We start from the raw sequence: 72,089 nt of genomic DNA on the forward strand, positions 1-72,089 counted from the left end.
ATGCCTTCTGCGATGGTCCCTACCAAATTCCTTCTTAAAATTAAACCAACAAAAACACACTCTAATCTTCTCCTCAAGAGTAAACCTGCCACTTGGCGCTCTCTCTCATCTATTAGGCTGGTTACAGGTACAAAAAATGTTCCAACTATAATTTTCAAATGGGTTCAATGAGTCATCAAGCCAATTGCCTCTTAGCTGGACCATTTGACTCTTCGAGATCCTGAAAGGGAGTTATAATATTACATGTTTCGTCATCCATTATTCCTCAGTAATCATGTTTTGTGATTCAACCCAAGGTGCAAATTCTAGTTGCTTGGGTCGTAAATAAATTGATTTAGGTTTTGAGTGCTGCTAATGAGACAGGCTGCCTGACCCAGAGTGGAACGGCACAAATGTCTACACGCCACATGGCACAGGGACAGGGTAGTTTGCCAAATTAGAGGAAGTTGTTGTTAACATGTGAAGAGGCTATCTGTTCCATCCCATTCACGGTTACCATATCATTATTCTTAGGTTTTTTTTATAGGGAAATAATATTAGCACTGTTAGGCCTAAAATCGGTAACAGGTTATGGTAGGGCTGGGTGGTCCGAACTAACGAGCCACGACTGAGGGGCTGGTTGAGTCCTGCGCTGCACAAGAGTACAGACAAGAAAGAAAAGGGTCAGAGGACCAACCCGGAGTGATACTCCGGACGGGCGCTTCGACACTCAAGTCAGTATGAGCAGGAGTGCAGAGCAATGTCAGAGCAAAAAGCTTAGAGTTTTGGTTCTCAGATTTTCAGGACCCTCACCTTAGCACAAGTGAAGGCTATTTATAGTGATTCTGAGCCACCTGTCTAGGACAGGTGGTAGTTCTGAGCCAGGTGGTGGCCTCTGTATGGACCAGGTTTCATACCTAAGGAGGGCAGGTGGAGGTCCCTGATTGGTCCAGGTGCCACACCTAGTGGAGACAGGTGTTGGCCTTCCAACGGTCCTTATGAGGGCCACGTGCCAGCAGCTAATTGGATGCTGAGTTCGGACCCCTCAGTGCTGAGTCCGGATTCCCTCAGTGCTGAGTCCGGACCCTATCAGTTGCCCCCTGGTTCTTCAAGCCATGAAAGTGGCTAGAAGAAGCAAAGAGAAGGTAAAGACAGCGTCGGGCCGGCCTTAAGACCTCCAGGCAGCTTAGGCCGGGCTCAGACTCAGCTAGGAGAAATAGTGGCCGGACAGGAGACTCCGGGCGCCCTGGCCTGGCCTTGGCGTTTGGCCTGAAGGAGTACGGCCGGGCAGAAGGCATTCGGCTATCCAGCACGGCTAAATTTTTGACCAGAGGTCTGGGCGGCCAGGCTTCCTGGACGTCCTTGGTTCAGGAGGTTATGTGGTCCTGTTCGGCTAAGGCTGTGAACGGCCAGCCGGGCAGGTCTTTGCTGGTAAAGCTTTTTGTCGCCTAGCGCTTTTGTCGTCTAGCGAACGCGCCATATCCTGTCCGGACAGCCGGACAGGTCTTTTGTCGTCTAGCGCTTTTGTCGTCTAGCGAACGCGCCATATCCTGTCCGGACAGCCGGACAGGTCTTTTGTCGTCTGAATTACCCTGTCCGGACAGCCGGACAGGTCTTTTGTCCTCTAGCGCTTTTGTCGTCTAGCGAACGCGCCATATCCTGTACGGACAGCCAGACAGGTCTTTTGTCTTCTAGCGCTTTTGTCGTCTAGCGAACGCGCCATATCCTGTCCGGACAGCCGGACAGGTCTTTTGTCTTCTAGCGCTTTTGTCGTCTAGCGAACGCGCCATATCCTGTCCGGACAGCCGGACAGGTCTTTTGTCGTCTAGCGCTTTTGTCGTCTAGCGAACGCGCCATATCCTGTCCGGACAGCCGGACAGGTCTTTTGTCTTCTAGCGCTTTTGTCGTCTAGCGAACGCGCCATATCCTGTCCGGACAGCCGGACAGGTCTTTTGTCTTCTAGCGCTTTTGTCGTCTAGCGAACGCGCCATATCCTGTCCGGACAGCCGGACAGGTCTTTTGTCGTCTAGCGCTTTTGTCGTCTAGCGAACGCGTCATATCCTGTCCGGACAGCCGGACAGGTCTTTTGTCTTCTAGCGCTTTTGTCGTCTAGCGAACGCGCCATATCCTGTCCGGACAGCCGGACAAGTCTTTTGTCTTCTAGCGCTTTTGTCGTCTAGCGAACGCGCCATATCCTGTCCGGACAGCCGGACAGGTCTTTTGTCGTCTGAATGCGCCATATCCTGTCCGGACAGCCGGACAGGTCTTTTGTCCTCTAGCGCTTTGGGACCTGTGCCTTGTATTTAATGCAGGCGGCGCATTTAATGCGGACGGCGCATTTAATGCGAACGGCGCATTTAATGCGGAAGGCGACGTGGCGCACTCCGGCTGGCGGAAAGGGGCGGGATTTTTCCCGCTCTTCCCAGCTTCTCTATAAATACTGAAGTTTACTCTTCATTTCTTACTTTTCATCTTTTACTCTCCTCCTCTTCTGTTCGGCTACTCAAGTTTTCTGCCCGCTTCGGATCAGTGAGCCCGGAGGTCCTCGTCCAACACTTCAGTTCGGTAATCTTTTTTAGCTTTTAGCTTTTTTTTTCTTCCTTTTTTATGTCTAGCACTAGTTCGGAGACGGACTCCAGTTCAAAGGAGTCCGGTTCGACCAGTACCACCACGGGGTCCTGGGCGTCGGAGAGGGCGGTTCCGGCCTCACCTATAGTGGAGGCCGGTGTTGAGGGCGAAGAGCTAGTGATCATAATAGACGAGGAGAGCGGTGAGGAAATGAGTGTGGACTTAGACACAATCCCGGCCTGTGGGGACGGACCGGACCGGGTAGAAACCAGCGACGATGATGAGGACGTCGAAGCGGCAGTTCCTCAATCGTCGCGTATGCCAGTCGAGGTGATAGCGGAGGCACAGATGGAAGCCAACCCACAGTATAACATCGGGGCCCTATACGAGGTGAACCATCTGTGGCCGAACAGGCTTCAGATCGTCAGGGACAAATACTGTATTCCTAGCCGGTACATTCTGAGGGCGGCTGTCGAAGGGGATCGGGCCAGCAACGATAGCGCAGACCTCTGCGTATATGAAGAGGCCTTACGGGCCGGGCTTAGGCTCCCCTTCCACCCCTTTTTTGCGGACGTACTGAATTATTACGGGCTGGCAGTTACACAGGTCGTCCCAAACTCTTGGAGAACGCTGATCGGCTTCTTGTACCTTCTTGAAGTCCGGCTCCGTAGGAACCCCACCGTGCCCGTCTTCAGGATGTGTGCGCACCTGAAGAGGCATAAGGACGGCGGCTGGATCTACATTAGCCAGAGGCCTGAAATGAAAATGATCACTGGGATACCTTCTTCCATTCACACATGGAAGAACAGGTTCTTCTATGTAAAGGACACCGTGCCGGGCTCGCACTGGCCGTTCTCATTACAATGGAGAACGCCGGACACTCGCCGCCTTAGTAAGAAACCAGCCCTCGAGGACTATGACCATATGACCTTCGCTCTGATCAAAGAAGAGCTCAAGCGAGGTCCAATACACTGCTCAGAGTTCGAAGAAGAGGCCGAGCTGGTCGCACTCGGGGTCAGTCGTGCGACGCCGGCACGTACGTAGATCTTTTAGGATAACATTTTGTTTTTCTGAAGTGTTCTTCAATTTTCATATTTCTGACTGCGCTCCGTTCTCTTTTACAGAAATGGTGAAGCAGATGTCCCTTTTGGACAGAATCAAGCAGACCTCGGGCGCGTCCCCAGCGCAGGAGCAGCCCCAAACAAAGGGCAAGAAGAGGAAGGTGCCGGAGTCGACTCCGCCGATGGTCGCACTGGCTAAGCCTCTGAAAAGCAGCCGGGCGACGCATAAGCTTGCCCTATCGAGCCGGGCAGATACCACGGGTCAGAGCTCCAAGTCTGGAGCGGCGACAGGGCCAAAACACGGCGGGGCAGTACTGGGTATTCCGGCCGCCGCATCAGTTGGAGGAGACAACGTCTTCCGCCCGAACTGGGCCGTGCAGAAAACGGACACCGGTCTGGGGGATACCCGGGTGGCCACGGAGTTGATGTACAAGGGCGTCCTCCCACGCGACCGGTTAGAAGTCGAAAAAGAGGTGCCGGAGACCTGCGAAGCGGCAATCAGCTCCGCCCTCTATCAACTCCAGGTCTACTCAAGGGATATGGCTAAGAAGCGATATCTCTTCTCTGAGACGATCACAAGGATCGAGTCTGAAAAGGCCCAGCTCCAGAAGGAGAACGGCGAGCTCAATGAAGCCGTCCAGATCAAAGAGGCCGAACTCAACAGCTTACAGGACGAACTGCAGAGGGTCAAAAACCAGGCCGTGCAGGATCTCCTAAGTTCGGCGGAGAGGGCCGGAAGGAAGGAGAAGGCGGCCGTGGAGAAGGCCGTGAAGGAAACTGAGGAGAGGAAGGAGGCCCAGCACTTCGACTTAGGCCTCCAGGCTTACAGGGCGGGTTTCCTTCTCTGCTCCGAGCAGGTGAAGAGACTTCACCCCGGCATCTCCTTGGACGGGCTAACCGTTCCGTATGCACCTCCGGAGGAGGAGGAAGATGAGGAGGAAGACGAACCGGACTCCTCCCGGCCTATTGAGGTAGATGCGGAGGTGACTGTGGCCGCCGTCTCCTCTGCGGAGGGCGGCGAACTTGCAGCCCTCACTCCCACAGAGATCGTCACCGAGGTGGTGGCAGACGAGGAGGCCTGAGCAGCAGCCTTCTTTCTTTTTGGTGATACGTTTTTTCGCACAGTTTGTAATGCCCATTCTTTGTAAGCCAGCTCGGCGAAGAGAGCAATTTTGTAATACGAATACTGAATACAAATACATTTTTGTTCAACTGTCTGTACAGCATTCTTATTTTTTGTACGCATTACTCAAACACTTAGGAAATATTTGAAGGTGATTTCCACTGCGGGCGTCCTGGCTGGAACTGATCTCCAAGCCACTAGGATGAGCCGGAGTGCACCACTGCTGCTCGTCCTAAGTCTGCGAGAACCGAGCTGGAAGCTTGGTACTCAAACACTTAGGAAATATTTGAAGGTGGTTTCCACTGCGGGCGTCCTGGCTGGAACTGATCTCCAAGCCACTAGGATGAGCCGGAGTGCACCACTGCTGCTCGTCCTAAGTCTGCGAGAACCGAGCTGGAAGCTTGGTACTCAAACACTTAGGAAATATTTGAAGGTGGTTTCCACTGCGGGCATCCTGGCTGGAACTGATCTCCAAGCCACTAGGATGAGCCGGAGTGCACCACTGCTGCTCGTCCTAAGTCTGCGAGAACCGAGCTGGAAGCTTGGTACTCAAACACTTAGGAAATATTTGAAGGTGGTTTCCACTGCGGGCGTCCTGGCTGGAACTGATCTCCAAGCCACTAGGATGAGCCGGAGTGCACCACTGCTGTTATATGCTGATGTCTACATAAGTTACTCAAAGAGGGACACTTGTTCGGGAAACTTATTTTATTCATTCCAGAACTTGGATGATTACAGCAGTTCTTTACAAGCCTATGAAGGCAAACAAAATTACTGATAGTAGATCCGAAGATTTCTAGAATTCCAGGCGTGTGGTAGCATCTGTTCGTCGAGGGACTCTAACCGATAGCTTCCTGGGCGGATGACTTCTTTGATTCGGTATGGTCCTTCCCAAGTCGGAGAGAGCTTGCCCACGCTTCTTGGCTGGGAAACGGAGGCTTTCCTCAGGACTAGGTGGCCGGCACGGAATTCTCTTGGTCGGATCTTGACGTCATGATATCTGGACACTTTCTGCTTATAGGCCGCAGCCCTGATCTGAGATTCCTCACGGACTTCTTCAAGCAAGTCAAGGTTGGCACGGAGTCCGTCCCCGTTGAGCTGCTCACTGAAATGGACGATCCTTGGGGAGGGGACGCCGATGTCAACCGGGATCACTGCTTCTGTTCCGAAGGAGAGATTGAAGGGCGACTCGCCTGTGGCCGTACGCGGAGTAGTCCGATACGCCCAGAGCACATGATACAGTTCGTCTGCCCAACGCCCGGCCTTGCCATCCAGTCTCTTCTTTATCCCCTGCAAGAGGGTCCTGTTCGTCACCTCTGTTTGCCCATTCGTCTGAGGATGTGCCATAGATGTGAATCTTTGCTCTATGTGCAGGTCAGAACAAAACTTTCGGAAGTTCCTCGAGTCGAACTGCTTGCCATTGTCCGTTATGAGGACCCGGGGGATTCCGAACCTGCACACCACTGATTTCCAGAAGAAGTTCTGTACATTCTGCTCTGTGATCTTGGCCAGAGGCTCTGCTTCTACCCATTTGGTGAAATAATCAATAGCGACGACGACGAACTCACGGCCTCCCGAGGCCGGCGGAAAGGGGCCCAGAATATCCATTCCCCATACTGCGAAGGGAAGAGGACTGATGATCGGGGCCATCGGAACGGGTGGCTGGTGGACGGTCGGAGAGAACTTCTGGCACTTCTCACACTTTTTCACAAGGCTCAGCGCGTCCTTCCTCAATGTAGGCCAGTACAGACCTCTCAAGAGGATTTTAATGGCGAGGGCCTTGCCCCCGAGGTGCTCTCCGCAGATTCCTTCATGGGTTTCCTGCAGGGCTAACAAGGCATCACTGGGGCGAAGACACTTCAAATACGGGAGGGTATACGACCTCTTGTATAGAGTCTCGCCATCCAGTGAAAACCTCGCTGCCCTCTGCGTGACCTTACGGGCCTCCTTTCTCTCTCCAGGGAGCTCTCCGCTGCGCAGATACCTGATTATCTCATCCATCCAGCACGGCTCATCGTCAATCTGCATCACCACGACGGACTGGGCATCGATACTGGACCTCTTCAGAAACTCCATGCGAATTTCTCTGAGGGCGGTGTAACCTGAGGCTGCAAGCTTTGATAGCACATCTGCCTTTACATTCTCTGCTCGGGGGATTCTGACGACCTCAAAGCTCTTGAAATGAACGGCCAGACTGTGAACCCTTCCCAAGTACTTGATCATTCGCTCTTCACGGGCTTCGTATACTCCCTGGATCTGACAGACGACCAGCTGTGAATCGCAGTACGCCCTTAACCTCTGAGCACGGGTCTGCGCAGCGAGATTCATCCCGGCTATGAGCGCTTCATATTCTGCTTCATTGTTGGACGCACGGAAACCAAACCTCAGGGCGTAGTTCAGGACGAAGTCCTCTGGTCCAGTGAGAACTAGTCCTGCACCACACCCTGTCTTGTTCGATGACCCGTCCACGTAAACTTCCCAGAGCGGCTCTTCATCAAAGACTGGGTGCGCGATGACGGACTCAGTCCCGGGGGGCGGTGATGCTCTGGAAATGACTCGAGGCTCCGGTACAGCCAGCTCTGCTTCTGGAGATGGAACTGCTACCAGCCCGGGGTCTGGGTCCGGAACTGTGCACTCGGCTATGAAGTCAGCGAGAATCTGAGCTTTGATCGCCGGCCTGGGTAGATACTTGATATCAAACTCACTGAGCTCCACGGCCCACTTGACAAGTCGGCCCGAAGTGTCTGGCCGGTGGAGGATCTGTCTGAGAGGCTGCCCTGTCAAGACCTTGATTGTGTGCGCCTGAAAGTACGGCCTTAGCTTCCGGGCCGCCATAATGAGGGCGCACACGAGCTTCTCTACTCGCTGATATCTGGTCTCTGCATCGTGGAGGACCTTGCTGACATAATAGATCGGCTTTTGCTGGTTAGACTCTTCTTTGATCAGTACTGCTGCAACTGCCAAGGGTCCCGCTGAGAGGTACAGAATCAGCTCTTCTCCTGGCTCCGGCGTGGACAACAAGGGGGGGGGAGGATAAGTACTGCTTCATCTCCTCGAACGCTGCTTGACATTCCGGAGTCCAGGGCGCGGTTTTTATACCTTTGATCGCATTGAAGAACGGGAGGCATCTCTCGGCGGATTTTGAAATAAACCGCCCCAGGGCTGCCACCAGCCCGGTCAGCCGCTGTACTTCTCTGATAGTGTTGGGAGGAGTCAGCTCCATTACTGCCTTGATCTTCTCCGGATTCGCCTCTATTCCTCTCTGGCTTACCATGAAGCCCAGGAATTTGCCTGCTCCGACGCCAAACGTACACTTGGTCGGATTAAGCTTCATGGTGTGTTCCCTCAAGACTTGGAAGGCCTCTTCGAGGTCGGAGACGTGGTTGGAAGCACTTCTGCTCTTTACTAGCATATCATCAACGTAGACCTCCATGTTCCGACCGATCTGATTTCTGAACAGCTTGTTGACGAGACGCTGGTAAGTGGCTCCTGCATTCTTCAGTCCGAAAGGCATCACCCGATAGCAATAAGTCCCCTGGTCGGTAACGAATGATGTCTTCGGGATGTCTGACTCGTACATTCTGATTTGATTGTATCCTGAGAAAGCATCCATGAAACTGAGCAGCTCGTGACCTGCTGTAGCGTCAATGAGCTGGTCTATTTTTGGGAGTGGGTAGCTGTCCTTTGGGCAGGCCTTATTCAGGTCTGTGAAGTCTATACAGGTCCTCCACTTCCCATTGGACTTTTTCACCATCACCACATTCGCGAGCCAGTCCGGGTACTGGATCTCGCGGATGAAATCGGCCTTCAAAAGCCTCTCCACCTCTTCTCTAATGGCTCTCCGCCTCTCAGGTGCAAAGTGTCTCCGCTTCTGCTTTACGGGCTTGCAGGTCTGATCGACACCGAGCTTGTGGGTGCTAATCGACGGGTCAATGCCGGGCATGTCTGAAGGAGTCCAGGCAAAGACATCTACATTGGCTCTGAGGAACTGAGCGAGATCCTACTGCGCGGCCTCTGGCAGGGCAGAGCCGATCTGGACAACCCTCTGTTCGTCACCGCTGTTCAATTGAATGGAGATGAGGTCCTCTGCGGGGTCGTTGACCGTGACCTGTGCTTCGTCTCTCAGATCGTATAGCTCGATTGGAAGAGACTCAGACGCATTCTTCCCTCTCAGCGCTGCCGCATAGCATTGTCTGGATTGGGGTTGATCCCCTCTGACTTCACCTACGCCGCCTGGCGTAATGAACTTCATCTTCTGATGATAAGCGGAGGGAATAGCTCGGAGGAGGTTCTGGCCAGGGCGTCCTAGAATGGCATTATAGGCCGACTTGGCCTTCACCACCAGGAAGGTCACCATAGCGAAGGACTGGCGGGGCGGCTCCCCGATAAGAACTGGAAGCTCAATCTGCCCTTCGACCTTGACAACTTCTCCTGAGAACCCGAACAGATCTGAGTTGGCCGGCTTCAGACGGTCAGCTCCGATCATCATCTGTTCGAAGGCGTGATAGTAGAGGATGTCGGCGGAGCTCCCGTTGTCGACCAGGATCTTCTTCATTTCCCAGTTCGCCACTAGCATTGTGACGACCAGGGCATCATCGTGCGGGAGGATCAGACCGTCAAGATCTGCCTCCGAAAAGGATATCTCATTTTCTGGCTCGGCCCTCTTGCTGCAGGCATGGACGGCATTGACCTGCCGGGCATAGGTTCTGCGGGCCGATGAAGAGGTCCCTCCCGCGGTCGGCCCTCCTGAAATGGTACCAATAACACCATGAGGTTGAAGTTGAGGTTGAGGTACCTGAGGAGGGAGAACGGCCGGGGCAGGAGCCTGGATGCGGTCGCCCAGGGGTTGGGCGTCTCGAGGGCTTCGGTCTCTGGGCCTCGGGTTGTCCTGGCGCTCCCTTCTGTTGTCATTATTTTTTAAGTACCTCCCAAGGTACCCTCTGCTTATCAGCTGCTCGATCTCCTCCTTGAGATGAATGCAGGCATTGGTGTCGTGGCCGTGGCTCTTATGGAACCGGCAATACCTGGACATATCTTGGGTGCCCGCCTCTGGCGTCTGCTTCTTCGGCCATCGGATGAAGTCTTCTTTCCGAATGGCTGCCAAAATTTGAGCCCTAGATGCGGTGAGCGGCGTGTAGCGCTCCCTCGTCGGGGGGCTCCTCTCCTTTCGAGGCCGGGGGGAGCTCCTTTCCTTCCGGGACGGGCTGCTCTCCTTCCTCTGGGGTCTGTCATCCCTACGCTGCTTGGCGGGGTTCTTCTCCTCCGGTCTTCTCTTGCTGACGGAATCCAGGGCAGCGAGAGTCTCCTCGACGGAGATGTACTCTTCCGCCCCGGTCATCAGATCTGCCAAGGACTGCGGATTGCGTCGAGCGACTGCTCTTCTGAAGTCGGTGGACCGGGCTCCGGCCAGAAGAGCATTCGTTGCCGCGGAGGGGTCCAGGTTGGGTACCTGCAGGGCCTCCCTGTTGAACCGGCCAACGAACGCTTTTAAGGCCTCGCCGTCTTCCTGCCTCAGAGCCATCAGTGAAGCCGTTGTCTTTCGAGGTCTTCTGCTGCTCATGAAATGCCGGGCCAGGTCGTCCCCGAAGTCGTCAAAATTGTCCACAGACTTGGGCTTCAGCCGTGAGTACCAGTCTCTCGCGGCTCCAGTTAATGTGGTGGGGAGTGCCCTGCAAAGGAACCCGTCCGACGCCCCGTGGAGAAGCATCGTCGTCCTGAAGGTCTGCAGATGATCCACGGGATCGGTGGTCCCATCGTACTGCGGGATCTGCGGCATCTTGAAGCCCAAGGGGACTGCCGCATCGAGTACCCTGTCTGTGAAAGGGGGATTGCTACTGAAGATCCTTGAAGCAGGGCGGCCATGATCTCTAGCCAGCTCTTCGATTCTATTATCGATCTTCTGGATTCTCAGTAACATCGGATCATCCCTCTGTTCGGCCAGACGGACAGGTCTACTCCTTACGGCTGATGGGCTCCTTGCGGATCCGGACTGGCTGAGGGGACTCCTTCGCCGGTGCCGCGATCCCTCTCCGTGCATAGGGTCTCTCTTGCTGCCACGTTTCTGCACGGAGGGAGATCCGAACCGGTGATGCTGTCGAGGCTCAGGGCGCACGTTCCTGTCCCGCGAGCGGTGGTCTCTTCTTGTGGAGTGACGAGTTTGGTCCCGGGGTGGAGACGCGCGTTCTCTGCGGGAGCTTTCTCCCCTCTGAACGGGTCGAGAAACCTCGACTGGGTGTTGCTGGAGTGCGGGGGCCGCATTCCTGAACTGCGCAACTACAGCAGTCATTTCTTGAAAAAGGGCCCGCATCTCCCTTGGGGTCGGGGTAGGGTCTGAACGGTCCGAGTGGGGCGAAGTTCGCTCCACGGCCGCCCCGACCTCCACCTGTGAGGCCAGCCGCTCACTTCGTCCTTCACGGGGGGCCGTAGCCCGGGTAGCCCGAGAAGTCGGAGGTGCTCGCTTGCCGGTCTGTCCTACCATTTTTATCTGGGTGAGATTTCGAACAGCTTTTTGTTGCGTAGTCCCACGGATGGCGCCAAATCTGTTAGGCCTAAAATCGGTAACAGGTTATGGTAGGGCTGGGTGGTCCGAACTAACGAGCCACGACTGAGGGGCTGGTTGAGTCCTGCGCTGCACAAGAGTACAGACAAGAAAGAAAAGGGTCAGAGGACCAACCCGGAGTGATACTCCGGACGGGCGCTTCGACACTCAAGTCAGTATGAGCAGGAGTGCAGAGCAATGTCAGAGCAAAAAGCTTAGAGTTTTGGTTCTCAGATTTTCAGGACCCTCACCTTAGCACAAGTGAAGGCTATTTATAGTGATTCTGAGCCACCTGTCTAGGACAGGTGGTAGTTCTGAGCCAGGTGGTGGCCTCTGTATGGACCAGGTTTCATACCTAAGGAGGGCAGGTGGAGGTCCCTGATTGGTCCAGGTGCCACACCTAGTGGAGACAGGTGTTGGCCTTCCAACGGTCCTTATGAGGGCCACGTGCCAGCAGCTAATTGGATGCTGAGTTCGGACCCCTCAGTGCTGAGTCCGGATTCCCTCAGTGCTGAGTCCGGACCCTATCAAGCACAACCACATTTTGATAGTTTCACTAACCCATCTTGTCTTTCAGTTTTTAAAGAGCCAATTAAAGAAGAAAAGACATCTGGGTTTGTGCAAACATCAAATAGAGTTATGCTGATAACATTTCCTTTTTTATATGGGCATAAAATGGGAGTAAAATTTATTTTGCGTCCATTTACGTCCAAAGAAGTCAAACACTCGAATATGTTAATTTTGTGTTTTATTTAAAATTTGAAGGAAGTGACAATTTTAAATAAGGTCTTGATGGCGGAGTCCGGACTAAAAAGGGTTCTTCATGAATCAAGCCATACCACATGGGTACGAAGGATTGCTATTTAATGGCGCTCGGTTTCACTGTTAAATCTTTTTATTTGCAACCAGAGAGATCCTAGCCTTCGTGGCTTTGAATCAGTTAGTGTTTGCTCTACCTCCTCTATCCTCTCACCATTATAATCGTTTATTGTTTGTGCTATTTTTGTACGAGTAAAGATAAAAATATGGCTAGACATTCTATTTATAAAGTAACTTCCCTTTCCTTATATACTATTGACTTCTGCTTTACAACTCCTTGTTTAACATTATACTTTGTTGAAAAGACTTAAAAACTAAAAATGGAACTAAATTACAGAACATGGGATAAATATTAAAGTTAGAAAATTTTCTAATAATAACAATAATTGTAAATCGGCTGTCGTAAAATTTTATTTTTAATTTTTTGGAAATGCAATTCTTGAGGCTACCTATCAATAATGAAACTTTCAATTTTTCTGGAATTAAAGGAAGTATGTTAAAGAGAGTATTATTATTAGGGTTATGATATCCCCCCCCCCCCCCCTATGATATTCCCCCCCCCCCCCCCCCCCCCCCCCGTTATTGGTTAGATTTTAAAGGCAAAGAAAAACGTTAAAGAAGCTGAGTACTACGGTTCGGTTCGGTTCGGTTCGGTCCTACTGTGTACTACGGTTCGGTTCGGTTCTTACGGTTCATGGAACCAAGAACCGAGAATCGAAAAAAAAGGAACCGTGAACCGAGAACCGAACCGGTTGGCCACCCCTAGGTCTAGGCATAGGAAATAGAAGATTATAAATTGTAGTACCGATTCTAAAAAGTCAAAATAGAAAAGTTTAAGATTTGAGCTTACATAAGTTGAGAGGGCGAAAATCTCTTCTTGTCTTTCAAAAAGGAAAAGAAACAGGCTCTTCCTACTGTTTTTTTTTTTTTAAATAAAGATTGGAGCAAGGTTGATGAGCGATAAATAGGTAGATTTCACTTGTATCTCTCCTCTTCTTTTTCTTTTTTTTATTGTCTTCTGTTGTTCATTGACTCGTGATTTCTTCTAATATTATACAGACCCCAAGGAATCCTATTCCCGATGATTCTCCTCATCTTACAATTTATTTTCTCGGAATTAACCTACATGATACAAATGCTTTACTAAGAAATCCAACATTTCCTTCATCATTGTTTCAGACATCAAGCACACAGTCGGTCAATGACATGGACGGATTGGAGATAAGTTCGTCTGAGTCACCACCAATTAATGAGCATGGTATCTTTAGGCATTATTTTAAGCATCCATTGAGTACTTATTTTAAGCATTATTCATAGATAATTCTTAAAAGGGATCTGCTAGGGCCATCGCAGAATTTGCATTTTGCAGAGCGTTTGTTGCATGAGAGAGCCGGCCTGCGAAATGCCTTCTGCGATGGTCCCTACCAAATTCCTTCTTAAAATTAAACCAACAAAAACACACTCTAATCTTCTCCTCAAGAGTAAACCTGCCACTTGGCGCTCTCTCTCATCTATTAGGCTGGTTACAGGTACAAAAAATGTTCCAACTATAATTTTCAAATGGGTTCAATGAGTCATCAAGCCAATTGCCTCTTAGCTGGACCATTTGACTCTTCGAGATCCTGAAAGGGAGTTATAATATTACATGTTTCGTCATCCATTATTCCTCAGTAATCATGTTTTGTGATTCAACCCAAGGTGCAAATTCTAGTTGCTTGGGTCGTAAATAAATTGATTTAGGTTTTGAGTGCTGCTAATGAGACAGGCTGCCTGACCCAGAGTGGAACGGCACAAATGTCTACACGCCACATGGCACAGGGACAGGGTAGTTTGCCAAATTAGAGGAAGTTGTTGTTAACATGTGAAGAGGCTATCTGTTCCATCCCATTCACGGTTACCATATCATTATTCTTAGGTTTTTTTTATATGGAAATGATATTAGCACAACCACATTTTGATATTTTCACTAACCCATCTTGTCTTTCAGTTTTTAAAGAGACAATTAAAGAAGAAAAGACATCTGGGTTTGTGCAAACATCAAATAGAGTTATGCTGATAACATTTCCTTTTTTATATGGGCATAAAATGGGAGTAAAATTTATTTTGCGTCCATTTACGTCCAAAGAAGCCAAACACTCGAATATGTTAATTTTGTGTTTTATTTAAAATTTGAAGGAAGTGACAATTTTAAATAAGGTCTTGATGGCGGAGTCCGGACTAAAAAGGGTTCTTCATGAATCATGCTATACCACATGGGTACGAAGGATTGCTATTTAATGGCGCTCGGTTTCACTGTTAAATCTTTTTATTTGCAACCAGAGAGATCCTAGCCTTCGTGGCTTTGAATCAGTTAGTGTTTGCTCTATCTCCTCTATCATCTCACCATTATAATCGTTTATTGTTTGTGCTATTTTTGTACGAGTAAAGATAAAAATATGGCTAGACATTCTATTTATAAAGTAACTTCCCTTTCCTTATATACTATTGACTTCTGCTTTACAACTCCTTGTTTAACATTATACTTTGTTGAAAAGACTTAAAAACTAAAAATGGAACTAAATTACAGAACATGGGATAAATATTAAAGTTAGAAAATTTTCTAATAATAACAATAATTGTAAATCGGCTGTCGTAAAACTTTATTTTTAATTTTTTGGAAATGCAATTCTTGAGGCTACCTATCAATAATGAAACTTTCAATTTTTCTGGAATTAAAGGAAGTATGTTAAAGAGAGTATTATTATTAGGGAAATGATATCCCCCCCCCAGGTTATTCGTTAGATTTTAAAGGCAAAGAAAAAGGCTAAAGAAGCTGAATTTATGCACTAGCAGTACCACTCTTACAAAAACTGTAAAAGGAGGGGATTTTATCCGTTTCGGGTGGGGGGGATATCAGTGCCCTATTATTATCCTTTAATGTGGGATGGTGAGCTTTGCAATTAAGATTTAAAACCTTTTCACTAAAGTATATTCTCATGTTATTAAACAAATCTCTCTCTCTCTCTCTCTCTCTCTCTCTCTCTCTCTCTCATAGCAGACTTGCACAACGCCTGAAGAATCGAACAAATCGATATTTTCACACCCCCCCCCCCCCCCCCCCCGCATTACTCATGCGCCCCCCTTATGAGGCGTGAATATATCATCATATTTGAGGTATGTTCAAAATAGGATAAGTTATCTTACTTGTTATTAGGGTTGCAACTCGGGTGTGCGGGTTGGGTTTTGAAGAACCCTACCGTACCCGAGAAATATCTCGGGTCAGGTCGGGTTGGGTATTTTTCCAGAAAACCCGCGATTCCCAAACCCGGCCCTACCCATGCTAATTCTCGGGTTGGGTCGGGTCGGGTCGAGTCGGGTCGGGTTTTTTCACGTTGACGTGTTGTAGAAAAAGAACAAATCTTCACACCAAAAATCTCTCAATTTATGTATTCAAGTCTATAAATTTAAGAAGGAAACTATATTTCCACATCACAAACATGATCACTTCAATGAAAACAATTATATCACTCTATCAAAAAAAAAAAAAAAAACAATTATATCAATATATTAAAAAATTGTTGCTATGTTATTCAAGAGATAATTAAAAATGTCATAGTACATCTACATAAGTCCGGTTTGTTTTAGGGTTTCGGGTTTTCTTTCTTTAAACCTGACCCTACCCAAGATTGCGCCGGGTTTTTAAATTCAAACCTGACCCTACCCAATGATTTCGCTATAAACTATGTCTCTTTTTTGGTGTCCTCATCCTACACGTATCTGTGTGTTTGCACACGTTTGCACAGAGCAATGATTTCGCATTTGACTCTAAAAAGTCCTATTGCCAAAAATGCATATCTACACTTATGGATAATGGCACTCCTTTACATCATCCTAGTTTTCCATTGCCTTGAATGCCCTTCCTTTAATCACCCATCCTGTCTTTTGCAATAAGCCAGTTCTCTCATGTTGATAACCGCAGCCCTTTTATATTAAATAGTTCTCCTGTTTTTGTTGAATACCCTCATTTTCATGATTACACCCTTTCGAATTACTCTAAATTTGGTATTGGCACTCCTTTTTTTTTACACACTATTCAATTCCTTGATGTTTGCCAATAATTTTTTATTACACCCTTAAGCCGCTAGTTGCCGTTTTTTTTTCCACTTTTTCTTTGATTTTCCATTTCAGTTGAGGTACCTCTGTTTGAGGTGTGTGCCTGAAATAACTACTCTACTCAGTTGAGGTGCTTCAATCCCTTGAGGTAAATGCCTTGGACCTTTGGAGTGCGTGCCTGAGAGAGTTTTCTTGCCCATTGGGCTCATTCTCGTCAATTTTGGCATTGGTCCTTGGTGACCCATTTTATGTAGACTCGCCCCATTGAGGCATTGAGTCTCATTTAGCCCATTGTGGCTTCCTTTCGGCAACCGGCAGTGACGTGCATGTGGCAAGAAGCATCAATCAGCATCAATGGACCTGCTTCATCAACTTGATGTGCATTACACTGGAAGATTCGGCAATATTCCGCTTGAGTGTGTTGGAGTGTTTTTATTCGAATTGTTTGGGGATTTTTATTGTAATCAATTTGGAAATTTTCATTGTATGCAAACATATATAGATTTTCAATCAATATAAGTTTGAGGGGGCGTGTTGAGATTTGTCAAATAATATCAGATCATGATAAGATCTGATCGTTTATGATCTTGGTGGAAGTTGGTTTAGATTATGATGTGGTAGATTAGGGAAGTTAGTTTAGATTAGGATGATCTTCTTATCTTTATCTCTCATGTTTATCTTCAAGTGCTTATTTAAGCACTAGTCATTGTTATTTGTAAATATCAGAGAATATAGTGAAGATCTAAATTTCTCTCTCCCTCCGACACACACGCACACATAACGCACGTTTGTGGCCATTAAATGCAAGAAAATAGAAAATTAAATTGTCCTCATTCATCTGAATCAAGTGTATTTAGGTGCCCATACGTGGCAAAAGCCTAACAAATAAACATAGAAACATCTCTAATGCCGTGAACCCAATTCCACTGCTCGTATAGGTTTGAGAAAAGCTGGACACTGTAAAACGTTGTCAACAAAATGCCATAAAAGTAAAGTGCTTCATTGTAAAATATATATCCTATTCTCTCTCTGTTTTTTTTTTTTTTTTTTTTAGTTAGGGAAAATGTCCTCTTCTCATTTAAATGTAATTGGTTGCGGATATTCCTATCCTTCCATTATAATTAATAAGCTCGTCCAACCTGTAGTCTGGTATGACTTCACGTATTACAAAAATAAATGGGCCCCACTCTTCACATCTCCTAGGCACCAACGGCATACGTAACAATTGTTATTATCGTCTTATGCAGATACAAACCATCTCAATTTTTTCATAGGGGTGTGATATGATAAGTATGATGAACTTTTTGTGATGGCTCTCATGAGATGCATTGATTCGGACCCCCACATGACATCATCATGATCTACACCGTTCATCTACTGAGACCCACACTATCAAAACCAAAAGATGAGTGAAGGCGATCAATTGGGAAAATCCTAATATGCACATGCATGCCCTACCCCTCTGTCGGACCCACAAATTGCCGACTTTGTGCTAAGTCGTTCTCGTTAGATAGTGTGTGGTGGTGAACATATCATCGACAAGTTTGGAATTGCCACTCTGGGAAAAATACTAATAATGCCCTTATTTTATTTCCTTAATAATACAGTCAGATGATCTCGTGAGTTCCCAAGCTATAAAAAGGAACAGAAGTATAGTTTTGGGTTGTGCCACTTTTTTGAGTCTCTTCACCATCTCGAGCTTTGTAATTTTACAGTGTTAGATCTTACAACAGAGCATGGCTCTGCCTCAAACGAATGAAGAAATAACCCTCTCTGATGCCTGGGATTACGAAGGCCGTCCGGCCGAGAGATCCAAAACAGGGGGATGGACTAGCGCGGCCATGATTCTAGGTGTAAAAATAATCCATAATCCCCTATCTTTATTTTCTATGACTTTGGGATTTCATTATTCTGTTTGGATATTGTCAGACATATGCAGAACCTCTCTTTTATTAATGACTTGCAGGGGTCGAGCTGTTCGAGAGGCTAACCACTCTAGGAATTGCCGTAAATCTTGTGACTTACCTAACCGCTACTATGCATCTCGGAAATGCTACCTCGGCAAACACTGTAACTAACTTTCTAGGCACATCTTTCATGCTCTGTTTGCTTGGAGGATTCGTTGCCGACACCTTTCTCGGAAGGTACTTTCTCATAAAAAACGGGGTTTATCTTTTTCTATCCTTTGTTTTGTTTCTAAGATCTTCCAATTATCTCAATCAGGTACGTCACCATAGCCATCTTCACTAGCGTTCAAGCCGCTGTAAGTAGAACTTGCACCTAAGGCTTCGTGTTTCTTTCGACGTAAAATGGGTGTAAAAAAGAATCTATGCCCAATTTTTGAACTTAAAGATGAGCGTAAAATTTGTTAGGAAACAAAGCCTAAGTTCTTCTACTCACCTTTCTTTTCTAAAAAATCTGATGGGTTTTTTCGTGAAACAAACAATTACTCCAAAAGCTTAAGCTGTTAGAGTTGGTGCTATTTAATTATTTATATTTCAACACTCATTTTGGGCAAATTTTTAATACGAAGGAGTCGTTGGGTTTGCCGCGAGGGAATAGCTCTATACCATGTGAAACAACCTATTAGTAGCTCTGTATCATGTGAAAACCAATTAGTCTTAAGCTTTTAGAACTGTGTCATTTAATCATTTGTACTTTTTACATTTATTTTCTTTAGGGTGTGACCGTGCTAACAATCTCTACCGTAGCACCAAGCTTAAAACCCCCCGCGTGTAGGGTAGGTGAAAACTGCGTCCATGCGAGCGGGTTACAACTAGGGGTGCTGTATCTTGCTCTATATCTTACAGCACTCGGCACAGGGGGTCTCAAATCAAGCGTGTCGGGTTTTGGGTCTGATCAGTTTGATGATTCAATGCCGAAGGAGCACGCCCAGATGACGAATTTCTTCAACTGGTTCTTTTTCTTCATAAGCATTGGGTCTCTTTGCGCGGTTACTGTACTAGTATACATACAGGACAATCTTGGGAGGAGATGGGGGTATGGAATCTGTGCCTTGGGTATTCTTCTCGGCCTCGTTGTCTTTCTTTCAGGCACGAAGAGATACCGATTTAAGAAACTCGCTGGGAGCCCTTTGACGCAGATTGTGGCGGTCTTCGTTGCGGCATGGAAGAAAAGGCATTTGGAATTGGGATATGATTCTTCTCTTCTCTACGACGTGCATGAGGCTCCGGTAAAGAAGAAGAAGAAGCAGAGATTGCCACACAGCAAACAGTTCCGGTGAGTTCATTTAACTGCTTTGCTTTTTAATCTGTTAGCTGTCATTTTTTCTTTTCTTTTCTTTTTTTTTGGGATGCGTAAGCCGGGGTTTAACAGTTTAACAGACCCCGATTTATCTGATAAAGAGAAAGATGATACAATAAAAGCACAGAACCATCTCTAACTCCGAACATGAGAGGGGGAGAACCAAGGCTCAGCACATATGCGTGACAAACACTAGGCCTAAGAGCTGTTAATATGGCATCTTATAATATTTTAAACTTTTATTATTGGCTGCCACAAGCTTGTAATTATCGGCAGCATGCCGATAGCTATCAAAGAAGGGTGCTAGAATCAAAATAGTGGGGTGAGTGAATCAGCACCATATATCAAAATGAGAAATTAACCGATGTGAATCGGCTTTTGCGAAACTCCCATGTGGTAGAATTGATCCAGCCACATCAAAGCTGGTTGAATCTACTCACCGAAAAAAGATTGCATTTCCACCCCTTTATGTGTGTGGGAAATGATACACGTATCCCTCATTTGATAATGGCACTCCATGCTTTTATTAAGCTCTTTTCTTTGCATCGGGCACTAAAAACTAATTAGAGTAGTGTAAAATGTTGAGTGTAATTGAAACAAAGAGTGTGGATGAAGCACTTTTCTTAGTTGTTATTGAGAGCAGCTTTAGTTATTGCATCGGGCACTAAAAGTCAATTAGATAAGTGTAAAATGTTGAGTACCATTATTGAAACAAGGAGTGTGGATTGTTAGAATATGTGGGATCCAACGGTTGGATTGTGTTTAGATCTCACCGTTGGATTATCTTGGAGGTAGATTGGGTATGTTGGCTAAATGAGGAGACTACATAAATTAGGCAAGTGGATATGAAGAGGCAAGTGAGAAATATTAGGAAAGTAGATTTAATTAGGTAGATTTGATTAGGATTCTTTCTTCCATAGTTATCTTCATTTCCCTTATATCCTTATCATGTAAGTGCTCTATATAAGCACTAACCTACTCTTTGTAATTTATTCAAGAATAATAGAAATTCTCTAAAATTCTTCATGGTATCAGAGCGGGTCGATTGAACCTAGTCCTGAGCACAACACAAGAAGCTTCCGTCTCCGGCGGACGGCCGATCTAGCCGTCCGCCCGGTCTCTCTCCACTAATACCAACAATTGCAACCCTTGCTTCTCTTATGTACCTCTTTCATACTCTTGTCATCTATGGCTTCTTTACCCCATGCCCAAAATCCTCACTGTTGTCGTCACCATCCAATTCAGCATGTCTTTAGTACCCCGATCTTCATTGTGTCTCTCCACTGCCCACTCAAGCTAGAGATGAATGTCTTCTAGGAAGATGAAATTCTTGATCATCCCAAGCCATTTCATTTGACCGAGCGACTCTTTACTATTTATTTTTCTTGTCATCATGACAGTCCATTAGGGCTTATTTTATTCATCATAAGAACCCTCTGTCACACTCCTTTCTTTGTGTCAATCAAACCCCAATCCTTGTCATAAGAGCAAACTTTCACCCCCTCGATTGATAGTCACAGCCCCATTTGATTCATGTGGGTGAAAGGGTTTCTCTTTACATAAGCGATGATAAGGTGTTTGTTGAGAAAATCAAAAACATAAAAGGGTTAAGAGTCTTGCCGATGGGCTTCTTAGATAAGACAAAAAAGGGTGAAAATCATCCAATAGTGTTGAGACATTTCCCCAAGATTGATATAGACACCCATTTTCATCCTAATTTTAATTTAACCCCTTTCTTGCAAAACCTTCCCTCTGTGAAATCCCCAAATTGATATCAGCATTCAGCATACACATACACAAAACAAAATAAAAAAGTCTTACACTCCCAAAATTTTTAGAATTTTCATGGATGATGCAGTTTCCTAGTTTGCTATTGAGAGTAAATTTAGTGATTGCATCGACCACTAAGAGGGAATTAGACAAGTATAAAATGTTGAGTGCCATTATTGAGTGTGTGGAAAAAACAAACAAAAGGTGGTGAAGACGCTGACAAAGTGGGTGGAAATATCATGTTTATTTTAAAAAATGGGAAAGCTTATGGTAAAGTATATAATATAAGAGGAAACTGTTGGTGCGCTTAAGCTCACCAAGCTTATGGTGCGCTTAAGCGCCCAATCACATGGGTCCCACATTTTCTGTGGTGATCCAAACCATTCATTTGCAAGGCCCTATCGTAGATAGGGGGTGTACCAAAAATTAGCTCAATAGGATCATCCTAACCCCTCAATTTGTTGAGGACAAAAATGGGCAGATTTGTGGACAAACAATGTCTGTCCATTTTGACTTCCACAAATGGATGGATTAGGATGATTTTATGGAGGTGATTTTTGGTACACCCCTCATCTATGTAAGGGCCTTTCAAATGAATGCTTTGGAGCATCTTAACAAAGTGTGATTGTGCGCTTTGCACCAACAATTTCTCGTAATATAAATATGACCCATCAAAAAAAGAAAGTATATAATATGCACAGCTAAAGATCTGGTGATCTCTTTTAGTATTCCACGACAAAAAAAAAAAAGAATAAATAGTTGATTCCGTATCTCTCTATCTTACCCATGGGATGTCTATTCGCATGGGACCATGCTGCGGATATTCCTCAAAATCAACCATCTTACTTGTACATACGTGTCCCTGCTGGGACCCTAGAATTGATTCGTCGAGTCGCTCTCCTTAGTCCTTACGCTAGTCCTGAAAAAGTCCGATAAGTGTCAAACAGTGTATCGTGGATCAAAAGAAATATATTCCTTCAAGCATCAAGGGATAAAGGAGCCGCATTATGTTTCCTTTTTCTTATTAAAGAGATTAAAAGTAGGTATTAGCATCCAAAGTTAATCAAATAAGACTGGTTGGCATTGTCTAAATTCTTAATAATTTATTTCCAAGGAACAAATAAATGGAAAGAGGAATCCTTAGGTCACGAGCCACTGGTAGACTGTCTGAAATTGGTTTCGGTATCTAATACCCATTGCACAGACCCATCACACCTTATCTATGGCGCTATTTCGGCGAATCATTAAACCTCACTGTCTTTCATTGGCCTCTTCCGTTGCACAAAACGTCATCGGAAATAAATGGTACCCCCTTCATAAGATGATCCAAACTGTTCTTTAGTTGGGCCACAATGTAAATATGTTGTACTCCGTTAATCATCTCTATTGGGTGGTCCTAACCGTCTGATCTTTAGAAGGATTATACATTATAGAAACCTCTATAGATAGGAGAGTTATGGTTAGGACCTTCCTACTATGGAGATGATTTACTGGGTACAACCGATGTTGGCCCAACTAATATCAAAACAAGTGGGTGAGAAATCAAAGCTTTTCCTTCAACTTTCATTCTATTTCCCAATTTCTTGATATTTTGTATGCTGTGTGTGCGTGTGAAGTCCAGTAGTTTCCAAAAAGTACTGTGTAGCCCACTTCATAAGATGATAAAACCGTTCATTAGTTGGGCCCGTAACGTAAATATGATGTACCCTATATATCAGCTCCATTGGATTATCCTAACCCTCTGATCTATAGACAGACTTGGAGGATTAGGATCATGTGCGTTTGGATCGCCGGAATAGGGTATTGGTATCGGTATCTAATACCTATCGTAGGCATTCTAGCGTTTGGTTTTGTTTTCTAAACGGAATGGGAAACATTGCTAGATTCCCGGCGGAAAAAAACATTGGAATATTGGGCGCATTTTGATACTCACCCAAGGAGGTGGTATTCTGATTCCCCGAATCGGGAGAAAAAATAGACTGAAATCTTAGCTTCCAATATTACGATGTTTCCTTTCTTAAGCTTCCCTCTCTCGTATCTTCTTCTCTAAACACCGATATATCCTCTTTCCCGTTCTACTGCAAATCAGCACCTGAACCGAGGAATGTATTGTTGAGTTGTCTCCGACGACTTTAAACAGACAGCGTCTCCCCCCATCAGGCCACAAATACCCTGGTTCGTCTGTTTTTTTTTTCATTTTGTATTAAAAGGGAAGAAGATGCTAAAATGGCTAAAGTAAGAGAAAGAGGCCATGTGTAACTCTTGTCAGATACTACTAGGGGTGGCAAAATTTGCCGAACCGGACCGGAACCGAACCGAAAAATTGGTTTCGGTTTGGTTAAACCAAACCGATTCAAATTTCGGTTCGGTTCGGTTTGGGGATCAAACCGAACCGAAACCGAATATTTCCAATGATTATGAGTTAGGGGTGGCAAAATTGGCCGAACCCGAACCGAAACCGAACCGAAATTCGGTTTGGTTTGGTGGTCGAACCGAACCGAAACTGAACCATTGCCACCCCTAGATACTACTAACAGCAACACATAAATATATAATTTAAGAGAACTTATATGATGCCCGACCGTGAGATTATAAAGGGGCAGAGAGAGAAAACCATCTCTCCCTTGGTTTTTAATCTAAGAGAAAGCCATTTTTTTACTTTTCCTTGGTTCAAAACCAAGGCAGCAGGTTTTGTCTGCCCTTTACATTCTCACGGTCGGGCATCATATAATTTCTCATAATTTAATATTACACTATGATATTTGGTATCTCTTGTGGCAGAGAACTGAAAAGAAATATATAATATTATATTAGAGTTCTCTTGATAGGAGAGAAATGAAAAGAAATATATAATATAATTTTAGATTTCTCTATGTAAAATAGGATATGGGATTGAATATATATATAATATAATATTAGATTTCTCTAATTAAAATAGGATATGCGATTTGCTAGGGACCATCGCAGAAGTTAGTTAACAGGCGGGCTGTTGTATTAGAGATCAGTCATATAAGCTCACTTTTTAACAAATTTTGTCTTGTTCATTTAATTCACCGAGGTGGCTGCTCTCTAATGCAACAGCCAGCCCGCAAAATGCCTTCTGCAATGGTCCCTAGCAAACCCCCATATATATATATATATATTAGAAAGAGTAATAAAATAAAATAAAAAAAAGAGGTGGGGTAAACGCTATAGTATTGACTATTATATCAACCTATGGCATTTCTCTAGTGCCCGTTCCATTTCAAAAAAATTGAAAACCATTTCAAAAAATGGTTTTACATTTCTCTAGTGTCAAATCTCTTAGTTATATATGTATATGGTTTTACATTTTAGTAAAAAACAAGTAATATTAATTGAAATATTTATTGACAATTTGATTCAATTCCGACGTTGGTCTCGACAGTTCCAAACGTTAGAATCGGAATCGCGATTGATTCCTTAATTCCAGTGCTTACACAAACACTAGAATTGGAATACTTCTCCGTTTACGGGGGGGACTGGAATTGGATTGGAATATAATATCAATACCGATTCTTGATTCCGGCAATCCAAAGGTAATCCTATCTACGTTGTGGCAACTAATGAAGGGTTTGGATCATCCTATAAAGTGAGCCCCACAATACTTTTGAAAAATACTAATGAATGGTTTGGATCATCTTTCTGGACAGACAGAGGAGATATTTCTGGCTTTTGTGAAGAATAATAGGGGAAGTGATATTTATGCCCCTTTTGATTACTAGGGACACCCATCGCCAGTGTATCAATGATTAAAGTGAGGCAGATGTACTTGGTGTTGGAAGAATTCAGTGGGTTTGATTGCCACTTACACTGGCGCGGGGTGTCCTTGGCGATCAAAAGGGGTGTAAATATCACTTCCCTTTTTATTTAGTTATGGCTTATGAGTTTTTAAGCATAGTGGGTGTTGGTTGTTGCTTATGTGTCTTTTAAGTGGGAAAATAGGTAGCACATGTGTAACTACCTTTGTGTTTGTATTTCAGTTCTATATTTCAATGAAATGGGAGAAGAGAGAAAATTTACAGCAAATGAGACTTTGTTTAAGAGAGTCATGGCTCCTCTTGAATTGAACCGTTAGGAGGTCCGGTTGCCTCGAATCAACCTCTCTCCCCCTTTTTTCGATTTTCCGTTTGTTTATTTGTGTTACGGCCGATTAGGCACGTAACATGCTCTCTCATGCAACAGCCATTCTGCGAAATGCTTTCTGCAATGGTCCCTAGCAAATCCATTTTGAAAAATATTGGTCTTTTTCTTGGTAGGTAAAAATACTCTTCATAGGCAGACAGCATATAAAATCTCCTTATAAAATTGTTTCCGATTCCTTTTTCTTCCGCAAAATGCTTTCTGCAGTGGTCCCTAGCAAATCCCTTCTAAAAAATATTGGTCTTTTTTTTTGTAGGTAAAAATACTGGTCTTTATGCAAACACAGCATATAAAATCTCCTTATAAAATTGTTTCCCATTCCTTTTTCTACTCTTTCATTATATAGTTATTATATAGTTATGTTTCGAAGTTTGTTTATTCCACGTTTAATATAATTTTATTTTCTTTCTTCAGCTTCCTAGACAAAGCAGCAATTAAAGACGTTGACACTACGAGTGATCAGCTCATAAACCGGTGGCAGTTATCAACTCTAACCGACGTGGAAGAGGTGAAGATGGTGATCCGAATGCTACCCATATGGGCTACTACTATAATGTTTTGGACGATATACGCGCAAATGACCACCTTCTCAGTCTCCCAAGCAACTACAATGGACCTTCACATCGGAAAATCATTCAAAATCCCTCCGGCATCGTTAACTGTCTTCTTCGTCGGAGCCATTCTCCTAACAGTCCCCATTTACGACCGCATAGTCACCCCCATAGCACGAAAATTCACCAAAAATCCACAAGGCTTAACGCCATTGCAACGCATATGGGTAGGTCTCTTCTTCTCCATACTAGGCATGGTTGCTGCCGCACTCACCGAACTCAAGCGCCTAAGAGCCGCTAGATCATATGGCCTCATGAACGATCCGAGGGCCGAGATTCCTCTAAGTGTGTTTTGGCTAGTGCCTCAGTTTTTGCTGGTGGGTTCAGGCGAGGCTTTTACTTATATAGGGCAATTGGATTTCTTCCTTAGAGAGTGCCCGAAAGGGATGAAGACTATGAGCACGGGCATGTTTTTGAGTACACTCTCACTTGGGTTCTTTCTCAGTTCTATTTTGGTTTCCATAGTGCATAAGGTGACTAGGAACAAGAGACCTTGGCTTCCTGATAACATCAATCAAGGGAGGCTTTATGATTTTTACTGGCTTTTGGCAATATTGGGCGTGCTTAATTTGGGTCTGTTTATGGTTTCTGCTAGATGGTATGTCCATAAGAATAGGAGGTTGGGTGAGGAGGAGTACAGGGAGGAGTTGAGTGAAACGTAATCAGGTTGTCATGCATAAGAAGGTTGGTCCTTTTTTTAGGTGGTTTTTTTTGGTTATGTATCATCTGGCCTTCATGTACTATATAAAGCAAATACAATTCACAATGCCATATTTTTAGCAATTTGTATTAAACGAAAAGGGAGCACCCGAGAAGGAGCACCCGAGAAGGGCCAGCCCAGAGAACAAAAACAGGAAGAAGAGACAGGAAAGAAGAAAAAAGACAACAAAAATTACAACATCATACTACGGGGGAAGATGATCGAACCAGAGAATGCTCTTCCCACCTACACCCTACTTGGCTAACTCGTCCGCCTCTTCGTTTGCCGACCTCCAAACATGTTTAAAGACAAAAGCAGATCCTGCTACAACATCCTTAATTTCATCAAATAACCCCAAAAATCTCCAAGGAGGAACTGCACTGCCCTTCAACCATCGTATCACATTCAATGGATCCCCTTCAACAATAATATGGTCCAATACTTCCCTACTCAACTTCTTGATCCCTTAATAAGCAGCTTTGACTTCCGCCTCTGAAGAATCACACACACCAATAGGGCCAGAAAAAGCCCATAGTACCTCACCAAACTCATCATGACAAAAGCCCCCTACTCCCGCTGGACCCGAGTTTCCTAAACAAGCACCATCAAAGTTGATTTTCACAATGCCATCTTTTATTTTTGTTATGTTATGTACAAAACCCAATCTATGCCCCTTCGGTGATTCAAAGTTTCATACACAAGATGTGGTGCTAACTCGAGACGGAGTGCTGGCTCTGATATTATAAACATCAAATACCGAACCAATACAGTGAAAGCCCACGTTTATGGAATGGGAACGCTAATCCCTTAACAAATTATTAGAATAGTAACATCGGGGTTAGCAAATTGCAGTGATTATTAAAGTTCAACATCTATATGATGCCCGAATTGAAGAGAGATCATGATCATGCTAACATTCACGTGCATTAATTGGATTAAGCTTGTTATAGACCACGATTTTGATAAATCAAATTTGGTTTCCCTCAAATGAGCACAAAAGGAGAAGTCCCCCCTTGTTTTGAATCTTATTTTCCTCCCTAATTTTTTTTTTCTAATTTTCGTCATAGCCACCACATCAGAAATGGGGAGTTAAATGTTGTTCACTCCATTTTTTATTTCTTCCTGACATCCAATGGATTCAGACCCGCTTGGTTGATTCTAGACAGGATTATATATTTGACAAATAAGTATGAATAAATATTCAAGATTCATATGTGCATGTTGTTGTGGTGTATTTCTGTAGTTAATGTAGTTATTATGTGGTTATTTATTTTAGGCTTGTGGGGATTAGTTATCAGTGCTGTGTCTTGTAAGCCGTAGATGGGCTTGTGATGTGGCACTACTTGCTTGTATTTAACAAGTATAATCTAATAAAAAATAAAGAGAATTTGCAATCAAAACCGAAACGTACGTTTCAGGAGTCATGGTTCCTCACAAATTGAACAGTTAGAAGGTCAATGAACCTTTCCTCTAATTTATTTTTTTTCCCATCTTGTTTTGTTTATTTGGGTCACGGCCAAGGCACCTAACAAAGATCCAATTAAGCAATTGGATTGTTACCCAAACTTACTAGGATCGGCCTGAACCCCACATTAATAAGGATAGATTACAACTTATAAAAAAACGAAAACACATAAACATTGGGAATTTATTTTTCTTATTTTTGGGTAATAGGAGAAAGATAATCTCGTCTAGCTCCATCCAATCTTTCAAGTTGTTTTTGTTTTCTTTTAGAAAAAAATAAAAGGAAAACACTTCAGTTGCTATTCACTGTCGAACACCCTTCGTTTCTCTAGACACCCATCTTCTTCTTTTGTCAAATTAGTCTTCAATTCTTCTAAAAGCTTGCTTTCTACTATTGGGTTCCTATAAATCAACCAAAAGAACCGAGTAAGAGATGTAGTTGTGGTGTCTCACCCTGCAAGCATGAAATTTAGTGTGGTGTCCCTAAAAAATGTGTCTGATTTTGATCTAAAACTTTCATTTTCCATTTTGGAATTCATATAATAATGTTAGCAAATCAGTTGCCTCATTTTCCTCTTCTTTCTTCCTTGTTGGATTGATTCCTCAATTCAACAATTCTGATTGAAACAAGCTTTTCGATAAAATAATCAATGGTCTCCCAAGCATCAGCCTCTTCTTCTCCATGAGTGCCCAGAAAATCATGGAAAACAGGAAGAAAACCTGGTCTCCCAAGGACATTATCCTGTGTCGTGACGCATGTGATACGGCCTCCTTAAGAGGGATTTCTTTTCTTGATAAAGAGTTTTCTCTGTTTAGAAACCGCCAAAAACAAGCCTCAGGTTCAACCGTTCAAGTCTCCGGGAATTAAGCCAAATAACACTCACTTCTCCGAAAAATTGCGCTCATTACGGAATTACCCATCATGCTCTACTCTTCCCCACATATAGAAAGAGACGCGACCCTAGATTTCTTTTCGTGATAAAGAGATTTCTATGTTTAGATTAGAAAGTGCCCAAAGGAAGTCCCCCCAAGTGCAAGACTCCTAAGTATTTCGAAAATTTTGCGTTCATCACGTAATGTATGTATGCTACTCTCCGCCAAATAAAGAAAGAGACGCGACTATTTATTTGAGAAACACTGCTTTGATAAGCCACGATCCTTTCTAAAATTTATAACCGTTCTGAAGCCAGAAAACCTATACCAAAAACCAGAGAGAACAAATAAGGGAGAAGAAGAAGAAAAAGGAATGGAGACATTAGAGAAAAAGATGGAAGAACTGGAGTCCGATCTCCACAAGTTACTCAATCAAGAACTCCCCCCCGAAACTCTCAACCGAAAATTCGATTTCCTTAAGAACTTCCTATCTGCAGAGATGGAATCTCACCCACTGAAGCCTCTGCACTTGAATCACATTGCCGAAAGGCTCTCCTTTCTGGAGAACAATTTTCACAATTGGGTCAGTTCCGGAACACTTCCTGACAATGGTCTTGAAACCCTCTCCACATGTTCCTGCACATATTCCTGCTGTAACGATGAAGGCGGGTCTCCGGTAGCCGGAGAAGATTCTCCAGCCGACGACAATGAAGACCCAGAAAGATCTTTCCGGAGGGAAGTCGAGGAAGTGGCGCCGGATTTCGTGGCTGTGAAGAGAGAAGAGGAAGAAGAGAGGGGAAGATTTTGGATGGGTAAGAACAAAAAAAGGGGAGTAATGGGTGTTGTGGTATTTGCTGTTGCTTTGGTGGTTGGGTTAGTGACTGCAAATTTTTCTAGTGATTTCAGTGCTTATTATCATGGAGACAATGCCTTCCTCACTCCAACTTGATGGGTGGAAGATTTCAAATCTTTTCTTTTGCTCTGATTAGGTTTTGAAATAATTATTGGCTTATAATTTGATGAGAGATTATTTAACCTTCATATAGTGATAGTTTATTTTGTTGTTTCTTCTTTCTCTTGTATATTCTTTTCTCCAATCGTTTACACAAGGGATTGCGGGGCATCAAATTCCAAATCAATGATCAAACCGTCCAAAAGGAATAGAAAATTTGAACATGTTCCAGCAATCCAAACACGCAGGGGTTTTTAAGATTCCAATTCCTGATTCGGGTCCTACAACGGTTTTCAACCCACAAGGAATAGAAAATATCAACATGCTTGTTGAGTTTAGAGAGATTTTTATGTCACATGGACAAATATTGCACTGGTAATACACGCTCAAAGTGTAAGGGGGCTCACCTATTGGAATGATCTAAACCATTCATTTGTATTTGCCGATGCCCCAAAAATCGTATTTGTAAAACAAATTTCACACTATTGGCCAGCAAAAGTGCCCATGATGTGCGAGTCTAGCTAAAGGTATAGAGACAGAGAGGCACAAATAACAGGCTGGTTCAATGAGTAATCTACGGTTGAGCGTTCCTGTGTTCTCCCCCTTAATCCACAAAGATACCATCTCAAACATAAAGCAATTAAAAATGAAATGCACATACATAGAAAGATGGGTTTAAATAGTGGACAACAAATCAAGGGACGGCATGGAACAGTCTCTACAACACCTCTCCTTTCTCTTCTTATGACTTCTTAAGAAGGAACCCAAACAAAATGCCAAGGATACCAATCACCACCACAAATACAAAGGAGAAGCCGCTCCCACGGCTTTTGCTGATTTCTTTTCTTAGCATCTCCTGCTCCACCAGAAGATGATATATTTAGAGAAGATGAGAAAAACAAGAGATGTCAATTTCTAAGAACAACCCCCTATTGCATAGCAAACCCATAATCTATATAAGACACGCATTCATTGGAAAAATGTATAATATCTCGGTTCTGAATATCATTTCCATTTCTTTGAAAATGTTTCTGCAAGGAATTATACCTAGATCTGAGTTTTGAATATCATTTCCATTTCTTTGAATGTGATTCTCCAATAACCGATGAACACATTTTCAGTAGGTTTAATCTAGTCACTGATCCAACTTAGGAAAAAGCAAAGATATAGAGGTTAAAGCAACCTGCTCGGGGGATGTATGAAAACTATTACACCATAATGTTAAACAATGTATAACAATCTACATGCAATAATATGTAATTTTCTCGCAGCATGACATAATATTAAACATTAAAATAAGGTAAAAATTCAAGGACTTAAGAGTACACCACAAATTCATAAGGCTACACTACACACGCGCACGCACAAACCACATACTATAAACGCATGCTTCAGGAGCAGATCAAAAGAAACTATCCCTTGATTATATCATCTTTGCCACTGGAAAGAAAAAAGAACTCAGAAACAGTGGACTGCAATGATTACCATCCATGGCAAATCTTACTATATAGTAATACAATGTACTAACTCAGTTGCTCCAATGTCCGTGAAAGCCATCAGAAAGCCACATCCAGTGGAGACTACCTAAACTGGTCATGAACTCATGATATACTCCGGGCCTTTGGCCACATCACTGGAAAAGCCTACAAACTTAAGGCTCCATCCGAGTCCACCACTGGAAAAACATCCACCTTTAAGGATCCATCAGAGCTCACATGCCAAAGGCTGGAAATACCCAATCCAACAAGTGAGTCAAGTTTCAACAACAAAGATCCCTATTAATAAAGATTCAGGGTCTCAACTGTAGCTCCATGTCAGTAGCCAGGGTAAAAGCGATGTGCCGAGCGAAACAAAATGGAATAAAAAGTGCCACTCCTGATGAAACATGTGTAAACCCCTCAATAGGTTAACATAACCCAAGAACTGATTTCATTGATGGATCCATGTACGATAAAGTATAGCGAAGGCTTTAATATGCAAAATGGTTACAACACTCCAACCCTAAACGTAAAAGACAGTCTAAACTCTAAACATTGCTAGAGTGGATGCTGTATCACACTCTTAATCGTATCTTCACTTTTTGACTTCAAGTTTGACCTTCCACATATGACACTTTCTCCTATGCTAAGTGATAGCCAACCTCAATTTGTTTACCTCTTGCATGGAACATCAAGTCGGTTGAGATTTGAAGTCTAATGCTCTCACAATAAACTCCCGTGAAAAGAACCTCTTCCTCTAACATTTGATGTAACCAAGATAACCCTGCAACCCAGCCAACCGGTGTTTAATATTCCGCTTTCTACGCTTTGTTAGAAGTTAGTACAGTTTTCTGCTCCTTACCGCACTGTGATATTAGGTCATCTCTATAATCCCCAAAAAAGACAGATCTTCCTATTTGGAACTTCACCCTGTCTATGAAGCAACAGATTATATACATGCCTTTCTTATAGGCGAGTCAATCACTAACAGTGTCGTTTAGGTACCAAAGGATTCTTTTGACCACTTCTAAAGGTGATGTTCTAGGCAGACGCATGAAGGAACAAGCTTTATCCACAACAAAGTGTCTAGTCCTATGAACGTACGAGTATAATATTGCAGTCCCCAAACAATTCTTTTGTATCGGAGTTTTTTTACGAGATCAAGAATCAGCTGGTCAGATTCCCAATTCGATTTCACTATGTCCGGAGATCGGCGAACAGTGAGGCTGATCATTTAGCTCGATCAGGGGCCAACATGGCAAGTTAGGAGATATTTAATTACCTCCCGCCTTGACTTTTGGCTCTATGGTTCTCTTTGGGTTCGTCATTTTCTCCTTTGTCAATTTCTTTGCCTTCGTCATTTTCTTCTTGTTTTCCTTTTATGGTTATTGTTGTAGCTCTGACCTCCTAGGTCGAGGGCACTTCTTATTATTAATAATATGCTCATCTTAAAAAAAATGTCAAATATTGAAGCACACACACATACATATAACAAAAAGGGCATGTGTAATGCACAACTACAACACATCAAAAGAAATTATGCACAATGTGGCTAATTGATAATGGCACCAATGACTGGCTAAACTACTTCAAATATTTCCCTGCGAGCAATCCTAATCAACATTTGTATTGTTAATCAAGTATGAATCGTAGGATAACCCACATAGTCCCTGTTCGATGCCAGATGAATATTCCGTCAGCAAGATCCATGTCAACAAAAATCAAGGAATTAAATGTCTATTAGCATGACCTTATTGATACAGGGGCTAGAAGACCCCAATCATGGTGGGACAAGTGGAAATAGTTTGGACTTAATTAAGGGTATTTAAGTCATTCATCAATAACTCATGACTTAAAAAGTCTTATAATCTATTGGTTATTGATAAGACACACTCACTCAAGGCAAATCTCACCTATAAATGTCCTTTTACAACCCTAATTTGGGGACTATAAGAATAAAACGTGAAAGCAGCCCCTTATTGATCCAGGGGCTAAGAGGCCCCGATCATGATGGGACCAATGGAAATAGTTTGGACTTGCAGTCACTTAGTTTGGACTTACAGTCACTCACGGAATCAAAGGACTTGGTCATGAACATGTGGCATAGAAGGGCCCAAGGATAAATCTTAATGAAAGAGTACTTTTAAGGGAAACTTTGGCTCCAAAAGAAAGATCCAAATTAGAAGTGGGGAATGAAAATGATTTCATGCATGTCACTAGCAAAATTGATGTGATCAGGTCTTGACACTTTCTATTTTGATTCGGGCCAGACATCTTTAGGGACATTTTATTTATAACTTTTTTTTCTTTGGTAGACACTTTCTATTTTGTTATTTTCGCTATTTTGGAGCTTAGATGTGGGGGGTGTCACATCACCTAGGCCCTTAATTGTGACTTAATCAAGGGTATTAAAGTCATTGGTCAATGACTTTTGACTTAAAAACTCTTATATCCTATTTGTTATTGATGGGCCCACTCACTGGCCCACTCACTTAAGGCAAATTCACCTATAAATGTCCTTTTACAACACTAATTTAGGGACTTTAGGGAAAAAAACATGAAAGCAGCACCCCCCCTTCCCCTCTCAAATTGTGTTTTTGACATAAGAAACCGCAAAAGAAGAAAACCCCCAAGCCAAGGTTAGGGTTTCTTCCCCCTTCTTTTCTCCTTCTCCCCTCTTCCTCTACTTTCCCTTCTCTTCTTCCCCCTCTTACACTCCCTCTCTCCTCCCTTCTCTTTCTTCCTTTCCCTACATATCTTCCATGGTTTCCCCCTATTGGAGAACCATACAGTTGGGCAGCACCTTGTGATTGCCCCATTCATCCTTCCCTTATTATTCTACTTTCTCTCAACATCAATCACTCTGCTACATCATTCCCTATGCAATTCTTTCCTCAAAACCTTCTTGTTGTCCATGTTTTGGGACTGCCACATCTACGTAAGGGATTGTTCCAAGAGTCCTCTCAACCCATTTTCTTGACATCTTCTCCTTCACTCCTTTCTTGTTCAGCTGATAACTCTGCTTGTTACAGCCCTTCTCAGCTCATTTGTTTCTCTTTTCCTCTTGTTTCCTGCACATTCTTTTCCACGCAGCAGCACCTTGTGCCCTTTATTGATTTCACTATCCGGGGCTGCACACGAGGGTATTTTCCACTCCGGTTCCATACATCACTGGCAGTTGTAATTTTGGACTGTTTCGGACCTTCTTGGCCTCCATTCTATTGGAACCCCGATACACGAGATCCGAGGGTGACATATCTTTCTCATGGGTAAGATCTGACCATATTTATTCTTACAGCCCCAGAAGCCTTTATTTTGGCTCATCAATACCCATCATTCATTCACCTTTTGTGATTTATTGTTGATAATGCATGCCCGAGGTAGATTTTCATGCTCATTGTGAATTAACTCAAAGGTTAACTTAAATAAGCTTTCTAGTGTGATTGGATTAAATCCAAATGCTTAGTCAGATTTGTGGCCGGTTTGAGTTATCTCAATTGGACAAATTGACCTATTAATCTCCTAAGTTCTCCAGAATTACCTGCTGTTGAAGTATAAATGATTAAATAACACCAACTCCAATGGCTTAAGCCTTTGGAGTAATTGGTTGTTTCACACGGTACCAGAGCAAACGGTTATAGTTTCAAAACTCACAAATCCTCAATATTAAAAGTCCACGTGTAAGGCCAACCCAAGAAAAGAGGGGCCACCGGGAGGGGGGAGTGTTGAAGTATAAATGATTAAAGAACACCAACTCCAACGGCTTAAGCTTTTGGAGTAATTGGTTGTTTCACACCTGCGTACCTCCGGGTTTGCACCAAGTTCTCCGGAGCTAGTAAGTTCCGAAGCTCCTAAGTTCTCCGGAATTACCCACGAGGTGGAATATGAAGGTCACAATGATCATGGTTTAAATTTCCACTGAAACCAATATTAAACGTTAAAAGTGTTTTTGTTTCCACCCCATTGAAACGATACCGAAATCAAAATGTATACCGAAACCAAAATCGTAGTGCATTAGTAGTATACAATATCAGTATGTATTACATAATTATATTTATATGAATTATATGTGAAATGTAGTGTGTTTAAAAAAAAAAAAAAGAGCAGCCTAGGGAAGGCTGGATGTACTCAGCCTTACCCCTGCTTTGCAGAGCGGCTGTTTCCGTGACTCGAACCCGTGACCACCAGGTCACAATGGATTGAATTAAAAATTCTATATGAATCGCATGTGAAGTGTGGTATGTATTGAGTTATCAGGCAGCGCATGTCACTATGCATTCAATGTTATTAAACCATTACAGATAGTTGTCTTAGGTGATGGTTTCCAAGTGTGTATTGTGTTTATTCTAGCATTTTCTAAAGCTTCATCATTAAATTCTATCATTTGTATATGTTTCTATATGTTTCTATGATTTTACAAGATTTCCATCAAAATTTCCAACTGAAACCGAAATTATTAATACAATATATTAATAATTGAATGCAGCTAAAATGACTTGAGAGCGTATAAACATTTAAACCATACCAGTTCTTGTCGAAGCTTCTGACTTTGTTGAATGGCAGAGGTTTTCTCCTCAGTCAATTTGGAAATAAGAGCCAATGCCTGAAGAAAAATTATTAAAATATTGATATCCACAACAAGAATCTGCTGGTAAACGATTAGGAACTTAGCATCATAGATATCTGAATTTGAATACCAGGGTTTCACAAATTCAGAGGCCCATAAATTTTAGTATATGAACAACCATTTTGAATACTATCACATAAATCATATTGAATATTTTAATTGAGTGAATGTTCTGGCACAAAAAACTAAAGTCATTTTGTTTGTGATCAATTAATAAGTCAATAAGCTATTAAAAGACTTCTAATTTTATAATTGAAGGTAGAGCATATGGTCGCAGAAAAATGAAGGTAGAGCATAATTTAGGAAAACAAAAGATAGCAGAGAATATACAAAAGCAGTACATCCAGGTTATATAAGAACTATAAAAGATAAGCAAAAAAAAACAAGAAACATCAATGCTAGAGAATGTCACAAAGGCAACAAAGCACAATCATCATCCATTGGATGCACAATGGATCTCATGTGAATTGCATTGGAACCCCTTAACCATCATGGTTTTAAATTTCGGCCGAAACGAGGAAACCGAACGAAATTCACAGTGAGTCGGAAAAGTACCAAATTTCGCCGAAGCGTTTTGGAAATTTCGGCCGAAACGTTTCGTTTCGGTCGGAAATTTCGGTGAAACGTTTCGGAAATTTCCGAAATTTTTACAAGATTTCGTCCAAAATTTCGGTTTCGGTGAAATTTTTACAAGATTTCGTCCGAAATTTCGGTTTCGGTGATGACCGAAACCGAAACCGAGATTTAAAACCTTGCTAACCATAAGGGGCCGTTTGAATATGCGGATTTTAGAATCTTGAATTTCCTCAAAATCGTAGATGGGAGACGAGAGGAGGAGGAGACCAGCCGTCATTTTCTGATTTCTCGCCCTTCTTTTCGTCAGCAAGAGAGTAGGAGATCATTCCATGTTTCCAGGTTTTAGAAATCTCAAGATGGGGGAGAGATTTCTAAAACCTAGATTTCTTACTTAAAATCCTAGATTCTAAAGAGAAGCGAAACGGACGGTCTCCTTCTCGTCTCCCATTCAGGATTTTGTTGAAATCCAAGATTCTAAAATCCGCATATCCAAACGGCCCCTAATGCTCTGTTTGGTTGCTCAAATGTGGGAGATATCTGCCCAAAGCATGTTTTGTTGCCCAAACTCTCTTTGACCACCAGACATCCTCCAGACATCATTATTACCTTTTTTCCTATGTGGCAGCAATGTTCCCTCTAATCTTCTCCCCGTCTTTCACCATTTTGGTGGAATTTGGGGAGAAGATTATGAGAAGACTCTTGTCTTATTCCCTTTTCTCTCTTTCTCTCTCTTCCCTTTCTCTCTCTTCCACTCTCAATTTTGGCAACGACACCCCTACATCTTCCGCTAATCTTCTCGCTTATTGCAGCGCAACCAAACACTACTTACCAATCTTCCACTATTCTTCTCCCCATCTTCCATGCTTGTCTTATTATATTTGACTTCTTCTTCTACTAATCTCCCAGCCATTCAAGCAACCAAGCAAAGCATAAAAGAATGAGCCCCTTCAGGGGGTCTATTGTGTGTCCAATGAACATGAAAAGATGGTTTGCATTCGCACGATGGTTGCTAGCAGGTGACCAGCAAGAAAATATAACAAGAATAAAGCTTTACGCCTTGAAAGTATAGTTGTCAAAAGCTTGGTAGTTTACAACCTAACACAACAGGAACATGGTTTTAAATTTCTACCAAAATTGACACGAAACAACTGAAATGTTTCCGTTCCCATCCCTACTGAAACACATACCGAAACTGAAATACCTAGTGAAACCAAAATTGTAAGTCCATTAGTAGTATATTATACTAGTAAGTGTTACATAATCATAGTTATATGAATTCCATGTTAAATTGGTATATGTATTATCTATAATTTTTTATATGAATTACATGTGAAATGTGGTGTGCGTTGAATTATCAGACATGCGTGACAACGCATATCACTAGGTTTGTTATGTTAAACCTTATGGGTGGCTTTTTTGCTTATGTGGTGATTTTTTATTATGTATTTGTGCTAACTCTGACACTTCTTGAAGTTTCATCATTTGCATATGTTTCCAAACATTTCAGTGATTTTACAATATTTTCAGAAAAAAATTCAAATGAAACGAAACATTTCCTTTTTTATGCCAACCGAAATCGAAACTGAAACTAAAATTTAAAAACTTAAGCAGGAGTATAAGCTTGTAACTACAAGACTTACTTTTCTGCTTAGTTTTGTATGATTTTTATTTTTATTTTCTTTTCCTTTGTTTTGGTTAGACCTTGAATTTTAGGTATGCTAAATTTAAACACACATTTCTACAACTGGTGAACATATCAAACTGCACCAGTCCATCAGTCTTCTTGAAAGATGAAACATGAAAGTGGAAGAAGTTTCTCGGTACGTATACATTTTATGGTGCTACTTGATTTTCATACAGAGTTCAAAAACCACCAATGAAAGTACCAGTGTTTTCATTTTTGAACAAATCAACTTACATTGGAACAAATAAACTAATATTTCCCCCACCTTTCACATGTCTTCTCATGAGAAAAAATAAAAAAATGTAGGAAATTCAGTTGGTTGAAAGAAATGTGTGTATGTCTTATTTCTCACAATATTATCACATTAAATATGAGTAATACCATGATGTTTGATGGTCATCTTTTAACAAACAACATATTATATCATCTAGTTCAAAAAAATAAAATATTCTATCAGACCAAATCATCGTAGAAGTAACAACAATAACATTGGTTCCTATCTCAAAAAAAAAAAAAATCATATCAGGCAGCTGGGAGGCACAACGTTTGTTTTGCTCAACACATTATAAATATGAACAACAAGATGAAACCAATTTATTATTTTTAAATGAACATCTTGATAAGCAGATGAATTGTATAAATAATTGTGTCCGTTAAAGTGCCACAAACCGAGGTAACACAGATTGGAGTATATGTTGGGAGTGTCACGAGTCACTAGATTTAACGTTAGCGACGACAAAACTGAAGTAGGATTAGCATTTTTCAGAATTACAAAGTCAAAAGCTGACATGGAAGTTCTCTCAATCAGTACACATCTCTAAATAGAGCATCTTGGTAGAGGAAGTATAAATTATATTTGGATTTAGGATCCCCACGTATTCTTCTTGGTGAAATCCTTCTTCTATCTTTCTATCGTTTAAGAAGCCCAATTTTTGGTTGGATGACAATTACCAGCAAACTAAATGCTTGTGATATACTTGAAGAGAAGAAATTTTCTAAGAGACAAAAGGAGCATTGTGCCATTCAAAAAAAAGACAAAAAGGAGCATTGTGTGCAAGGAAGCAAATAAATCATTGGATAATCTATTCATTCATAAACGGTGGGGTTAATACTTGTGCAGCTTTGTTTTAAGTGTGTCAATATCATGATATTCCCCAAAGCCACAATCGACATGTTCATGAGTGGTCAAAGCGGCCACTTGAGAAGAAATGGTAGAGTACTTCGGAGAATATCTCCTTTATAGCGTTGTGGAACAACTAGCATGAGAGGCACAGAAGATTATTTGAGGAATGGATCATAATATTCAAAATAAAGCCCGTTTACATGATGAATTAGCGAGGAAAGAAATCTGATGAATTGAGAAAGCATGCAAAATAAGTTCGGGTACATGGAGATTGGAAACACTATTTTGGAAGCATGTGACTTACGTCATGAGAGCATGATTTTACATTTTCACCGCAACCGACACAAAACAACCGAAATGTTTCTGTTTCCATCCCCACCGAAACGATACCGAAATTGAAATGTATATTGTAACCAAAATCGTACGTGCATTAGGGATAAACCATATCAGTATGTATTGCAGAATTATATTTATATGAAATGTGGTGTATGTGTTATTTTAAAATATTTATATGAATTACATGTAAAATGTGGTACGTACGCACATGTCATTAAGTGTTCATGATATTAAACCATTACGGATGGTTGCCTTGCTTATGCGAGAGTTACTTGTTTTTATTCTAGCATTTTCTAAAGTTTCATCTTAAAATTCTATCATTTGCATATGTTTCCGTATGTTTCCCAGATTTTACAAGGTTTCTATTGAAATCTCCAACCGAAACAAAAATTTAAAACCTTGCATGAGAGTGATTATCGTTTATGCACATTCCAAGAAGCGCAAATGAAGTGGCAGACCTCCTTTTTTTGAATGGACAGTAGCAGACCTTATTGCAAGGAGGTTTTAGTAGTGGATCCATCATAAATCTGTTTTCTGACCGTTAGTGTACATAAAATTTTATTTCTCTTGTAGTTGAGACCATTTCGTCCCCGATGTTGTATAGATCTTTACCAAAGTATCACTATCTCTTACTGAGTTACTGTCTATGTAGTTATAAATGAAGAAGATCCAACCTGTCCAACACTTGCAAGCATAGAAAAGAAAGAATACTGAATACATGTCCTGTAAAAAGTAGCTCCCAATACAACTCAAGTAGGGTATAATATTTTTGGAAATGCAAAAATCTTAAGAAATGAAGACTTACTTCTGAAGTTTTCTCTTTTGGTTCATCAACAGATCTTGACACCTGAAAAAGTTGTTTTAACATTAAATGTATGTGCACTTGAAACAAATTGGTAAAGAACACATACGAAATATAGTTGAACTTGTAAATGGTATTCAGGAGGGGGAAACTCTAGCGATGAGAAATATTTACGGCATCAAACAAGGAGGTATTCTGGTTTCCATTGTCTAGCACAGAAACCCTCGGTGAATTTCCTTCTTCTGATCCTTCAGGGACTGGCGAGGGGGGGTTAGCAGGACTATAGACCACCCTCAGTTTAAACTCATCAACGACCTTTCCAGCTTCTTTGTTGAACTGCAAAACAAATTTATGTCAGATCAGAACTTGGTAGGGGTGCAACTTGGATCGGGTAGGGTTGAGCTTTTGCTAAAAATTGAATTGGAATCAACCCGAACCCGACCTGATTTTAAGGTAAAAGCTCAACCCGCATTCCCAAAAACCGACCTGAGTTGCACACCTAGAACTTGGCAACAAATATAATAACAATAGTTGATCTGAAACGATAAAGAAACAAGATCATCCAACCATTTCTGGGGTTATGTCATTTGTGGTTGCTCCATGATTTGCAACAACACTCTGAAGAAGGAACTTATCTTTGCATTGCAAATCAGGTGGAGCTTCCTTTTGGGCTTGCATTGTCACTAGCAAAACGAAGAAAAGAAAAAAGAACAGAAAGTAATCAAGATTTATGGCAAACAGAATGCACACGCAAGAAGTGATCCATCAGTAAGCAAACCAGCAGCACCTAACAACTATGACAAAGATAACTAAATGACAGGGGTTCACCTGTAACATCACATGTCGTCCCAGGCAAAACAATTCCCGAGTTAGGACGCACGCAATATTTCTTTGGGTTAGTTGTTTTAACCTATAACATAAAAAATAAAAAATAAAAATTAAAAAAATGTAATCCAAGACGATCCCCAATAGAAGAAGAAACAGAAATTCACATATTACCACCATAAGTATCTCAAAAGAATGGAAATTCAGGCAATAAAATAGGAAACTAAGGAAACAAATTAACTTGAAATCCAAAATAGTAAAAAGGATTACCTTAAAGGCCACATTCTGATCTGTCTTGTTAGTTAATTGCAGAGAACATGAGCTCTGCTTCTTCAATTCGACTTCTCAAGACATAAAATGCAGGCAAAATAACATTAGAGAAATTAAAATCACCCACAAAGAACTTACTCAAACTGCACCAAAAAAAACCCAAAAAAACTTGGGTGTATATCATGAGCATTATGTCTAACAACATCAAAATTCATACCCAAAAGCTAACCAAACTCACAATATAAGGAAAAAAAAATGGTAATAACGATAAGACCTCTGATCAAACAGGTGTGGGACTTTTAGGGCAAAATACCCACATGGGTTATTTAGATTTCAGAGAAAGTGGGGGAAACCGTTGTTGATATAAATTAAAGAACAGATGAGGAGTCTGAAATTAGAGATTCAAAGAGAGGACTTACATGGAAATTTGAGTTCTGTAGGTTGAACGCTAAGAAGATCCCCATTACTCATACCTAAATCAAAAAGTTCACGGGAAAAAAAAAAAGATATTTACTTACGCCTGTCAGATGAAGAAGAAATCCAAGATGAAAAGGTGGGAAAAAAGAGGGATCTGAAGAAGGATCAAGCGAAGAAAAGTGGGTGAAGAATCTCTTGTTACTCTGCTAGGGCAGTCTTAGAGTTATACTAGTTATTAATACACACAGATTCTCATGCGGTGAATTGGAAGCCATCATAAAATGACGAAACTACCCCTCGCGTCCTTTTCCTTTCTTCTTCCCACACACTTGTAGATACAAAAGGAAAAAAGAGAAAGAGTTGGTGCAACACGTGCACACAAATGGACAATAGTTTAGAGTGGGCCCATAAGTGATGCTAGGCCCCAGTTTATTTGGGGTTTTGAGAAAGGATGCTGATACTGCACTGCCATGTTTTGATAATGACACAAAGACAGCTTTGTCTATCCATTTTTACTGGGCTGCTCAGGCTCTGTTTTTGGAATTGTAATAGGTTTTGACAGCCGGTTAAATGATAAAAGACAACGTGAATTAGTCTCGTTATCAACATATAGTCGTGGAATATCAGTAGCCTTTTGATAATTGGTTTTGAGTGTAAATTTTGGTTTTGGATTTGCAGAATTGATTCCAAAACTAATTATTTGACTCAATTAATGCAATTCCAGGCCCAGTAAACAGTTTTCGACTCAAAATTGATTCTTAAAATCCGCAATCGAGTGCAAAACTGAACTTGCTTTTAACTTTGAGACCAATAATCAGTTATAGATGCAAAATTAATTCTCAAAATCCAGAAGAAACGTGGATTAAGCCATCTGAAATTGATTACCCATCCTGTTTAACTGAAACCAAATTGGTCCCACAGGAAATAGCCTACACAAGTACATTCCAAAACATGGATGCCAACAAGGAAGGTTCGTGAAAATTCCTAACTAATAAGCCGGACTTTTTTCTATGTGACCCTTTCTTGTTGGGTCAATAGAGTTGCACACCCTTTTTGGGTCAATAGAGTTGCCCCTCAAATGCTAAATTGAGGGGCGCCCATGCAAAAATAGGAGAAAGGGCGCCCCCAAAGTACATTTATAACATGTAAAAGCCAATGAATATTAAATGCACTCTGGTGACTTTCCACCGATGGGGGCACCCTTTCATCCTATTTTTGCAAGGGTGCCCTCCACTCTAGCATTCCTCATTCAACATTATTTGGCACAATTTTTTGTTAAATAATTGTAGGTAGGGATTTGCTAGGTACCGTCGCAGAAAGGCATTTTGCGGCTGACTGTTGCATGTGAGAGCAGGCACCTCAGAGGAATCAAATGAATAAGACAAAATCTGCTGAAAAGTGAGGCTGTGGCTGAATTCACATGCAACAGCCAGCCGCGAAACGACTTTCTGTGACTGTCCCTAGCAAATCCCTTATAAGTAACATGTTTCTTAAAAACTAATGCTAGAAAAGTTTCATCCTGAAGAACTTCATGGACTTATTATAGTAAAAATAGCAACAGAGCTTGGTATTAATGAGTATTGCAAGGGTTTCAAGTGCAGGCCTCGAGCCAAGATAAGCATCATCAAATATGTCAGCTGCATCATCAAGCCCTGTATAAATTTCTACCACGTCAAGATATTTAATATCCAATGCCCTCAATCTTCTCTACTTTCTATTGACTTTATTTAGGGTGCCCAAGACTCATAACTACCATAAGCCATGTTTGGCAGCCACGAAAGTTTACTCCATGGAGTGATAGTTTATCAAGTGTTGGGAGAGGGAGAGAATTGTGAGGCCATGCATGAGGAGACGTTGAGAAGTAGCTGAAAATAAGGAAAAGAAGAGCTCTACATAAATAGAGTTTTCGTTTTCCTTGTTTTTCAGCCACTTCACACCATCACCCGACTCATGCCTTCTCAATTATCTTCCTCTCCCACTCTCCCCACGCCTCTCTCCGCACGTGATAAGCTAATATTCCATGAGCAAATGGTTCCATGATTACCAAACATGGCCAGTCCTTTTTTATTTTCAATAGTTTCCACATGAATTTATATTCTAAAGTATATTACTTCAGAGGTCATATTTATTTTGGTTGGGACCAAATGACTCATGATGTGTGGGAATGTGACCAATGAGCGTGTTAAGGTATTGGTGATCATCTCTTGTCCTTATTTCCCATAATAAAAGATAGTTTTCCTCTTGTGAACATAGACATCGTTGTTGAATCACGTAAAGCGCTTGTGTTATCACTCTGCTTGTTGTTTTCTTATTCCTTTTGCACATGCTCAGATCGGATTAGGCCAATCAGAATTCTACTTGCTCAAATAGTTTTATCATAGAAGCAGAGACATCACATTTAATTATGGCGCCTTTCATTCATGTACACTCTTCTAATCTATATTTTAAAGTGAACTAGGGGATTTGCCAGGGACCAGCGCAGAAGCCATTTCGCAGATGGGCCGTGGCATGTGAGAGCAGCCACCTTAGATGAATTAAATGAATAAGACAAAATCTGCTCAAAAAGAGAAACTGTGTGCCTGCCATCCATGCAACAGCCCATCCGTGAAATGCCTTCTACGATGGTCACTAGCAAATCCTGGGAAGTAATATGGGAACCAGGAAGTAATATGGGAACCCAGCATACGGTGATATCCCCCCCCCCCCCCCCCCCCCCCCCACACAACGTTATTCGTTAAGTTTTAAACGCAAAGAAAAACGTTAAAGGAGGCGAATTTATCCTCAAGCAGTGAACCATTCACATAAATATTATTTCCCAAAATTTACACTATGACGATTTTCCGGTTGTGTTGGAAAATGTGTGACGTAGATTCTAATTTCCTTCTACCATCCCTGATATTTTGCATAATTTGAAATTGGGTGTCCAGGGTGCTGTTTTCAGCCCGGTTCCTTTTCAGCCATATCTTCCCTTGTTGAATTCTGAGCAAGACTCCGAACAGGGATCCAGAGATAATGGTCAAGAAAGGGGTTTAACCGCCTTACAGGCGACCTTGAGCAACTTATTCAAGTGGTGCTTTCCTCTCAAGGATGAAAGTTAGCTCCGTGCCGAGTTGACTAGTATTTACTTTGGCAGTATTTGGCCTGCATCCGCATTTTAAAACAATGCCAAAGAGTATGAAATTATGGATTCTCTATCTTCTCCAAGGGAAATGCTTTTGCGTAAAAAATACTATATATATGTATGTATAATAATAAATAAAAATAGAGGAGTTATCATTCAAAATAAAAAAAGTAGAGGAGTTTAAATATTCCAAAATAGTTACCAAGATTTGAAAAAATGCAACGACAATATTAATATAACTATCATATGTTTTTACTATGGTTACTGTTATGTAATTTTTATAATCTATACTATATTTAAAGGCTGTGTTGGAGAGGCTTAACTAGCAGGGAGAATCTAATATGCATCAATCATCATGACAACATGATATTGATGTAGGACTACTAAAAGGAAAGAAAACTAGATATCGTAGCAGTGATACAAAATTGATGTAAGATAAAAACGGAAGAAAACTATATATTGTAGCTATGATGTCACTTACATAGGATCGGCTAGGGAAGACAATGAATAATGCTGATTTTATCACAGCTGGGTAACAAGTAGACGAATTTGGGTCTGTTAGGATGGGTTTTATAGTAAGGAAATAAATAACATTTCAGGAGAGGCGTATGGACAAATTTGGAGTAAGGAAATAGGGGATAGTTAATGAGAGGGGTATGAATAAATTGGAAGATTGATAGGGTATATAGGAGGACTGTTATTATAAATCTTGGATTGTGAAATAGATCTGGACTGAACAGTCGGCACTCTATTTTTATAGATAAAAAAAGGGCGGCCCAGTGCACGAGGCTCCTGCTATTGCGGGGTCTGGGGAGGGCTAGATGTACAGTTTTTAAAATTCAGACTGCAGGGACTTAATAGGGGTTTAAAGACATGTTTAGGACAGAGGAATAGGGGATAATTCATGAGAGATATGAATAAATTGGAAGATTGATAGGGTATCTAGGGGGACTGTTGTAATAAATCTTGGATTGTGAAATAGATCTGGACTGAACAGTCTGGCACTCTATTTTTATAGATAAAAGGGCGGCCCAGTGCACAAGGCTCCAGCTATTGCGGGGTCTGGGAAGGGCTAGATGTACAGTTTTTAAAATTCAGACTGCAGGGACTGAATAGGGGGGTTTAAAGACAGGTTTAGGACATACGAAATAGGGGATAGTTCATGAGAGAAATATGAATAAATTATAAGATTGATAGGGTATCTAGGGGGACTGCTATTATAAATCTTGGACTGTGAAATAGATCTGGACTGAACGGTCCAGCACTCTATTTTTATAGATATGGACAGTTTTTAAAATTCAGACTGCAGGGCCTGAATAGGGGTTTAAATACAGGTTTAGGACAGAGGAAATAGGGGATAGTTGATGGAGGGGTATGAATAAATTGGAAGATTGATAGGGTATCAAGGGGGACTGCTATTATAAATCTTGGACTGTCAAATAGATCTGGACCGAACAGCCCGGCACTCCATTTTTATAGATATGGTCAGTTTCTAAGATTCAGACTGCAGGGACTGAAAAAGTGGTTTGAAGACAGGTTTAGGACAGAGGAAATATGGGATAGTTCATGGGAGTGGAATGAATAAATTGGAAGATTGATAGGGTAACTAGGGGGACTGTTATAAATCTTGGACTGTCAAATAGATATGGACTGAACAGTCTGGCACTCTTTTTTTATAGCTATGGACAGTTTTTAAGATTCAGACTGCAGGGACTGAATAGTGGTTTAAAGACAGGTTTAGGACATATATGAGATATCGGGTGTAGAGAATTTTCTGCACTTTATAGCAGGTCTGAACAATCACAGGTGTAGGGGTTCTTGATCGTCGATTAGGGGTGGATTTTGGGTGAATAGTAGACTGTAATTCTTAGGTTAGCGATGGTCAATGGACACATGGTGGGAGGTAAATAATAAAAGTTTAGTGACTGTTGTAGGGTTTTGAGTCTGCTCTTGATTAGAGCAGTTCAAAAAGTAGGTCTAGGGTTGTGTTTCTTACGAGGAGCTGGAAGTGATGAGAATGATCTTAGAAACAAGGCTTGGTATGGTTTCGAAAAATAAGCTGGTGTAAAAAGACTGGCAAGTGGCCTCTATTAGTAAGGGAAAGTGTCAGAATCGAGATGGGATCTCTCCTAAAACATAGAAAACGAAGAGTTTTACGGAATCTATGGCAAAAGAATGGTATACTCAAAGGTTCAATATGAAATTTCCAAACAGGTATCGATTGTGGGTTGCTCAGGGTAGGATAAGTCACTCAGATATCTAAAGATGAGGGTTTGAGTTGGCAGAGAAGGGGCAAAGACAGGGTGGTTTGTCCGCTAAAACAACGCTAGGGAACTGGTTTCTTAGGCAGGGGTTTGGAGATCCAGGTTCGTAAAAGAAGAATGTTTCAAGATTGAGTTGAAGGAGAAAAGAGGAAAGAATAAGAGGAAGTAGTAATAAAAACCAACTTGAATCTCTTCGAGACTGTCCTAGGCATCACACACAAGGACTGAAGCATCAGACTTCGAGGGTATTTCCTAGGCATCTAATGTGATCCCATCCTGAGAATTTCTATTTTTAGGATAGTTTCTACTTTGGACCAGTTTCTATTTTTGACATGTTTACATTTTTATCACGTTGCTATCCTAGATCCTAGAGGTGTTGTGGGTGGGTTGGGCAGGGGGGGGATGTGGCTACTGTCCACATCAGCTAGGGCACTCACCTCATTTTGACTTATCACCCTTTTACCACATTACCCATCCCATGGCTCACTTAAGCCCACTTAAGAAGGTGCTCATATCTTATTGGTGACCTCATATTCAAGGTTTTAAATTTTGGTTTCAGTTGCCATGGAAACAGAAACATTTCAGTTTTGGTTTGAAATTTTGTAAATTTATAGAAACATGTGGAAACACATGCCAATAATAGAATTTAAAGATGAAACTTCAGGAAATGCTAGAATAGACATAAATACACTTATAAACCATCATATAAGCATGACAATCATCCCATGCACTGCCCCATGTCTAATAATTTAGTACATACCAAATTTCAAATTGAATTCTTATAAATATTTATATATAATACATGAACCACATTTTGCATGTAATTCATATAAATATAATTATGTAATACATACTGATGTATTATACCACTATTACACTTACGATTCTAGTTTATACACTTTGCTCATTTCAGTTTCGGTTTCGGTGGGGATGGAAACAAAAACATTTCTATCGTTTCTTATCGTTTTCGGTGGAAATGAAAACCACGCTCATAGGGCCCACCACTTAAGTGAATCCTAGCTTTATTATAAGGCATTGGAGAGCCCTAGAGGGTGGACAAACTCCAGGCAGCCACAAGGTAGGTAGCCTTCTCTCTCTTTGGATTTCTTTCCTCTTCTCCCTCCATCTTCCTCTTCTTCTTTTCCTCTCCTTTTCCTTTCTCTCTCTTTTCTCTTTGCCCCTTCTTCCTCTTCTTTCCTTCCTCCTCCCTATCTTTCTCTTATTTGTCCCTTCTCTTTGCTGTCCTGTCCTCACCATAATTGTCACCCTGCAGTCCTTGATTGCTTCTGGAGTCAACAACCCCTCTCCCTTTCTCCCTCTTATGGGCACAACTCGGGGACAACTTGGGCCGGGTGGGATTGGGTTTGAGGCCAACCCAAGACCAACCCGAGATAGCATTCCCTCAACCCTATCCCAACCCAACCTGAGCCTCGGGTTGAGGAGGGTCAACCCTAACCCAACCCGCCTCTAAATTTCTCTACCATAACCCAACCCATCTAACCCAAAATCGGGTCGGGTTGGGTTTGGGTTCACCTAGGGCCAAACAGAAAAGTACAAGAAAATAACACAATCCAAAGAAAACGAAGATAAAATTAGAGGAAGGAGCCCGGGTTTGGGTCGGGTTGCCTAGGCCTCAACCCTAACCCAACCCGAAATTAAATCGAGTTGGCTTTTCCCAACCCTAACCCAATCGAACCCGAGAAAATGCCGACCCAACCTAAGCCAAAAACAAGTTGCATCCATACTCTCTCTCTCCACCCTATTTCTCTCTCTTTCCCTTGCCTTTTAACCATTCTGACGCAGGGGTAGCGTAGTAGTGGAAGCTTAGTTATAAGGGGTAAGTTTAAGGGTAAGGTGATGGGATTAGTTGAGGGAAAATCAAAGGAAAAGGGGAGGAAAACACAAGGAAAAGGAAACTAAAAGGGAAGTGGAAAAGTTTAAAAGGGTTATTGGAATTGTTGAAAAGGTGCTAAAAGGGGGTGAAACTAATGGAAATCTCTATTGAAGAGAGGGTGATTGTTTAGGTAATCCTATGGGTAATCTATTGGAGTTTCTTAAGGTGTGAAATGGGTGGTTAGAAGTTGGTTACATGATCAAGAAATGGTAGAGAGCTGTTAAAGAACCCAGAGGTTGTTGGTATAAAGAAATAAAGTTGGATAGTGATTAGAGAAGGGTTAAAGAAAACAAGAAAAGATTTCTGAGATCAAGAATTGGGTGTGGGTCTTAATTGGTTTTGATGGGATTTGAAGGTGGCGGTTTTGATGAAGTGTGGGTCTACTGACACTAGGGAAATGGATGATGATATCGCCTAGAACTAAGGAACAAGGGTGGTAGAAAAAGGAAGGTGAAGGCACGTAGATTCAAGGAACCTTTAGGTGGTTAGGAGAGGTGGTTACAGATATGGGAGGTTTAAGGGGGCTTGCGGGTGGAGTTTGGAAGTTTATGGGTTGCCTTCTTCCGACCAAAACAAAGGTTACATGGATTGGTTTTGGTGAAGCTTGGTATGTGAGCATGAGGCGGAAGTGGGTGATCCGAAGTCCGAACAAAGGCAGAACAAGAGCAGCAATGGCGTTTGGGTGGATCGTGTAGCATCAAGTTGACCGAAATGTTCCGGGCGCTGTTCGACAATACAAGAAGCAGAAAAAGGGCTGCTTTGATCGGATGGAATGGGAGGTGAAACTGATAAAAACCCGATCAGTTTGATGGAATGAAAACTTGCGCTAGCAAGTAGAAGAGGCAATCTCGTTCACACTTCACAGGACTAAAACCAAATAGATTTTACTAATTCAAAAGGCATTGAAAAATTCGTTTTTACAAGAGGTCTTGACTCAACTAAGCCTTTGTCCCAAACTAGTTGGGGTCGGTTTTTACAAGAGGTCTATTAAAATAATTTTCATGGCAAATCCCAATTCTTCTAAAATGGGAAAGGAAAAGACTAAACTATCCCTAAAATCTCTACATTCTCCCTAAATTCTCTCTCAACCTTGGACGTCCAACTACTAAAAATTTCCTAAAACTTCTCCCAATTTCCTAATTTTTGTCCAACTCAAAAAAAGTGCCTTCCTAATAAAACTCAAACAAGGGCTCTTTTAGCCAACTGGAAATTTTTAAATAAAATAAAACTAAATAAAACTAATTTTGTGATCCCTGGTGAACAAGAACCGCTGATTCGGTCGTCATCCAATCTCTTCCGATCTATGAATGATCGGCCTATGGAAAACATGATCTGGTATTATCTTGGCCTTGATTGTCGATCCGTGCCATCCATTGTTTGATCCGTGGGTTTGTAGTGGCCCGATCATGGCTTTGATTTGCTGTGCCTTCGAACGGCGTAGATGGACATGCATCACATTCCCATCACCATCTTTCTATTGGGATTGATGTTCATGATTTTAAATTTCCTCGAAACGACCAAAATGTTTATGTTTCCATCCCCACCGAAACAAAATATCAACGAATTCCTTCCACGTCATTCTCCTCCTAAATTCCCGAAATTTGATTGAAATTCCTGAAATTGGACAGAAATTTTTGAAATTCAAGCGAAATGGTCGTAATGACAAAAAATGGAAAAGTGTTATGATTTACATCGTATAAAGTTATTTACATCGTATTGACATAGAGTTGAGGTCCTTAGAGGGGAGACATGCCATTGTACTTTCTTATACTTCATTACATTTTACTTCTTTATTGATTTTGCTGTTCCAAACATGTGTGACAACATATGTCACTAGGTGTTCGATATGATTAAGCCATTATGGATGGCTTTCTTGCTTATGTGATGGTTTCTAAGCATGTATTTGTGCTTGTTCTAGCATTTCCTTGATTTTACTAGATTTCCACTGAAATTTTCACCGAAACTGAAATTTAAAAACCTAGTTCAAACTGCGCTAGGTGTTGGGTGAGTTCTTCCCCTTGCCTTCGGAGTGCCTCCATCTCAATCTTGGTTATCAAGGGTTTGGTCTCCTTGGCCATTCCCACATTCTCATCGAGAAGCCACGTTGATCAGTTTTCAAGTTTTTGACAAGGATGAATCGTGTTATGATACCTCTTGACACAAACATAGAAAATTCAACTAATTTTTTTTTTTTTGAAAAACGACAAATATTTCATTAATATTGATAGCATTCGGGACCAGGAGTCCCAACTTGCAATACAAAATATTAAGATGAATTGGCACAGGCATACCAAAAACCAATTCAAAAGTAGCCAAAATAAATTGTGAGAAAACACCAATTATTCCTTTCCTCTATTCTATAGCATCCCTTCTTTACATCTTTCATAGCATTCTTTTCAAACTTTCATGTGTACCTTTTTGAATTGCACATAATTCCGATTCCCCCAAACAAGTACTTCTTGGAAGTATAGGTAAACTAAAATTTCTGAAAACTACTAAAGCTTCAAACTTCTAAAACTACCAGACTTGCATCCTGAAACTCTATAACTCCAGATCTGATGTAGAATTCCAAGAAAATATAGCAAAGCTAGAGTATCCAGATAGGGAAACCTAAGCGAAAGAACGAATCTCTCAAGCTATGGCTATTGAAAATCGAAAACTTCTGGATAACGACGGGCAAATCACAATGCTATTAAACAATAGAAATCTTGAAAGATTATGGAGGGAACTTACTCTCTACCATCCTACAAATTTCAACAAAAGCCACCTGATTAAATCAAAATTTCATTACCCTTATCAGACACTATATTGAGGGAAAAGTCTATACTCATCTCCTTAACTAATTACTTAAATGTCTTCTCCAATCTTCTTTTCAATTTCTTTTTCTCTTACCTTCTTTTCTTCTTATCTCTTGCCTCCATTGTGAGGAACATGTCTTTGGTTGCCCCCAAATCTTTCCTCCTATTCAATCCCAAATACATCCCCCATGGATAACAAATCTTTGAATTCTTCCAAGAACGATCCCCGACTCCTTGAATCTTCTGAGCTATCATCAACCTGCTTTGCCTTACTTTTAGGGTCCCCACAAGTCCTTTGAGTCCCCCCAGCTCGTAGATCTTCAATCCGTCCTGATATGGCAGAGGTAACAACTACTTCATGATTCGGGTGGATACAATTGTTCTCCAGGTCTCTGATAACAGTTTTTATTTCCCCCTTTCAGAGGCGCCGCCTGGTATGTCTTTCCTTTTCTAGAACTTTGATGAACATGGGGAAATCAAGGAGAGGTAAGTGCATTTCGATATCACCCGTCTATTCAGAGATAAGGTCAAGACTGGTGTTGCTGGAGGAGTTTTTCTTTAGCTGGGCCCAACGCTTTTTTAGCAGGCTAAGAGAAGTCTCACAAGGGGTTGGTGATTCCTTCCTAGCAAGCTTTTCATTATAGCGAAGATTTTTCAGTAGCTCAATATCTCCATCCTTAAACGGAAAGTCCTTGGCGGGCGGAGAATTTCCACCCTGGGCCGATTCCTTTCCTGACAAACTTACGAGAGAGGTTGTCTGTCTCATGATGCCGTGACAAAGTTGATTTTCTCGGTTCCTAGCCACTTATAAAATTGGTTTCCCTAGCATTACTCTATTTTAAAAGATTTTGCATTTCCCAAAATGATATCAACCAGGTAGAAAATTCTTTAGCAACTAAGATTGAAACTGAGCAAGTACAGGTATCATCCACTAGTATAATACACTATAATATCCAAGAAAAGGTAAACTTAAGGGCATCATGGTTCTAGGATTAGAACAAAGGATTGCTTATATCATAACTTTTCCTTGATTTTTAGGTATCTCCATAAGGTATTACATGATATTAGCATTAGTGCACACTTTGGTTGTTGCTAGTCTCTATTAAAGGCAGATAGCAATGGCATAAAGCATACCGTTGCATGGAACTGATTGTGCGGAAATCCTGTAGAAGGCGGAACCAATAGATGGAAGTGTTTCTCATAGTAGTCACTTAAAAGGATAAGGCCCTGTTCGTTTGAGATTATGTCAACCGATGGTGAGCCCTTAAACGGATTATTGGACTCAAAATTGATGCAATTTGTGTCCAATAATCGGTTTAGGGGCTCACAATCGGTTGTCATAATCACAAACAAACAGGGCCAATGCAGTAAGCAACCCTGTTAAATAATTCGTTGTGGGACGAGATGCAATGTTATGTTAAGGGATTGTAACGATAAGTTTTTGTTTGAGGCAGAAAATTATAACGGTAAAGGAAAAGCATAATGGACGATGCACTGTTATGTCAAGGGATTGTAATCCAAATTGTTACTGAACGTAAAAATGAATGAAATAAAAGTCTGCCATGAATCTTTAGAAAGACCATAATCCTGAAGCTGAAAATGATAAATTTGAACTTAAACCAAGTTACCAGCTCACTTGGACAGGGATGCAATTCACTATTGCAGCAGTCCAGAATAATATTTTCTCAAAGTCATTTTTTAATTGCAATTACATCTCAAGTCCTGAAATTGAAAAACAGAATGTATACTCGAAACAATGCCATCAATTCAAAGATGAGTAATATGCATTATCCCCCACAGTAACTTCTGTGAGGAGCGCTATCAGATGCCTACCGGGACGTTCAAGTCACTCCCTGCACGTTCTGCATGTGGGCTAGACTGAGGGGAGTGGCTGTGCTAGCCCTGGTATCCTCCCTAGGCGTGTCATATCATTTTTCTAACTTTTTATCTACGATTTGTGGACACGGGCACGAGTGTCGCGTCTCGACACAGGCACGGAGTATCGGACACGGCAAACCCCCAAAAATTTGGAAACGGGGGCACGGCTAAAACAAATAAATAATCATGAATTGTGGACACAGATTTGTGTGTCGAGTTTCGACACGGATGAAGTATCTGAAATAACTTTTTATCTATGATTCATTATAGCCCTATTATTTTCCTTTCTGATACCTTGGCCTAAACCAAAACCACTTAATCATATGATGTTTTTACTATTTCCTGGACATCTAGCATCTGCACCCTATGATTTAGGGATATTCCCACCACATCTAATGCTTCAGTTGGCATTGCTGCAATATGTCCTTCAATTGGAGTTGTTTCCTTTTCCTTGCACACATGTTGGTGTTTTGGTTTTGGCCTAAACTTTCTTAACATCAATAGCTGAACTCAAATATCCCAAAACTAGCACCAAAGCCCCAAGTATATCCTTCTATCCATGGCATGAGGCCCGCAAACAATTTAATTTCCCCCAAGGGAAATGTGCAGGTTATTGTGCAAACGCTTCTTCAAGATTAACAAGCTAATAGTCAACAGAATACCAATACAACACTATCTTGTATGGATCTATAGTATATTGTTACACGTGTAGGTTTTCCCTCAACCTATACCATCGAAAGCCTCCTTGATATGAAACAGAACGTTCTATCTGTTGTCAATGGCAGAAACTTAATTTTGATCAAACAATCCATCCCCATCCAATAAGTTTCAAATTAAGGAAACCAAAACTCTAAAACGACTTGCACTAAATGGTTATGTTTCAATTTTGAAGTTGGGTATCAAGCATGGATGCATGGGTCTGTATTCAAAGAGTAAGGGTTATAGCTGCTAATATCGTTGATGCAGAAAAATATATTATATATAAGGACTAAGGAGAGATCTACCAAGAGTATGGCAAACCAACATATGCTGGAATGATGGCAAACTCCCTCACGAAATTTTTTAGTCATGATTCTAAAGGACAGGGGACTGCGTATGAAGTGGGCGACAATAAAGGAACAGAAAGGGAACCCTGCATATGTCGAAATACTTAAAAAAAAGGTTTGTATGGTTAAAACCTAGGTTAATATTCATTGCGCTCTCTTTTACCTCATCTACTAAAACTGAGCCTCTATAGCCATGTCCATGTTACATGGATTCTTCTAAATGGTGAAGTAGCTATGTCGGAGACGTCTCAGATTCCAATACTCCAATATTCATTGAGACACTTCTAGATCTCTTTTATCTGTTTTTTTAATACAATTACCAGAACTTTACAATTACCGCACGTTTTGAGTTTTACCCATCCTAATGGCAAGTTTTATAAATAGAAATAAAACACTATATCTACTTAACCTGTTAAAATTTTCAATATATTACTTATTATTATGTCAAAAAAATTAAAATTTGAGAACTGATTAAAATATTTTGGCAAATCTACTATCATTCATTTTAAGGTTTGCCGAATCAGACACGTGATACCCATGTCGGATTCCGAAACTCATTCCCATATTGATGCACCGTAGCTTGGTAGTAACGATAGACCAGGTTTAGGAGCCATTACAAGCACAACTTAGAATTTCACATATCTACCTCTAGCATTTCTCTGGTTGACCACGTGAACATCTCAAGCCCTCTTCTACCTAATTTTCATGCCAAGCGTATTTTCTTGGTAAAGTTTCCAACAAAGGTTTAGCTCCAGTGGAAAAGTCAAGGTTTGAGGGAAATCTAGGGTTCAAAAGAAGAAAACCTCAATTGATTGTCATTATTCCCTGATCTCTACCTAGGATGAAAATCCAAAAATACAATTCGAAATTCCAACATACAATGGATACAGTGGATAATTGATAAATCCCCACGAACATGGTCTCTGAATTATGAATCGTCATCTAACAGACGGTTCACTCCTAGTTCACCATACCCTACCTATCACTTATACCGTTATACGTACACACAGATATTTCTCAAAGCCACTGCTTCCAGCTTCCGCTTATGTACAAGTACCCAATAGGCTAGAAAATCATGAGGGAAATTATGGGTACTCTAACACAATATAACTTAGGGACTGTTTGTTTTAGATTATGACAACCGATTGTGAAGTCCCCAACTAATTATTAGACTTAAATTTAATGCAATTCTTGGGTCAATAATCGGTTGGGAACTCCACAATTGGTTGTCATAATTTTCAATAATACACTACATTATCATCCGGCGCCCATTATTCATATAACAACGAAAATCATTCAGAAGGCAATTAACATCAGATACCAAATGAAAACACAGAGAATTCCTTTCACGAAATTCACTACACAGCATCTCGAGAAATTTCACAGTAATCTTGAATTTTGGAGAAACAAAATGCATACATTACAATAATGCTGGTATTAATCAGAAAAGAACTAAAAAAGGAATCGATTCCTGCCTTTGTTTTCCAAAAAACCTAAAAATTCAAAACATAGAAAACAAAGAGAGCTTCAAAAATACCTAGAACAGCACCAGCAATCACATCGAACATGAAATGCCGACCGAGCAAAACCCTAGAAATCGAAGTGGCCCCCGACCACAAGATCAGAATCAGAAGCAGAAAGCGTACAATCTCACCGTCCGAATCGATCCAACCAAAAGAGCTCAATTGAGAGAAATCTTCTAAAAGAGATTGCGAAGAGAGGTATAAGAGAGAGGAGATGAAACAAACCCTAGAGGAATGGCCACTAGGGAAAGACCAGTGATCAACAGAGACCGTTAGATGCATTCCTTTGTTGTAGATTGGGCGAGGGCGACGGATAAGATATTTAAGAGATCCAACGATGAGGAGATCGAGGAGAGATCCGATGAAGAGGAGGAGGAGAATCGAACGGAGATGGAGGGATTTAGAGGAGAGAGGGGAGAGGAATAGAGCGATGGGGATTGGGAACCAGAATCGTCCGTCACCGGAGATTTCTAGGGCTTTTAGGAGGGATCGGGGAATTGGTTGGCATATCGTGTGGATGTGGAGAGAACACGTAGTGTCTAGGTTGATCAGACGGTGGAGAAGGGATGGTGAGGGAGGGTTTGTGGTTGGGGTGAGCGAGGGCTTAGAAGGCTCTCCCATTTGTTTTTGGGGGCTTCGGTGGATTCTTGATCGTCGAACTTCGAAAGTAGATGATATTAGAACACAGCTGATATTCGGACCCCTTTGTTTTGATATTGACACGTCTTTTAAAAGTTAAGGACTTCTCTCATTGGCGTAGAGCTGAATTGAATGGTGAGGATCACATGAGTGATGCGATTACCGGCTGGGGCCCATGCACACTAGACCCAGCAACTGCACAGCCCAAAACGCCAAAGGGCCCATAAGGACAAGACATAAAACTACAAAAAAGAAACAACACAAAACGCACGTCAAATGAGTCTCTATAAGGGCTCTTGACTTCTCTAAAACAACTTTAATAACTATCTAATGAAAAACTCCTATAAAAGACAACTTGTTTCTATTAGAAGATTCTTAGGGAGATGAAAGCTAAATCAAACTTATAAATTAGAAACCTAAATATAAAAACAACCTTCATAAGCAACAAGACTTGGGTTACCAAAAAGAGTTTTTATTTTTTGATCAGTCTCCCTTATATAAAGTTCTTCTAACATCATGCACAATATCTTGTGACGCTTGAAAAATGAATCACCGTTCATAAACTATCTGACTATTTTTTTCTTTTTTTGGGGGGTAGGTAGTTTGGGGTTAGGCAGACCCCGACCATAATTCATATATATATATAAGCAAAAGGATTACAAACTATGTGAATATTTGTCAACAACTTGATCTTCGGACTGAAAAACTCTGGAAAGATGAGCTCAAATTTGTTAGCAGAACACTAAAACATGCTACTATCCTATACTTTGGAATTGGTCTTTTTAAACCCGAATCCATCTAGGAACCTAGTGGGCACCCTAAATTTTATTAATGAGAATAAAAGTTACAATAGGAGGGCATAAAACCTTGCCTCTAACCCATCATTATAAGATAGAAGTATAACAACAATCCCTTTCCCAAAAAGGGGAAAAAAAGAGACAAAGCTACCTGTATAGAGTCAACTTTACGTTTAATTTTGAGCCCAGTAATCAGTTTTGGACTACCAATTGGTTCTCAAAATCCAAAACAAACAGCTCCTAGATGCTAAAACTAAGGAAATCAAAAATAAAATCTCTAGTACGTGTTTACTTGTTGACACCACACAAAAGAAACACAAACATAACAAGCAAACAAAAGACCCCACTAGGGGTGTAAACGAGCCGAGCCGAGCCGAGCCGAGCTTCCATCTATTGGTAAGGCTCGCGAGCCGCTTGCGAGCCTGGCCGAGCTCGGGTTATATTAAGTTCACTCCCCTCTTCTTCCCTGGACAGCCCTATCTAGTGTAATTTGACTACTTTTTTTACACTATGGGGGGTGGTCCAAGTAACAAATGGGGTTCCAAAAATGAAGTGACATATTTTGCCTCCCCCTTTCACTCCCTGGACAACCCTTTTAGTGTATATATTAATATAATATATATATATATATATATTTAAATATATTAAATTCTTAACGAGCCGAGCCTAAATTGGGCTCGAGCGAGCTTCCGAGCCCGAGCCAAAATTGACACCCTTAGACCCCCGCGCCCCCCCACACACACACACACAACGTTATTCGTTATGTTTTAAAGGCCAAGAAAAATGTTAAAGGGGGTGAATTTATCCTCAAGCAGTGAACCATTCTCACAGAAATATTATTTCCCAAAATTTACACTATGATGATTTTCCGGTTTAAGTTAAACTTACGGGAAAGGTTGTCTGTCTCATGATGCCGTGACAAAGTTGATTTTCTTGGTTCCTAGCCACTTATAAAAACGGTTTCCCTAGCAATACTCTATTTTAAAAGATTTTGCATTTCCCAAAATGATATCAATCAGGTAGAAAATTCTTTAGCAACTAAGATTGAAACTGAACAAGTACAGGTATCATCCACTAGTATCAATAGACTTTAATATCCAGGAAAAGGTGAACTTAAGGGTATCATGGTTCTAGGATTAGAACAAAGGATTGCTTATATCATAACTTTTCCTTGATTTTTAGGTATCTCCATAAGGTATTACATGATATTAGCATTAGTGCACACTTTGGTTGTTGCTAGTCTCTATAAAAGGCAGATAGCAATGGCATAAAGCATACCGTTGCATGGAACTGATTGTGCGGAAATCCTGTAGAAGGCGGAACCAATAGATGGAAGTGTTTCTCATAGTAGTCACTTAAAAGGATAAGGCCCTGTTCGTTTGAGATTATGTCAACCGATGGTGAGCCCTTAAACGGATTATTGGACTCAAAATTGATGCAATTTGTGTCCAATAATCGGTTTAGGGGCTCACAATCGGTTGTCATAATCACAAACAAACAGGGCCAATGCAGTAAGCAACCCTGTTAAATAATTCGTTGTGGGACGAGATGCAATGTTATGTTAAGGGATTGTAACGATAAGTTTTTGTTTGAGGCAGAAAATTATAACGGTAAAGGAAAAGCATAATGGACGATGCACTGTTATGTCAAGGGATTGTAATCCAAATTGTTACTGAACGTAAAAATGAATGAAATAAAAGTCTGCCATGAATCTTTAGAAAGACCATAATCCTGAAGCTGAAAATGATAAATTTGAACTTAAACCAAGTTACCAGCTCACTTGGACAGGGATGCAATTCACTATTGCAGCAGTCCAGAATAATATTTTCTCAAAGTCATTTTTTAATTGCAATTACATCTCAAGTCCTGAAATTGAAAAACAGAATGTATACTCGAAACAAAGCCATCAATTCAAAGATGAGTAATATGCATTATCCCCCACAGTAACTTCTGTGAGGAGCGCTATCAGATGCCTACCGGGACGTTCAAGTCACTCCCTGCACGTTCTACATGTGGGCTAGACTGAGGGGAGTGGCTGTGCTAGCCCTGGTATCCTCCCTAGGCGTGTCATATCATTTTTCTAACATTTTATCTATGATTTGTGGACACGGGCACGAGTGTCGCGTGTCGACACAGGCACGGAGTATCGGACACGGCAAACCCCCAAAAATTTGGAAACGGGGGCACGGCTAAAACAAATAAATAATCATGAATTGTGGACACAGATTTGTGTGTCGAGTTTCGACACGGATGAAGTATCTGAAATAACTTTTTATCTATGATTCATTATAGCCCTATTATTTTCCTTTCTGATACCTTGGCCTAAACCAAAACCACTTAATCATAGGATGTTTTTACTATTTCCTGGACATCTAGCATCTGCACCCTATGATTTAGGGATATTCCCACCACATCTAATGCTTCAGTTGGCATTGCTGCAATATGTCCTTCAATTGGAGTTGTTTCCTTTTCCTTGCACACATGTTGGTGTTTTGGTTTTGGCCTAAACTTTCTTAACATCAATAGCTGAACTCAAATATCCCAAAACTAGCACCAAAGCCCCAAGTATATCCTTCTATCCATGGCATGAGGCCCGCAAACAATTTAATTTCCCCGAAGGAAAATGTGCAGGTTATTGTGCAAACGCTTCTTCAAGATTAACAAGCTAATAGTCAACAGAATACCAATACAACACTATCTTGTATGGATCTATAGTATATTGTTACACGTGTAGGTTTTCCCTCAACCTATACCATCGAAAGCCTCCTTGATATGAAACAGAACGTTCTATCTGTTTTCAATGGCAGAAACTTAATTTTGATCAAGCAATCCATCCATCCCCATCCAATAAGTTTCAAATTAAGGAAACCAAAACTCTAAAACGACTTGCACTAAATGGGTATGTTTCAATTTTGAAGTTGGGTATCAAGCATGGATGCATGGGTCTGTATTCAAAGAGTAAGGGTTATAGCTACTAATATCGTCGATGCAGAAAAATATATTATATATAAGGACTAAGGAGAGATCTACCAAGAGTATGGCAAACCAACATATGCTGGAATGATGGCAAACTCCCTCGCGAAATTTTTTAGTCATGTTTCTAAAGGACAGGGGACTGCGTATGAAGTTGGCGACAATAAAGGAACCGAAAGGGAACCCTGCATATGTCGAAATACTTAAAAAAAAGGTTTGTATGGTTAAAACCTAGGTTCATATTCATTGCGCTCTCTTTTACCTCATCTACTAAAACTGAGCCTCTGTTAGGGGTGTAAACGGATCGAATTCGAATCGGATATTGCTCTATCCCAATATCCGAATTCGAATTCGTTTAGAATAGTCGGATTCAACGGATATTTATTATTTCTTACCGAATTCGAATCCGACGGATATTATTCGGATTCGGATATTATCCGTATCCGTTTATCCATATTCAAATCCGAATTCGAATTCATAAACGAATGTCTGAATTTAAATCCGAATTCGAGTCCAGTATCCGAATTCATATCCGAATGTCTGAATTCATATCCAAATTCAAAAAAATCATATCCAAATGTCCGAATTCAATTCAACAAGAATGCATGTTGCATCCTCAGGAGATTGGCCGGATTTAGAACCCAAACAATGGCTGAAACCCCTTTCTTCCCTTTTAGTGCTCTTCGGAGAAAAAAAAAGAGTCTGAGGAAACTGCAATTTCATAAAACCCATCTCAAATAAATAGGACACAAAACGGGTGTTGTGGTATCAATTAAACTACAAAAAGAAATCTAACCGATTAAGCAATCTCAGGCATCCACAATGACCAAGCCAAAATACAGATCTACATCATTCTAATCAATATGATTCACATATTAGCTTTGAATTAAAGAGAGGAGAAATAGATTACTTGAGTCTTGGATCCAATATATTAGCTTCTGGTCTCTAATCTCGATGCTACACTTGAGAATTGTGGTGGCAATGGAGATGGCGTGTGATGCGGGAGATGAAGTGGCGTGGGTGGAGGTCCATGGTGATCAAGGAAGTAGCGGCAAGGGAGCTGCAAATCCTCTTCCTCTCTCTCTCTCTCTCTCTCTCTCTCTCTCTCTTTGGAAAATGAGAAGAGCCCCCTCCTTTGATGCCTTTATTAGATGGGTTATAAAGGAAAATGATATTCTCTCTAGTGGAGTCAGAGGACGATGGTGGTTGAGGGAAGGGAGTGGTAGATCTAGGGTTTAATGAAGGTCAATGGTGATGGTGATGGTGATGGTGATGGTGATGGTGATGGTGATGGTGGTGGTGATGGTGATGATGATGGTGGTTGTGGGGGCGGCTAATGGAGGACGGCAAGGGAGGGCGGCATATCTGGCCGGAGAAGATAGTGGCGGCTAGGGTTTCTTCACAGCAGCTCTCGCCTCCCTTCTTTTCTTTTCTTTTTCTTGGATAATTCTTCTCGTTTTTTAGGGTTTTGAGAAATTAGATTGTGTATTTGTGCAAGCCATTTCATTCGTCACCCCCGCCTTTTAAATTCATGCAACCCCCATTTAGTGTATTTAATTATTTATGACTTTTCTTTTACTCTCAATGTGGCTGTCCATAGCAAACAACAAGGATTTGAGAAATTAGATGATGTAAGCCCTTAGTCCGTTGTTTCTTAAAAAGTACTCTACGGACACACTTTAGGATGATCCGTCATTCCGTCAACGTGATGGGCTACAAAGAACATAGGTTGTGCCAAAAAAATCAAGATGATCCAAACCGTCCATGTGATGGGCCACAAAGTAAATAGGTTGTGCTTGTGCCCAAAAATTCATTTCTACAGGATGATGCCAACCCTCTGATCTCTACAGGAATGCATATTGTGGAAATCTCCATAGATCGGAGGGCTAAGATCATCCCATGGAAATGATTTTTGGGGAAATACCTATCTATGTTGTGTTCCATCACATGGACGGTTTGGATCATCCTATGATGTGGTCCATATAGTACTTTTTGAAAAAAAAAATCGAGCTTATAAGGGCTTACACCATATAAAATCTCATTTTACAAATATATTTCCTTAACACACTTTCCACAAAATTACAACAATCCAAACAAGGCCAGGCTAGTTAACTTTAGATAGAAATAATTAACCCTCTAAGGCTCAAGTAACCATATTCTATCTTAAGTTAACTCCATGTTTGGATTGTTGTACATAGGGGTGCAACTTGGGTCGGGCTCAACCCGAACCCAATGGGTTCAACCCGATTTTGGCTCAGGTTGGGTTGGCATTTTCTCACGTTGGGTTGGGTTAGGGTTGGGAAAAGCCAACCCGATTTAATTTCGGGTTGGGTTAGGGTTGAGGTCTCGGCAGCCAGACCTGAACCCGATCTCTGTCCTCTAGTTTTGTCATGTTTTCTAGGATTATGCTTTTTTCATTGTGTTTTTCGAATTTCCCAAAAATTAGTTTTTCAAAATTTTCCAATCTTGGACTACGTCAACTGAATGTTAAAGTGTATTTTATTTCCCAAAATATTCTCAAAAATTGAGTTTAAAGCGAGATCGAGTTCGGGTCAGGTATTTTGGGAAATAATTTTTTGAATTTCCCAAAATTTTTGAATGTCCGTTTGGGTTAGGTTGAGGTATTGTCATCATTTTCTTCTTTACTCAGTTTTTTAGAGTATTTTGGGAAATAAAATACCCTTTAAAAATTATTTTAAAAACAATAAAATGAATCTGGATATATGAATTCGAATGCAAATCCCGATATCCGAGTTTGAATGCGAATTCGGATATATGGATGCGGATATTCGGAATAAACGGATGTACTTGTCGGATTCGGATGTTAAACGAATCGGATGTACCATTTACCAGATTCGGATCGTTAAGAACCGGATATCTCCTAAACGGATTAGGATAATATCTGCTTGAAGCGGATTCAGATAATATTTGCTTTAAACGGATTCGGATGCGGACGGTAATCGAATTTTTGAATATCCAATTACACCCCTAGCCTCTGTAGCCATGTCCATGTTACATGGATTCTTCTAAATGGTGAAGTAGCTATGTCGGACACATCTCAGATTCCAATACTCCAATATTCATTTAGACACTTCTAGATCTCTTTTATTTGTTTTTTTGATACAATTACCACAACTTTACAATTACCGCATGTTTTGAGTTTTACCCATCCTAATGGCAAGTTTTTTAAATAGAAATAAAACACTATATCTACTTAACCTGTTAAAATTTTCAATATATTACTTATTATTATGTCAAAAAAATTAAAATTTGAGAACTGATTAAAATAGCAAATCTACTATCATTCATTTTAAGGTTTGCTGAATCAGGCACGTGATACCCATGTCGGATTCCGATACTCATTCCCATATTGATGCACCGTAGCTTGGTAGTAACGATAGACCAGGTTTAGGAGCCATTACAAGCACAACTTAGAATTTCACGTATCTACCTCCAGCATTTCCCTGACCATGTGAACATATCAAGCCCTCTTCTACCTAATTTTCATGCCAAGCGTATTTTCTTGGTAAAGTTTCCAACAAAGGTTTGGCTCCAATTCAAGGTTTTCAGTGGGGGCAAGCAAGTTACAGTGGAAAAGTCAAGGTTTGAAGGAAATCTAGGGTTCAAAAGAAGAAAACCTCAATTGATTGTCATTATTCCTTGATCTCTACCTAGGATGAAAATCCAAAAATACAATTCGAAATTCCAACATACAATGGATACATTGGATAATTGATAAATCCCCACGAACATGGTCTCTGAATTATGAATCTTCATCTAACAGACGGTTCACTCCTAGTTCACCATACCCTACCTATCACTTATACGTACACACATATATTTCTCAAAGCCACTGCTTCCTGCTTTAGTTAATGTACAGGTACCCAATAGGCTAGAAAATCATGAGGGAAATTATGGGTACTCTAACCACAATATAACTTAGGGACGGCTTGTTATAGATTATGACAACCAATTGTGAAGTCCCCAACCGATTATTAGACTTAAATTTAGTGCAATTCTTGGGTCAATAATCGGTTGGGAATCCCTACAGCTCAATCAAAGGTATATAAGATAAGCTCATAATCAGTAAATAAAATATGGTTACCAGAGAAAGGTTATCAAATGAAGGACTGACCAAAGGTGAGAGCATATGACAACAGGTCAAATCCTATGAACAACAGATCAAATGACAAATTATGGCAAAAGTAACGGCAAGCAAAAGCCACTGACTAGATCTAGATCTGAATAATGAATGGATACAACTGATTATATTGAATAAGGAACTCTAACTAAGAGGAGAACCCTAACATATATAATTAGTATATATAGATATATATATATATATATATATATATATATATATATATATATATATACATATATCCTAACTAGGGGCACCAGCTCTAAGTCTAATCTAGCGGAGTCGACGAAGTCTCGACTCAAGACAGACTGATGAGTGTACTAGGACCATGTTGTAGCCATATAAAATAAGCTACCCTAGTCTATAAGTTTGACAGAGCTCCTAACTCTAGGCTTCACATGTGTAAGCAACACATGTTCGTCCCTATATGAATACAATATACATATATAAACACGGGTACTTCCTACTTGAGTTTTACTAAGTTAGTAAGTATATACATAATAAATAAAACAAAGTAGGGCTCCAGACTCAATCTATTGGGTACTATGCTTATGAACCATACTTAATATGTATAACAAAAGTACGCTCAATGTTATACATAGTATGCTTCATTGTTCATCGGCTGTTGTAGACAAAAGTACGCCCAATGTCTACGACTGTAGCACCGACGCATAGCTTGGAAATAGATCCAGCAATCCCATCAAGGTAATGACATCCCATCTAGTACGCACCATATCTATTTTTCATAGAGCTAATAATAATGAAAACAATGAAAGAAATAAAGAATAAAGAATATGATAACATATGCTGTGCAGTGTGTGAATCCCTTGTTTTAATTACGCACCTATCTGGTGCCCCTGGATTCTAACGATAAAGTTCTCATTTAACTTGATTTTGGCCAAATTCTTCAAAATTAATTAAAATGGCATTTATACAAAGTTAGGCAATGTTTCAAGAACTCCCCAGCAGAGTCGCCAACCTGTAGACCCCGATCCGAAGAGAGAGGTGGGGGACGAGCCCCCAGCGGCCTCTGGATCATCCACGTGTGAAGGAGAGCTCTACCAAGGAACTCTTGAAACGGATGCCACCCTCATAGCATAGCACGAGTGGTGACTCTGAGTTTGTTTTAGGTACGTCTTGGTTTGAGGATTTATCCTTAGATCAAGAGGTATCTCATTTATCGCCACTTGTGCTATGCTATGAGGGTGGCATCCATTTCGAGAGTTCCTTGGTAGAGCTCTCCTTCACACGTAGATGATCCAGAGGCCGCTGGGGGCTCGTCCTTCACCTCTCTCTTAGGATCGGGGTCCACACTTAGGAGTCACCCAAACTTCATTCTTGTAAAAAATAGTTTAGTATCTGATGTATGTTAACATAAATAGTATCTACGGACTCGTTTGGAAATATTTTTTAAGAAGATAATATTCTTAGTTAAATAATAATAAGTTTACCAACGCTGGAAATTTTATTTTCCATACATCCAAACAACCGCTAAGGCAATTGCAACCATTCTACATTTTGTTAAAACAATCTGTTAGAATGCACTGAATAGGATGGGTAGGTTTTCCGGATTGGTGTGAATTTGGGGCCCACGATGATAAAGGCCCATTATAGGGCATAATCTTATTGTAATACTATGAGGCACATAACAATAATGGGCCCTCCCTTCTGGCTGATCCAGACCATCCATCTGATAGCCCCAACATTGGATCTCAAATGGCCTAAAAATCTGGGCCAACCAAATTGTCTTAGACGTTCAATCATGTCCTACCAAATGGATGGTCTGGATTAATTAAGAGATAAGGCCCACTATTTAATAGTAAATACCATGACGACAAGTTAAATAGTGGTCCACTGCTTCCATATGGGCGCTCTTTGGATTGCAGGAATTTTTTGGAAAAGTTTAGAATAGAAAAGCTTTTAGGGCCTCTTTGGATGCCCAGAAGATTTGGATTTTGATTTCTCACATTTGCAGCCCTTTTTTGTATTGTGGATCCGGATCAAATCCTTTGATTTCCAAATCAGTGATTGACAATGAAAAAAATCAGATTCCAAAATATGCTGTGGAAATAAGCAATTGGAAATCTACAGATCTAGCAGTTTCCTTCACCCTCTTTGCTCCTCAACCTCTCTCCTCCGGTAGGAAGTATCCCCTTCCCTCTTTGTCTCCCCCAACATGAGCTGGAGGATCTATTCATTTTGTAATCAAAACTCAATTCCAAATCCAAATACAAAATATGAGATATCCGAACGATCACTTACGGAATTTCTAGTTTTTTTCATTGTTTGATCACATATTACAAAAATGTAAATTAAACCACGGTGGTTCAAATTTTATGTAGAGAGACCTTCAATTTATAATATGATCCCTCTAATTAAGCCGTGCCCATATCATTTGCCTCTAAATTGTGGAAATGGAAAAAATTTCCCCTAAGAAATGTTTTTCTTGCAATCCAAACAGGGTCTACCGGCCTAGGTACAATCACTGGAGACCCATATCAATTAAAGTGGGCCCAATCATTGACACCAATGAAAGGCTTTGAATTGGTGTAACCTTGTATTTCGTATTACAAAATTTCATGCGGGTGGACACAACCACGATAAATTAGAAGTAAATAAGATTGCTTCTATTTCATTTCCTATCCCAAACGCGCTTAACAATGACAATGAAGAGATTGAATAAGAGTAAAAAGTTTGAAAATGAACACAAGCGTTTAAAGCTGTAGGAGAAGATGATGTGGGTCACTGGGTCAGACGACAACGAGAGTGACAATAACATTAGAGAGGGAAAGAAACAGCAGAGTTATAATGTATTTATTAGAAGAACATGTTCACATTTCTCAAGGTCTGAGCAACACTGCTAAAATAGTCTGGGTTGCAAGAAACCGTGCAGCCTCGAGAGGGAAAGTTTTCACTTATCTGTAAGCAGAAAAGACGAGAAAGAGAAAACAAATCATGGCTTTATTTCAGTCCATACGACCTCTACCCATTAATGATCTACGCCTCGGCTCTCCTCCCAACTTTGACCATTGATTCAGGAAAACAAGAAGCATTGAAATTCGTATTAACACCACCTTCACTTCATAATTGCAAATTTCTCATGCAAAAAGAGGGTACACAACACATTCAGTCTGTGATGCTTCTCTGTCTTATTATTTATACATGACTAAGTATAATGGAGATCGGAACCGTTAATTCATTTTGAGCCCCACTGTGTATAGGCTATAACTAAACATTGCAGCGATAGAATGATCCTAACCATCTGATTATTTGGCTGAAAAATAGAACTATAATCAGCTACCTACAACTAGTGTTGCTTTCCACTTGCACATGGAACTTATTTTTTAAGATGTAACAAAGTTACATATGTAATTTCAGTACAAATATTTATTGGTAAAGATTTCTGGCTTTTCTAGTAAAAGGAAACGATAAGAAGAGGAGACAAAAAGACTACCATGGCAAAAATGTTGTCGTATGCACACAGAGAAATCATTCAAAACAAGGACGAGGAAAGAGGAAGAGGAAAAGGAAAAGACATGGGCAATGATGTCTGTTGAATTTCTTACATGGAGTATTGATCAGTATAAGAGCTTTCTATCACCGTTAGATCATAATCTCCCAGTAATAATTAATAGACCCGAGCTAATCCTTGCTCTCTTCAACTTTCTTACAAGTGATGAGATCAATCAAGATCTACTTCATGATTTCCTGATAACAAGAAACTCATTACTTGGATTTTCTTTTCATGTAGGCTCCGTTTCTTTCCATGTAAAATTCACTTAAAACGGGCTAAAATTTGACATCGAAATAAAGGTAGAATGTGCAAAATGAACGTATAATTTATTTTAGGCGTATTTTAAGGAGATTTGCTAAGGAGCATCGCAGAGGGCATTTCGCGGACCGTCTGTTCCATGAGAGATCAGCCACATAGGATGATGAATAAGACAAAAGTTAGCCTATGTGGCTGCTCTCTCATGCAACAGACGGTCCGTGAAATGCCCTCTGCCATGGTCCCTAGCAAATCCCTATTTTCGAAAGAAAGATAGCCAAAATTGGGTTTTCATGACAAATCGTAACCGTACTGGACCTTGGGTTTTTTTTCCCTCGGATTCTCCCTCGTTAAATCGTTGAACTCGCTCCGAGTCACAACTCATAAGGTTCTGAAATCCAAAGTTGAAGCCGAGTCATAACTCACAAGGTTCTGAAGTACCCATTAGTGTTATAAACAAAGATTTGGGCGAGAGCACGCTTTGAAGAAACGCAGTTCCCGGGGCTCAAGAGATTCTTCAGGCGTGAGGCCAAAGGCTGGTAAAACCCTCTATCCCCCACATAGGAAAATGTGTTTTGAAATTCCCTGTACATTTCAAATTCCACCTCTTCCTTTTCCTTTGCCACTTCACCCATTGCTTTTATCATTCCAAACTTCTGTTTTTCTTGCTTTGGTATTTGAAAACACTCTCCTTTGTTTTTGTAAATCTATCAGTGTCTTGTTGTTTTCTCATGCCTTTGTCTCCTTGGAACCCTTGCAAAGTCTTAAAAGCACAATACTAAAAGAAAGAAATCCGAAATTACATGTACTTTCAGTTTAGATTTCAGTGCGTTCTTTCGTTGACAGTTTCCATTCTCTTCTATTCTTCCTTCTCTTGACATTTGACAAGTTCAAACTTCAAAACCAGCTCATGCTTTTCATTTTTCTATTTATTCTCATTAACACTTTATTAATACTGTGTTTACACGGGTTTTATTTAACCCATCCTTTTTTCTTGGTATTGACACCTACTTGGTGCTATAAAATATGCATTAAAGACTTTTTTATATTGCCTGATAGAAGATTTAAAAACCCGATAAAGAATTAAAATAGTCGATTAATGATTTAATATCAGTTGTCCTGTCATATCAGATGGCAAAATTTCACGGTTGAGATGGATCCATGGGGCCTGCACCTTCCTCTTAAGAAAAATTCCACATGTTGGCCACTGATATAATAAGTTGACATGGAAATCATTATGTTCATACATGGGAGATTTTGTATGATACTATGTCGTATATTCTCACAAAAATACACAAAAAATCGAACAATGGGCCCATCTGTTTTGAAGATCTCCCTCTATGGCGGGTGCGCTAGGGGGGCTTGGCAAAGTGTTAGGCTCATAGGCCGTGGGCATGGTGGCAATGTCAAGCCTTGACATAGTCCTATGGGTATGGATGGGTTGAGAGAGCACACATACCTAGCTTGATTGAGCAGTTTCCTCCGTCCGATGTGACTGGTGTTGCAGGTTTTACACAAAACCAAAAGATCCAACATTGGGAAGAGTGAGAGGATGTGGATGGGCTTATAAGGACTTGAGTGCCCTCCCCTTAACGGCTAGCTTTTAAGGGTGTGTTCTATCTTGTCCCAACAAGTGGTATTAGAGGCAGTGCGTGGTAACCCCGGTATATCCCCGAGGTGGAGAAATCCCTCGGGGACGCCCACCCTCCCCTTAACGGCTAGCTGGGTGAGTTCTACCTTGGTTCCAACAATAGGGTAGCAAGTGCAATAAGTAGGCACTCCTGCATAGCTTGGTTGCTAATTGCGTCCGTCCAATGGGCACAAAGTTGCTTGGCATGGCTTACCAATGTTAGCCCTTGATCTAATTGGTTTTGGGTTGCCATGGCGGCCAGATGCCACCCTTGGTCATGTACGGCCTGTCATGACTTGCCTCAACTATAATCTCCGACTCGTCACAAATTGCCTCATCGGGTTGCATCTTCAAAAGATGTCAAGACAATACTTTTGTTAGGCTGTATCAAGGATTATTCTAAAGCATAGGGTTTTAAGGAAATATGTCAAGACAATACTTTTGTCCGGCTGTATCAAGGATTATCCTAAAGCATAGGTTTTAAACGTTTTTGTGTTATGAACCCGATTTGGTTCGTAACAGAATTGATCTTCTTAGAGGGAAGATTAGCCTCTTGACCTGCTTCGAGGGAAAGGTCGGTCCTCCTTTGTCCTCAAAACACAATCTAAGATAAAATTCTCCATTAATTTAAGAAAGGCTATGTACATATTTTTTCTACAAAAATCCCCTAATCTAGATCACCCTCATCTCTAAGACTCCAAACTATATACTAAATAACTAAAGAGAAAATTTAAAAATAAAAAAATAAACTGATTTATATCACTCAAAGTGGGACCCATTTTGTCACATAACATTCCACTTGCCTTAAAATCAACCCTATCCTCAAGGTTGGATTATTGGAGAGCATAATTTGTTCGACCGTGGTCCCAAATCTTATTCTGCATAATCATGTTGAAAAACACAGTTGACATTAGCCCTTCATGTTCTTCAAAAATAGCGATCGTGATCATTCAAACTCCGCCTTCAAAATCCGTTTTGATCCAAGTTGGAAAGAAATATGATTTTTCATGGAGCCGAATCGAAACGGCAAAATGATTGAATACTTGAACAAAATCAATATGCTCTTTGGTAATGTGTTCAACTAACCTATCCATGTTGCCATCCATTCTTGTACTTTTCTCCACTCGGACATCAACATTTTCAATATTCTGCTTTTCTTCATCTTTGCGCATTTCCCCAATCGCTATACTGATTTTGTCCAAACCTTCAGCAAACCGTCGATGCCTTTCCATCAATTCCAAAACAAGTGCTTTGATCTTTCGAAAATCATGTTTTGATGAGTACACATAACAAGTACTCCGAAACCCATGTTTTGATTGAGTATCAAATAACATTTTGAGCCACCCATTTTACACCAAGTATATCAGAGGGTTAGGATCATCCTCTAGAGAAGATTTTCGCGGCATGGCCATTCAATAGTTTGAGACCAACGAGTGAATGATTTAGATCATCTAATTATTTGGGCCCCAATTTACTTTTTGTGGGGATGTATCTACACTGAAA

General features: G+C 41.1%; 3 protein-coding genes across 3 annotated transcripts; 1 reads left to right on the top strand and 2 right to left on the bottom strand.

Moving 5' to 3' along the window:
• Positions 1–17,820: 17,820 nt before the first annotated feature.
• NRT1.1 (nitrate transporter 1.1) lies at positions 17,821–26,750 on the top strand. Its single transcript, XM_077379338.1, has 5 exons — positions 17,821–18,031; positions 18,147–18,324; positions 18,404–18,443; positions 18,861–19,420; positions 25,790–26,750. Exons 1-5 carry the CDS (start codon positions 17,917–17,919, stop codon positions 26,646–26,648), a joined length of 1,752 nt encoding a protein of 583 aa, XP_077235453.1. The 5' UTR covers positions 17,821–17,916; the 3' UTR covers positions 26,649–26,750.
• A 3,767-nt stretch (positions 26,751–30,517) lies between these two features.
• LOC143877340 (vesicle-associated protein 1-3-like) lies at positions 30,518–42,358 on the bottom strand. Its single transcript, XM_077379339.1, has 8 exons — positions 42,116–42,358; positions 41,697–41,767; positions 41,430–41,511; positions 41,169–41,284; positions 40,776–40,937; positions 40,605–40,646; positions 35,979–36,056; positions 30,518–30,831 (listed from the first exon to the last, which is right to left on the bottom strand). The coding sequence occupies exons 1-8, from the start codon at positions 42,165–42,167 to the stop codon at positions 30,718–30,720; spliced, it is 717 nt and encodes a 238-aa protein (XP_077235454.1). The 5' UTR covers positions 42,168–42,358; the 3' UTR covers positions 30,518–30,717.
• A 14,071-nt stretch (positions 42,359–56,429) lies between these two features.
• Positions 56,430–62,521, bottom strand: LPPBETA (Phosphatidic acid phosphatase (PAP2) family protein). Its single transcript, XM_077379340.1, has 2 exons — positions 61,957–62,521; positions 56,430–57,518 (listed from the first exon to the last, which is right to left on the bottom strand). The coding sequence occupies exon 2, from the start codon at positions 57,256–57,258 to the stop codon at positions 56,608–56,610; it is 651 nt and encodes a 216-aa protein (XP_077235455.1). The 5' UTR covers positions 57,259–57,518; positions 61,957–62,521; the 3' UTR covers positions 56,430–56,607.
• Positions 62,522–72,089: the final 9,568 nt, after the last annotated feature.

Source organism: Tasmannia lanceolata, unplaced genomic scaffold (assembly GCF_043159265.1).
Source record: "Tasmannia lanceolata isolate RefF3 unplaced genomic scaffold, GAP_Taslan_0.1 ptg000005l, whole genome shotgun sequence".
Lineage (NCBI taxonomy): Eukaryota > Viridiplantae > Streptophyta > Magnoliopsida > Canellales > Winteraceae > Tasmannia > Tasmannia lanceolata.

What these genes read in the sequence shown, in the direction of transcription:
- NRT1.1 (XM_077379338.1), top strand. Translation starts at nt 17,917, where the DNA reads ATGGCTCTGCCTCAAACGAATGAAGAAATAACCCTCTCTGATGCCTGG. An exon ending in GCCGACACCTTTCTCGGAAG is followed by an intron (nt 18,325 to 18,403) that starts GTACTTTCTCAT and finishes TATCTCAATCAG; the next exon opens with GTACGTCACCATAGCCATCT. An exon ending in CCACACAGCAAACAGTTCCG is followed by an intron (nt 19,421 to 25,789) that starts GTGAGTTCATTT and finishes TTCTTTCTTCAG; the next exon opens with CTTCCTAGACAAAGCAGCAA.
- LOC143877340 (XM_077379339.1), bottom strand. Translation starts at nt 42,167, where the DNA reads ATGAGTAATGGGGATCTTCTTAGCGTTCAACCTACAGAACTCAAATTT. An exon ending in GACGACATGTGATGTTACAG is followed by an intron (nt 41,285 to 41,429) that starts GTGAACCCCTGT and finishes TCGTTTTGCTAG; the next exon opens with TGACAATGCAAGCCCAAAAG. An exon ending in CAAAAGAGAAAACTTCAGAA is followed by an intron (nt 36,057 to 40,604) that starts GTAAGTCTTCAT and finishes ATTTTTCTTCAG; the next exon opens with GCATTGGCTCTTATTTCCAA.
- LPPBETA (XM_077379340.1), bottom strand. Translation starts at nt 57,258, where the DNA reads ATGGGAGAGCCTTCTAAGCCCTCGCTCACCCCAACCACAAACCCTCCC.